At 38.2% G+C, this 72,089-nt stretch overlaps 1 protein-coding gene across 1 annotated transcript; it reads left to right on the forward strand.

Annotated features, from left to right (window-relative positions):
• The first annotated feature begins 19,848 nt into the window (after window positions 1-19,848).
• On the forward strand, window positions 19,849-21,204 carry LOC149259614 (UBP1-associated protein 2B-like). Its single transcript, XM_089376438.1, has 2 exons — window positions 19,849-19,902; window positions 19,969-21,204. The coding sequence occupies exons 1-2, from the start codon at window positions 19,849-19,851 to the stop codon at window positions 21,202-21,204; spliced, it is 1,290 nt and encodes a 429-aa protein (XP_089232564.1).
• Window positions 21,205-72,089: the final 50,885 nt, after the last annotated feature.

Raw genomic sequence — 72,089 nt, forward strand, 5'->3', positions numbered from 1 at the left:
TCAAGAATTTTAACTTAAGGTAATTTCATGCTAAGTCATATTCAAGTCAATCGGGATATCAGAAGACATTAACATATATGAAGAAGTTCTACTACTGGCTAAATTTGAAGAAAGAGGTGGCAAAGTTTATTGTGAGATGTTTATATTGTCAACAGGTAAAAGTAGAGCATAAGCATGCAAGTGGATTACTACAACCATTTTTGATTCCATAGTGCAAATGGGAGGTCATTCCCATGGACTTCATAATAGGTTTTCTGAGGACCTCTAAACAACATGCTTCTATTATGGTTGTGGTTGATAGGTTGACAGAGGTAGTTCACTTCATCTAGTGAATTCAACAAATTAATCTAGTGAGTTAGCATAGGTCTTCATCAAAGGTATAGTGACGTTGCATGGTATTCCAAAGAATATTGTGTCAGAAAAATATGCCAAGTTCAATTCCAAGTTTTGGAGAGAGTTATTTGCAGGTTTGGGGATAGAGTTGGCCTTCAATGCAGCTTATCATTTGCATACGTATGGGTGGGTAAAGAGGGTCAACACGATTTTGGAGGACATGTTGAGGATGTATGTAATGCATCAGGAGTGAAAGTTGGAATATTATCTTCCACTAGAGCAGTTTGTGTATGACAATGGGTATTAAGAATATTTGAACATGAGTTTGTTTGAGGCACTTTATGGGTGGAGTTGTAATACTCCTATCAGTTGGAGTGATATAGTGAAAAGGGTAATGACAGGACTGAACATGTTTGAAAATATGGAACGGGAAATGTAGGTAATAAAGAAGAATCTAAGGTAGCACTGACCATACAAAAGAGTTATGCAGAACAACATAGGGTGTTTAAGGAGTTTCATGTTAAAAACCAAGTGTACTTGTGAATCAGTCCCAAGAAGATATCCTTGAGGATTGGATCATGTGCCAAGATGGCATCTCGATATCGTGGACCATTCAGGATTCTTGAGAGGATTGGACTAGTGGCCTAACAACTTGCACTACCTCAAACAGTGAAAGTCCACGATGTTTTCCTTGTGTTGTTACTTAAGAAGTATGTGAAATATGTTGATCGTGTGATTGACTAGTCTATATTACAGGTGGATCTAGAAGGAAAATTCCAACTAGAACCCCAGTGTTGTAACAGCCCCAGGTTAAAAATCCATGTAATAAATTTAATACTGGAAACAATAAGACCAAGGACATGGGACACATATTCCAAGCTTAACGTTGGGTGAAAAATAGTGACGAGGATCACTTTTGATTAATTAATGGCTATGAAAATTGACAAAGGCAATATAAAATACTTTCAAAAGGTATGAGGCATTTATTGGCATTTTATTTAGGAAAATAATGGAAATTAGGAGAAAAGGAAGGTGAAAGTGTTGCTTTGTCACTTACTGAATTCAATTGTTGGATATTGTTGTCCATATTTTGAACATTGTTGTTGAGATTAATGAAATCTCATCCATGAGTCTCGGGCGCAGGGAGGAGGAGTTGTGTGAGTGTCTATACCAGATCTAGATGCTATATGCATAACTGGATAACTGCATCTAGAAAATATCTAGATGCTCCCAAGTGAATTGGATGAGAGTGTTTAGGGTCAAACATTCCTAGATCCACCTCAAGCCCTAAATTGTCTCATAAGGCTAATGTGTGAGTATCTATGGTAGCCCAGATGCTCTCGATACCACTATGTGTGAGCATTCAGGGACTAATACAGCCCGATCTATCTCTGAAACCCTAGACGCTCCCATAACACATTGTGCTAGATTCCAAGGACTAAAATACCCAATTATGTGCCAGCATCCAAGATCTAGAAAACCCTAGATTAGTTTGAGCTTTGACCCTAAGTTTCAGACCCTTGTGCAAACTTTCCTCTAACAAACCTGTGCGAACCAAGACAATAAGAGAAGAGAATATAGCTTGATCGAATGTGTCTAAACGAGTTTGAGGTCTCTTATCTTTATATTCTTTCATGAGGGTCCACTTGGGGTTGAGGTCAACCTAAGTAGTATAATACTTTGGGTTGAGGCTAACATGTGGTTAGGGCCGACCCATTCCATAATACATGTATAAATAAAATAATTCAAATCTCAACTTATGCTTGACCAAATTGGGTGATATTTAGGTTGATTTTGGTCCTATCAAAAAGAGGAATCTAATGCAATCATTATCTCAGACATTTGAGTTGTAAAAGGTGGAATTTGACCATAGTTTAAAAAAATTAACACTCCCTCGCAACTAGGGAGAATTCCACCTACTGATATATGTCCATCGATCAATATGCCATTCTAGAATCTTAAAATGCCATTACATATCATCATGGATCATATTTTTCATGTAGTTTTCATGCCATGTCCATCTCAAGTGTCTCATCATCACAAATCATCATTGTACATCTTGATCTATCCTTCGCTTATTCCTTCTTATCTCTTGATTCTTCCTGCTCAAATGTTGAACATTATTGAATCTATAAGAAGAAGAATTTGTTACTAAAGGGGAGCTTAAGATACCACCCTTTATTTGTCATGTTGCTACCTAGAATATCTACCATCGGGTTGCTACCCTAAATATCATCATCAATCGTCATCGAAGCGCATAACATCAAGGAGCACATCTCAACCTGGAATCACATCGAGGATCAAATCTCGACCCAGAATCTCATTGGGGAGCTACACATCTACAACCCCATATCAAGCAATAGGATATCCAAACACACATGGGAGCACATCTCGATCCTAGGTTCTCGTAAGGGAGCTCAATCTCAACCTGGAATCACATAGGCTTATCTCAACCCATCCTATTGCCTACTAATATTCCCATCGATGAACCTAAATAGTCATGTGGTAGAACACCTCCATCATAATCGACTTGGGTTGTAAACCCCAAGTACACTCTCAACTCGTTGGCCAAACAAGGAGCGGTATTCCGAACAAGCCAGTCTACTTGTGTGTATGGTGCCAACTGGGGTATACTCTGTAAAGAGAAAATAGAGGAGCAACATTCTATGACCCTATGAAGATAGGGAAGCAGAATTCTCCAAATATATGGGTAACACATAGGGTTCATACCCTATTGTTGAGATTTCCTTCAACCCTAGGATCCCTCCATATCAATTCCTCACCCTAGGAACTCAAACGGGGAGGAAGAGTTGGCTCAATGTTATCAATCAGTGATGCTCTCATCATACTCAAATATGGTATCAACTTGTTTCAATAGAATTTGTTTCTTGTTCATACAAGACATCAAATCAAATATCATGTCAGAACATAAATAATCATATAAATTAGAAAAGCATACCATAATTAGTCTCCCTCTCAAGGAGGTGCCAACCAAAAGCTTGAGCTTGTTTCGAACACTTGCACTGTCCTAATATATGAGAGTGTCTTGGTCCCAACTATAAATATGGGACTTTCTACAATTGGATCTCACTCTATGTAATCACAGTGTATCTATGTCATATCCAGATCATTCTCAGACAACTCCCTAAGGATTTTCTTCATCCTTCTTCACAGCTAGCCATGCTAACAACATAGTACTCATCCTCAATCGTACTATGGACCTCTCATCGAAATGTGCTTAACAGTAATATCTATCAACAAAAATGCATCCATATAGTCACATATCAGAGGAGAACTATCTCAGCCTCAAAAATAGAATATCTCATGTGGATATTTCAAAGGATTCTTGGTGGAAACTCTATGTGAACGAAGCGTCTCATTCATGTTTTATGCACATCATATATATATAGATGGATGTTGAAAATGGAAAATCAATGCTTCAAACAACTGCAACATGCCATGTCAAGTTCAACATCTTGAACTTCAAATCAGAGTATCCAAGTATTTGCATTTCCATTATTCAAGAACATTTTCAAATAGTTTTGCAATATGGAATTTCTTTCCCAGATTCCAAAAATCAATACATCATGCCATGATACATAATTTTGAGCTTCAAAATCTATCTCCCTCTTATTTAGATCATCAAAGGCTCATCACCTATAAAGAGTAGATCATCCGTATGTAAAACCAAAACCATTAGCAATATCAACGCCATACCTTGGAACTCATCATCCTGACTTCATCAAAGAAATGTCAAATATAGACATATCTGGATTGGGGAGCTTGTGACATGTAATGATCTAAGCATAATTCCTTGATAAGACAACATAATCAAGCTTACATACATCAATTTTTTACCATCACAACAACAAAGTCATCTCATCGGAGTCTAGAAGCTAGATCACGACGATTATCAAATTCATCAATATCACGGTATCAATTCTTTCAACCGAGTGATAAGGAGAGATCATATCAAGTCATGACTTCATTTATTATTATTCCAAAAAGTTGTCATCAACCATGCTTGATCAATTCATCCTCCTAATCATAATACAAGTCATTTTTGTCACTAGGTGCAAATGCATACAACAAGGATGAGTCATGCAGGTTCCAATTTCATGTTGAATCACAACTATCAGTATATGAAACATTGTGTTAGGAGTGAGGAGGACAATAAAAAATGAATTTTCCAAATACCCACATAATTCATTTTTTCAAACCATGAGGTAACTCCTCAAATCCAGTTTTTTATTCATTAAGATTACTCATGGTTATATACAAGAGGGAGAGACTCTTGGGCTTCACCTCTCGATGTCTCTTCATTTTTCATTTTTACTATTTACATTATTTACAAATGTTCACCAAATCCCAATGATTAGGTGTCAACATTCCCTCCCTTAATCTGAAGGGATGTTAATGAGTCCAAGCATCATTCTGAATCTTTCAAACTTTTGTCTTCCAAGTACTTTGGTGAAGATGTCTGCAATCTACTCATTAGTGGAAAAATGGAGTGGATGTATTGTCTTGGCCTCAACATGATTTCGAATCAAATGTTATTTTATATTGATGTGCTTCGTTTGATCATGGAACTTTGGGTTCTTGGCCAACTTAATTGTGGAGGTGTTGTCAATCATGAGTGGAGTTGAATTTACTTGTTTCACCTGCAAATCTTCCAGAATTTCCCTGAGCCACACAAATTCTTTTGTTTCCTTAGTTCCTGCCACATATTCTGCCTTTGTTGTGGAATCTACTGGAACTGAATGTTTGCGTGATCTCCAGGAGACAGCTCCTGATCCAAGACTCATAGCATAACCTGGAGTAGATACCCTACTTTCTTTGTCTCCATCGAAGTTTGAATCAGAGTATCCAATCAAGCTGAAGTCACCCACCTGTGTATATTTAAGACCAAAGTTTTGGGTTCCCTTCAAGTAATTTAGAACTCATTTTGCAACAGACCAATGTCCTTCACAAGGATTTTGCATAAACCTAGAGAGTATTCCAACAACAAATGAAATGTTTGGTCTGGTAGTAGTCAAGTAGTTGAGACTTCCTACAAGTTGTCTATAATTTGTTGCATCCTCAAATTATTTTACTTCAATGGATGTGAGATTTAAGTTTTGTTCCATTGTAGTCAGAGGATTTCACTCAATCATTCTAAACCTGTTCAACAGATCTCTAATGTACTTCTTTTGAGAGAGGAATATAGACTTCGGATGTTGAGTTATTTAAATACCAAGATAGTAGTGAACATAGCCCAAGTCATTCATTTCAAAACCTTTCCTAAACTCCTTCTGTATGGATGCAATGTATCTCTCATTGTTCACTACTATCTTGGTATTTAAATAACTCAACATCCGAAGTCTATATTCCTCTCTCAAAAGAAGTACATTAGAGATCTGTTGAACAGGTTTAGAATGATTGAGTGCAATCCTCTGAATACAATGGAACAAAACTTAAATCTCACATCCATTGAAGTAAAATAATTTGAGGATTCCAACAACAAATGAAATGTTTGGTCTGGTAGTAGTCAAGTAGTTGAGACTTCCTACAATTGCTTTGCCAACTTTCTTGACAAACAAACTTGCATCATCAAGATCATAATGTTTGAAGTCGAGTTTCAAAAGAAGCTTAGTTAACTTTCAATACTAGGCTCGCGATGCTTGCTTGAGTCCATACAAGGATTTCAAAATTTTGCATACTTTATGTTCATGTCCCTTCACAACAAATCCTTCAAGCTAGGACATACAAACATTCACTTTCAGATCTGCATTCAAGAAAGTAGTTTTTGCATCCATTTGATGGAATTTCCAACTGTTCTGAGCTACTAAGGAAAAGAGTGTCTGGATGGTAGCCCATTCTTTTGTTATTGGGGGGGGTGGGGGGGGAGTTTCTTCATAATCGACCCCTTCCTTTTGTGAAAAACCTTTTGCCACAAGGTTGGCTTTGTGCTTGTCAAGTGAGACATTAGCTTTATACTTGTTCTTGTAGACCCACTTGCAGCCAATGGATTTGATTCCCAATGGAGGATCAACCAACTTCCAAGTGTCATTCTTTATCAAGGCATCATACTCCTTTTGCATCACTTCTTTCCATTCCTCATGAGAAGTGGCTTATTTAAAGGAATTTGGTTCAAAATATGTAGACAAATTCAGTTCAAAATCATAAGAAACATCCATATCAATAGGTGAATTAGAATCATCTACATCACCTCCATTTTGCCTAGTTGAATTTATTGTTTCCATCTTTCCAACCTCATCAGGATGAACACTTTCAAGTGTCTTTTTCATCCATTTTGGGGGACCTTTCTGAGATGGTCCAGGTTGCTCAGTTGATTGAGTTGGGACTGAATCAAGATTGAGTCTCCCTATTTTGTCAATCACATCACTCAAAACATCATTAGTGGTTGGAGCTTCATGTTGGGAATAGAGTGCCTCAGAAGAAGATTCCATAGATTAATTCAGTATAGGAATCCACCCTTCAAGGTGTGGAATTTGATTATGAAATTCTTGGAATGATTTTGCATGTCCAAATCTATCCAAGCGGTCAAGCTACCACTCAACAACATTGTCAGCTTTGGAAGGTTTAAGAAAGATTACATCTCTAGATACAAAAAACTTCTTATTAACTTCATCATAAAGATGATATGCTTTGGAGGTATTTGTATACCCCAAGAAGATACACTTACGACTCCTTGCACCAATTTTTTTTCCTTTTTCCTTTGGTATCAAGGCATAACAGGTGGACCTAAAGACCCAAATATGCTTTACTGAAGGAATGTGGCCATAACCAATTTCATAAGGAGTCTTATTTCTAATAGCATTAGATGGGCATATATTCTTTACATACACAATGCATAGAACTGCATCAACCCAAAACATCAATTCTAGATTCTTGAAAAACCTCATGGAACGTTACTACCATATTTAAGATTGTCCTATTCATTTTATCAGCTACTCCATTCTATTGAAGATTATAAGGTATAGTTGTTTGATGTTTGATCCCATGCTGGCAAAGATAGTTTTCAAATTCATTTGAAGTGTATTATTTCCCATTATCAATATGAATAGAGCCAATATGAGATTGTGCATCATTTTCAATCCATGTATGAAAGTCATTGAATGTTTCAAAAGCATCAGATTTGTTCTTCGATAAATAAACCCAACACATTCTGGTGTAGTCATCAATAAATGTCATCATATATTTATTTCCATTTGCAGAAGGAACAGGCATTGGACCGCATAAATCTGAATGAATGAGTTCAATTTTTCTATGTGATCTAGAATGTGAATCATGAAAAGATTGTTCACTATGATTTCCTAGAATACAAGCATCACATTGCTTAAGCTTCCTATGAATTGTAGGCAAACCAGTAACACCATTTTTCTTCAACAAGCGAAGGTTTTCATAGTTCAAGTGTCCAACTCTAGCATGCCATAAAAGACTTCATGGAAATGTACCTTCATCATAATGAGAACTATATGAGAAATTTTGTGCACGAGCAGAGGTACCTTGAAACTTCATAAGTCTTTCTTCTTCTATCCCCGTCATGACAAGTGAGTGATCTTATGCTTTTCTCACCTCAACCTTGCCATCAAACATATCAATGGAGTGTCCTTGTTGGCAGATGTGGACCAAGGACAACATGTTTCTCCTCAGTTGTGGGAGATATAAAACATTATGCAACAGAAAGTCTGGAAGACCAAACAATTTGAGCTTGATTGTGACAAGCCCTGATGGCTAGAGATTTGATTTGTCTGAAAAGTAAACTACTCCATCAACATTGTCAGTAAATTCTTCAAAAAAAATATCTTCTAAAATTCATGTGGAAAGTTTCTCTTAAATCAAGAAACCAATAATTTTTCCAAGAAGCAAATGAAGCATTAAAAAAGTCTTCAGTTACTCCAATATTATAATGTGCCATAACATATTGAGCTGATTCAAGTGATTTACCTTTCTCTTTGTCATTGGTTTTACCTTTGGCTTTATTTATTTCCTGCTCGATTTTGTCCCAAGACAACTTACATGTGGATGCATCATGTGATCCATATCTATTGCAATGTATGTAATGAAGATCATTTTTTTCTCCTTGAAAGTGTCTGCCCCCCCCCTACCTCTGAAATTTCTTCTTCCTCTTCCTCTTCGACGATATCGTCCTCTGGAAGAATCTTGAGCACAATTCTTCTCTCTATGTGCAAGACACACAACTTCTTCAGAAGACTAAGAAGTTGGCTTCTTCCCAAAATCTTTCTCTCTCTTCATTTGGACAACTTCAAGTTCAGAGTTCAGAGTGTGAGTCGTAAAGTTCCTTCAACTTCTGTAAGGCTTCAAAAGCATTTGTAAATGGTGAAATATGATGAATCACCTCTTCATTTATAGATGATGTGATCAAGGAATAGACATTTCTTTTCTTGTTTTCCCAAATGGAGAACTCCTTATCTAAAGTGGGATTTTCAGGTGCATTGTATCCTATACCTTCACAGACTCCTTTCCACGACTCATTGAAAATGAGAGTGTGTTTGATCTTCCAAGACCATTCAGGATAGTTATCCTTTCCTGAGAGAACTACTCCAACAATAGATATCAATGAATGCATATTAAATATGTGTATTTTGTAAAAAATATTTTGCTGCCAATATATGGTAAAAATCGCACTTTTGCTAGTAATATCTCTAAAAAATGCACTTAGATATATTAAAATAGAGGTATTATTTAGGGGAGGTGGTTTATGGGAGACGGTATATTTAGGGGAGGGTGTATATGGGGGAGGGGTCAACCGGGAGTCGAAACCAGTGTATGGGATATGAGAAATCGAGAGTCACGTTATACCAAAGTGGTATTGGAGAAGGAAACCGGTGGTATGGGGAGAGAATTGTTTGGGAGGAGGTGGTTCAAGCATTCAACATATCACATTCATATTAAAAAATGTAGCATGGAGGCTTAACATACAACAACGCATACAACAAAAGATTGGTGTGGCAGCGCAGTGAGGAGGAGTGTGAGGTCGAGTATGGTGTGGTAGCAGACTATGGTGCTATATTATATGAAAAAAAGGAGATATATAGTGTTAATAACACATAAGTATAGAGAGAATGAATAATTACTATTGCGTGGGTGTTGAGAGTACCGAGGGTGTCAAGAGTGCCAAGAGTGCCGAGGGTAGGAAATACCGGCTTAAGTGTTCAAATGGCCTTGGAAGCAATTTAGGTTTGGCTCTCAAACCCAAGTCACTTCAAATGATTAGGTGTCAACAATCATCAAATCAAATCATTAGACATCAAGTTAAGTCCAAATTCACTATCGTAGAGAGATCTATAGTCCAAGCATATTTCAACCATTAATTCAAAATTCCAAGTTATTTTCAAGTATCATGACACAACACTAAAGACTGCTCATCCATATCAGTCAGCCAAATCATGCCAAACTCTTGTAGCACAAACATAGTGACATATATATATGTGTGTCTCGGTCACCTACAAACACAAGATTAGTCTACATGATCATGTTATGGAAAACATTCAAGATTTTCTTGCTTGTAGATATTGTTGTTATCTACAATATATCTGGTACTAAGATATTCCAAGTGAACATCTTGATTTCAAGCAAGATACTTCATTTTTATGTCATCAACAATTTAACCCAACAACTTTAGGAATCAGATTACAGTGGCACGATATGTCAGAGACACCTTGATTCAGAGTTCAGATAACTTCAGAAAGCTTTATATGATGGTCAATTGTAGTCAAACCCTTGGATGCTCCCTCCAGGTTAGCATGGGAATGTATTTAGCTGCCTAGACACTCTCTGGGCTTTAGCATGTGTGCATCTAGGGAAGAGATCTCCCAATTCTGTGAATGCATCCGAAGCAGAAACCCTAATTTATGTACAAGCTTTAGATTTGAGACTTTGTTGTAGATCAATACTGTTAGGTGCACATGAATCATATTTCAATAGTACATAATGCAAATAGTGGTTTGAGAAGATATTCTCCCTCTGACTGGGTATTTACTGCATTCATCTTTATTTGTGTCATCAACCTGTCTCTCCTTGAGTTAAGTAACAACGGATTTATTAGATCGTAAACATATACCTATCATGGCTATTAGCATCATGACATCAATATTTCATCAAAGGTTAAACTCAAAGAAGTAGATAGATGCAACACCATATCTCAAAGACTATGGACACAATAGCACTTTCTATCAAGTCACTTATCAAAGTTAGGACATTCAGTTTAACCATATGTCATCAAGACATGACCACAGGTAGTAAGAGATATAGAATGTCAATCTCATAGCTATACCTCTAACACCATGTTTATCATGATCAATAGGATCAGTTAAATTCATTCAATAAAGCTTTATCAAAATAGTGAGATTGTCAATCTCTCTTTCCATATGCTTTCATCTTGCTTATTATAAGCATTATCAATAGACTCATGTATAGGAGTCAATGAGTTATCCTTCTATGTGAAATCCAACATGTCCTAAGCATGACAAGTATCAAGAGTATCATTTACTACAATCAAGGTGTTAGCCTTCTTTATAGGATCAAGATATCCAACGGATGGATGTTAGTAAAATAGAAAGTGTATCAATGTATCAACATTAGATATCCTCATAGAATATAAGAAGATCAAAATGTTCAACATCAGGTGGATCATTTCATCATAGGAAGCACAGATCCAAGTTACTTTCATATGCATATATGAGCCATAAGAAAAGAGACATCCTCATCATACCTTAGGGCTTACTGAGTCATCTAATGTTACAACTGAAATACAACATACCATGCATACCTTTTGGTATTCAAATACCTTTGCACCTTCTCATAGGCAACTTGTATTACTTTTCACCTTTTCATTAAGTACCTCTTTACTTCTTTCCAAATCTAGATTTTCTTTCATGCATCTCAAAATGATCCTCAAGAAGGATCTACCCATCACATCTCATCAAGGAGGTTAGAAACATCCATATACTCAAATACATATGCAGAAAGTATAAGAAATAAGCATAATCATCATATCCATAGGTCTAAACAAAAGTAAGAGGCATCATAAGTTAAGAAATACTTATCTTCAATGAGAGATGATCCTCTCCCTCTTGAACCAATCTTCAAGAGACATCAATGTCCATGGTCCATATACCAAAGTTTCTTTTAGTTATCCAACCAAGTCTGTTAGGGATGATCCCATCTAGGGCTACAGCAAATCTTTGTCAAGGGCTTAAGCATCTTCACATTGATCAGCAAGGTTCCATACCTCATATTGTTTCCATAAACCAGGGTCTTATCTCCAACCCTAACCTCATAGAATCCATCAAACCCTAATAATAAATTTTCCTAGGGTTTACTTCAAACCTTAGAATTCTTTTAGGTCGCCACCAACCTCTTCTTGCTTCCATCAAAGGTGTCATCATCAGAGTGATGTTCATGGCTTTTATTTAGCCCAACTCTGATACCATGTTGACTTTTCATAGGGCTACATTGTTATTTTCTGTGGTAATTGCATTTCTTCATTTATGCATTAAGTTCACCCCATATCAAACAGAAGTTCCATCAGATCACATCGTTCTCTCGATCTATATTTGCGTAGAGATAAGAGAAAGTGGTAGATCAAAAAGGTTGACTTCCTATTATTTCCCTCACTATTAGATCTGGACGTAGATTTGTCTTTTGCATGCTTCGTAGATTTGTCCTCTACATGCTTGGATGATGATAGATATATATCACTAGGAAGGGAAAGGTAGGGATCTTGAAATTGAAACCTTAGCGTTGTTTATAGGTTAGAATCAAGACCCTAATTTGCTTCAATTGGAAACCATGTGTCACAAATCATCAACGCCCGATCCTTAGAGGCATTCCTGGCTTGTTCTTCAGTCACATATTTTAGGCAACAAGTTTTATATCCACAAAGATCTGCAAATCTTTAAACCCTCACTGCTCTGTAATTACTAGAATGCGCCATTACTCCCTCTCCCTTCAGAACTCTTCAACCAATCTGTTCAAAATTATTAAATCTAAATAAATAAATATATATACATACATACATACATACATATAAATATAGATATAGATATAGATATAGATATGTATATATATATATATATATATATATATATATATATATATATATATATATATATATATATATATATATATATCTATATATATATATATATATATATATATATATATATATAGATATATATATATATATATATATATATATATATATATATATATATATACACACACTTTTTCATGGATATATGTTATCTATTTCTCAATATGGGAGAGTTTATTGAAAATTATTGATAGGAAACAACATTGCAAGGGTTAATAAACCCATCTGCCAAGCATTGGTTGGAAAATTAGATAGGAACTCATTTTTTCATGGATATATGTTATCTATTTCTCAATATGGGAGAGTTTATTGAAAATTATTGATAGGAAACAACATTGCAAGGGTTAATAAACCCATCTGCCAAGCATTGGTTGGAAAATTAGATAGGAACTCTCATAATGAGGATAGCGCTAAAAGTAATAGTTTCATTCTCGACACATTTAACAACACTGCAAACACACACACAAAACATGATGTGGGGAGGTTAGTTAACATCCAAGATAACTCGATAATGAATCATATTTTTAAAACGTACACGATGAAGATTAAGGAAGACACATTGCACTTCAAATCAGGCTCTCTCATTGGGATTCAAATTGAGCAGGCCAATGTAAGCAAGTTTATGGAAGAAAATCTAAGCACCAATGAGACAAATCGAAAATACATCAAGAATAAGGGCTCTCAATGCACAACGTTCAACCACCTAAGAAAATAAAAACCACCTGGGAATGACCGAAGCAAAGGTCAATTACTCACTCTCAAAAGCCTAAGAAACAATGAGGGTATTGTTATTCTAAAATTTGACAAAGGAGGATCCATTGTTGTGATGAACAAGGAGGATTATGGCAGTTACGAAAAAAATTAAAGATAATCTTATTTCTTGGATTATCAAAGAAGTCAAAAGAGCCATCAAGGATTTCAATATTGACCAAGGATTAAAGAAGTGTCTTTTACTGAGTAATGAGATTACCCTTAGGATTTATGGAGCTCCCAAAATTCAAAAGAATGGTACTCCTATAATACTCATAGTAAACATAATTGGATTTACCACATATGCATTAGCAAAATATGTAGCCAGCTCCCTTGCCCCTCTTGGCAAAACTTACTCCTACATTAAAGACTCAAACCATTATGTAGAGCTCATCAAATGAAAAAGTATGGATCCAAAAGACAAGATTGTGAACTTCTATGTAACTCAACTATTCATAAAGATACCATTAAAAGAAGTTATTCAAGTAGTTATGGAGGTTACGAACCTTGAGACTACGAAAATTACTGAGGATTGTCTTCATTCTACGTTATTCACTTCCAAGGTGAGTATTTCAAACATACAACAGGGGTGTCTGTGGGGTCTCCATTATCCCCCATAGTATCCAACCTTTTCATGGAGAAATTTGAGAAGAGCCTTGAAACCTACCCTCTTAAACTCAAATATTGGATAAGTTTCATTAATGACAGTAGTGTGAATTGGCCGCATGGGGACTCTGAGCTAAGCAACTTCCTGAACCACCTTAACATCATTTTAATGAAATTAAATTCACAATGGAGGGTGAGGAAAATAATTGCATTCCATTCCTTGAGATAGTTCTAATAAGAAAAAGAGATGGGTTGTTGGCCCACAAAGTATACAGAAAGAAGGCTCACACAGATAGCTACCTCCATGTCAATTCACATCAGTATTGTGCAATTTCTCCTGCAAACCTATCGAAGTGCAAACATTCCCTCAAATTTTACATTCAAAAAATAGGTTTGCACCTCGAGAGATTTGATCCCTCTCGACACTTGATAGATCCAGTGTTAAGATGGATCTATGATGGTTAATAATATCCACGGTAAAGCGAGAGTGAATATCAATGGTTAAGAAGCATATCGTTATAAAATATTTTGATTTTTAAAACAGGTTTTTGGCGATAATCACATCAGAATTCATCTTTTGACGTGTTTTGAACCAACAAGTGTGGTTCATCGTCATGACAAGAAGAAGAATCATATCGCATAGGTTAAATAGAGAGAAACATCATTCAAATGCCTAGAAAAAAATAGCTATAATTGACCACAGGGAATGGGTACAATTGACAAGGCAACATCTATATATGACTGGTCCAGGGATTAGGGAATTAATTCATTAATTAATTAGTTAGATATATTTATTTATTTAATTTCATATGCACCTAAATATATGTAAATGAAAATTTTGAATTACCCTCATTTTTCTTTACTAATAATAATAAAAATTAAATAAAGTCATAATAATATAGGGAACAAAATATTATGTTTATTCGATAAATAACTAATTGGTTAATTTTATTATTGGTCCTATTTTTATATAACCAAATAGGAATAATATTCTAAAAAATAGATGAACCCATAACAGTTCTAACCCATGAGGTGTTATGGTATGAACTAGAATAAATTAATAAATAAGGATTATTAATCACTAAATAAATTAGATAATTTTTTTATTCAAATTAATTATTTATGTTAAATAAAGGAAAAATATTAAGGGAACAATAAGGATTAAACCTAATTGATAATCAATTAATTGTGAAGTAAGTTATGGTTTTTGGGCATGTGGTATTGATAAGCGATGATATTGGCCCTAACAAAATCTATTCACAAGTTAATAACAAAATCAAAATATAATAAATTAATTTTAAAATTACATTTTTATTATTAATTGAGTCGACATTTAAATGTTTACACAAACCAGACTTTATATTATTTCAACCTTCTTTGTTATTTTTAAATTTCTTGTAGCCTACATATAAATGTTAAATATTTATACTTATTAGAAAATATTTATAACTTGACATTTACCCAACTTGATAAACAATCATTGTAAGCTATATATGTATGCGTAAAACTTCATTATAAAGGATAGTGGATTCTTTGGCTCGTTGTATTCGGTCAGAGATTTCTAGGGTTTTAAGGTGTTGTAAGATTTAAATTTTGAAGTGTTCATCGAAAGGGTGCGAGGATGAATGATGTAAAACTTCATTATAAAAGACAGTGGATTCTTTGGCTGGTGGTATTCGGTAAGAGATTTCTAGCGTTTTAAGGTGTTGTAAGATTTAAGTGTTCATCGAAAGGGTGCGAGGCTAAGGAAGCAAAACAGTTTGAGCCAGGACCGAGGAAGCAAGAGAGTTTGAGCTAGGGTGGCAATGGCGAAGAAGAGGAAGGTGGAGGTGGAAGAAGAAGCACAAGAAGATATAATCGTGACAAAAGAAGATGAAGAAAGTGAAAACCCTGAAGCCGATGGTAGCAGCGAAGCCAAAGTCGAGGAAGACGAAGAAGATATAGCCGTGGCAAAAGAAGATGAAGAAAGTGAAAACTCTGAAGCCGATGGTAGCAACGAAGCCAAAGTCGAGGAAGACGAAGAAGACTTGAAGAAGCTGTTGGAGCCTTTCAGCAAGGAACAGCTGATGTACATCATCTCTGAGAACGCTAAAAAAAACCCGCAGCTTCTAGAAAATATTCGAAAACTCGCTGACAAGGATCCGGTGCACAGGAAAATCTTCGTCCATGGCCTCGGCTGGGACACTACGTCGGAGGCTTTGAAGTTCGTTTTCTCCCAATACGGCGAACAAAGTCTGCTAGGGATGATCCCATCTAGGGCTGCAACAAATCTTTGTCAAGGGCTTAAGCATCTTCACATTGATCAGCTAGGTTCCATACCTCATATTGTTTCCATAAACCAAGGTCTTATCTCCAACCCTAACCTCATAGAATCCATCAAACCCTAATAATAAATTTTCCTAGGGTTTTCTTCAAACCTTAGAATTCTTTTAGGTCTCCACCATCCTCTTCTTGCTTCCATCAAAGGTGTCATCATCAGAGTGATGTTCATTTTTATTTAGCCCATCTTCGATACCATGTTGACTTTTCATAGGGCTACATTGTTCTTTTATGTGGTAATTGCATTTCTTCATTTATACATTAAGTTCACCCCATATCAAACAGAAGTTCCATCAGATCACATCGTTCTCCCGATCTATCTTTGCGTAGAGATAAGAGAAAGTGGTAGATCAAAAAGGTTGACTTCCTATTATTTCCCTCGCTATCAGATCCGGACGTAGATTTGTCTTCTGCATGCTTTGTAGATTTGTCCTCTACATGCTTGGATGATGATAGATATATATCACTAGGAAGGGAAAGGTAGGGATCTTGAATTTGAAACCTTAGGGTTGTTTATAGGTTAGAATCAAGACCCTAATTTGCTTCAATTGGAAACCATGTGTCACAGATCATCAGCGCCTGATCCTTAGAGGCATTCCTGGCTTGTTCTTCAGTCACGTTTTTTAGGCAACAAGTTTTATATCCACAAAGATCTGCAAATCTGTAAACCCTCACTGCTCTGTAATTACCAGAATGCGCCATTACTCCCTCTCCCTTCAGATCTCTTCAACCAATTTGTTCAAAATTATTAAATCTAAAAAAATAAATATATATACATACATACATACATACATACATACATACATACATATAGATATAGATATAGATATATATATATATATAGATATATATATATATATATATATATATATATATATATATATATATACACACACACTTTTTCATGGATATATGTTTTCTATTTCTCAATATGAGAGAGTTTATTGAAAATTATTGATAGGAAACAACATTGCAAGGGTTAATAAACCCATCTGCCAAGCATTGGTTGGAAAATTAGAAAGGAACTATCGTAATGAGGATAGCGCTGAAAGTAATAGTTGCATTCTCGACACATTTAACAACACTGCAAACACACACACAAAACATGATGTGGGGAGGTTAGTTAACATCCAAGATAACTCGATAATGAATCATATTTTTAAAACGTACACGATGAAGATTGAGGAAGACACATTGCACTTCAAATCAGGCTCTCTCATTGAGATTAGAATGGAGCAGGCCAATGTAAGCAAGTTCATGGAAGACAATCTAAGCACCAATGAGACAAATCGAAAAGACATCAAGAATAAGGGTTCTCAATGAACAACGATCAACCACCTAAGAAAATAAAAACCACCTGGGAATGACCGAAGCAAAGGTCAATTACTCACTCTCAAAAGCCTAAGAAACAATGAGGGTATTGTTATTCTAAAATTTGACAACGGAGGATCCATTGTTGTGATGAACAAGGAGGATTATGGCAGTTACAAAAAAACTTAAAGATAATCTTATTTCTTGGATTATCAAAGAAGTCAAAAGAGCCATCAAGGATTTCAATATTGACAAAGGATTAAAGAAGTGTCTTTTACTGAGTAATGAGATTACCCTTAGGATTTATGGAGCTCCCAAAATTCAAAAGAATGGTACTCCTATAATACTCATAGTAAACATAATTGGATTTACCACATATGCATTAGCAAAATATGTAGCCAACTCCCTTGCCCCTCTTGGCAAAACTTACTCCTACATTAAAGACTCAAACCATTATGTGGAGCTCATCAAATGAAAAAGGATGGATCGAAAAGACAAGATTGTGAACTTCTATGTAACTCAACTATTCATAAAGATACCATTAAAAGAAGTTATTCAAGTAGTTATGGAGGTTACGAACCTTGAGACTACCAAACGTACTCTGAATTGTCTTCATTCTACGTTCTTCACTTCCAAGGTGATTATTTCAAACATACAACAAGGGTGTCTATGGGGTCTCCATTATCCCCCATAGTATCCAACCTTTTCATGGAGAAATTTGAGAAGAGCCTTGAAACCTACCCTCTTAAACTCAAATATTGGATAAGTTTCATTGATGACACTAGTGTGAATTGGCCGCATGGGGACTCTGAGCTAAACAACTTCCTGAACCACCTTAACATCATTTTAATGAAATTAAATTCACAATGGAGGGTGAGGAAATAATTGCATTCCATTCCTTGAGATTCTTCTAATAAGAAAAAGAGATGGATTGTTGGCCCACAAAGTATACAGAAAGAAGGCTCACACAAATAGCTACCTCCATGTCAATTCACATCAGTATTGTGCAATTTCTCCTGCAAATCTATCGAAGTGCAAACATTCCCTCAAATTTTACATTCAAAAAATAGGTTTGCACCTCGAGAGATTTGATCCCTCTTGGCACTTGATAGATCCTGTGTTAAGATGGATCTATGATGGTTAATAATATCCACGGTAAAGCGAGAGTGAATATCAATTGTTAAGAAGCATATCGTTATAAAAAATTTTGATTTTTAAGACATGTTTTTGGCAATAATCACATCATAATTCATTTGTCGACGTGTTTCGAACCAACAAGTGTGGTTCATCGTCATGACAAGATGAAGAATCAGATCGCATAGGTTAAATAGAGAGAAACATCATTCAAATGCCTAGAAAAAAATAGCTATAATTGACCACAGGGAATGGGTACAATTGACAAGGCAACATCTATATATGACTGGTCCAGGGATTAGGGAAATTTTAGTTAATTCATTAATTAATTAGTTAGATATATTTATTTATTTAATTTCATATGCACCTAAATATATCTAAATGAAAATTTTGAATTAGGAAGAATAAACCAAATAATTAATTACCCTCATTTTTCTTTACTAATAATAATAAAAATTAGCACATGACGTGCATGATGTAATGGCTGGGGCGGATGGCTTTCACACCCCCCACCTAAGTTCGAATCCTGTGAGGTTGTAAAAAGTTGTAAAAATGAGAGAGAGAAAAATAGAGTACCCACTAGGTTACAAAAAAAAAAAAAACTAATTGGAAAAATATTAAGGGAACAATAAGGATTAAACCTAATTGATAATCAATTAATTGTGAAATAAGTTATGGTTTTTGGGCATATGGTATTGATAAGCGATGATATTAACCCTAACAAAATCTATTCACAAGTTAATACAAAATCAAAATATAATAAATTAATTTTAAAATTACATTTTTATTATTAATTGACTCGTTAAATGTTTACATAAACTAGACTTTATATTATTTCAACCTTCTTTGTTATTTTTAAATTTCTTGTACCCTACGTATAAATGTTAAATATTTATACCTATTAGAAAATATTTATAACTTGACATTTACCCAACTCGATAAACAATCATTGTAAGCTATATATGTATGCGTAAAACTTCATTATAAAGGACAGTGGATTCTTTGGCTCGTTGTATTCGGTCAGAGATTTCTAGGGTTTTAAGGTGTTGTAAGATTTGAATTTTGAAGTGTTCATCGAAAGGGTGCGAGGCTGAATGATGTAAAACTTCATTATAAAAGACAGTGGATTCTTTGGCTGGTTATATTCGGTCAGAGATTTCTAGGGTTTTAAGGTGCTGTAAGATTTAAGTGTTCATCGAAAGGGTGCGAAGCTGAGGAAGCAAAACAGTTTGAGCTAGGACCGAGGAAGCAAAACAGTTTGAGCTAGGGCGGCAATGGCGAAGAAGAGGAAGGTGGAGGTGGAAGAAGAAGCACAAGAAGATATAGCCGTGACAAAAGAAGATGAAGAAAGTGAAAACCCTGAAGCCGATGGTAGCAGCGAAGCCGAAGTCGAGGAAGACGAAGAAGATATAGCCGTGGCAAAAGAAGATGAAGAAAGTGAAAACTCTGAAGCCGATGGTAGCAACGAAGCCGAAGTCGAGGAAGACGAAGAAGACTTGAAGAAGCTGCTGGAGCCTTTCAGCAAGGAACAGCTGATGTACATCATCTCTGAGAACGCTAAGAAAAACCCGCAGCTTCTAGAAAATATTCGAAAACTTGCTGACAAGGATCCGGCGCACAGAAAAATCTTCGTCCATGGCCTCGGCTGGGACACTACGTCGGAGGCTTTGAAGTCCGTTTTCTCCCAATACGGCGAACTGGAAGAATGCACTGTCATCATGGACAAGGGCACCGGCAAATCCAAAGGTTACGGATTCGTGACATTTATGCACATGGAAGGTGCGCAGAAAGCCGTGAAGGAGCCCAGCAAGAAAATCGATAGCAGGATGATTGCTTGCCAGATGGCGTCCGCTGGCCCGGCGCCAGCGCACCCTCCCACCGAGACCACTGGGCGGAAAATCTATGTGAGCAACGTTCCGGCCGATATTCCGGCGGAGAAATTGTTGAACTTTTTTTCGAAATACGGCGAAGTCGAGGAAGGGCCGTTAGGGTTTGATAAACAGACGGGAAAGTCCAGAGGTTTTGCACTTTTCATTTACAAGACTGTTGAGGGTGCTAAGAAGGCTTTGGAGGAGCCGAACAAAAGTATAGAAGGTCATTCCATGAACTGCAAGCGGGCAGCAGAGGGTAGCAAGCAGAGGAGCACGCATACCCCTGTTACTGGCACTCTACACCCCAATGACCTGGCGCTCACCCACGGCGCGGGTTCGATACTGGCCGGGGCAGCACAGGGTGTTCTTGGCAGCTCATTGCCTTTTAATCAGGGCGGTGCTCCCGGGTTCAGTCAGGCGTTTAATGCTATTTTGGCCGGTCAGAATCAGATCTTTCCTCGGCTGAATCATTCGCTTTCTTCATTCAATCCACCTTCGCTGTCGCAGGCGCCTGCGTTTTCGCCATCTGATCAGAACTCGCTTGGATCAGTAGGGTCGTATGGAGGGCACCCGAGCTTGGGGGGTTATGGGTTTCAGCATGGCGGTGCTGGCAGTGTTAATCCCGGTGTTCTTGGGGATTATGGTACAGCTCTACAAGGTTTGAATGCATATCAGAGTTCCCAGCTTGGGCAGTATCAGTATCAGTCGCAGTCGGGCGCTGGTTCTTTAGGTGGAATGCCTCCTTATTTACCACGTTAGATGCATTTCCAAAGGATGGCGCTGATACAATGTTGAAGATGTATTTTGTATGGGCTCATTTGCCTGGGATTCATTGATATTGGCCAGTCATCATCTTTGTTTATTAGGTTTTGCTTAACAAACTCTTGACTTTTTCAAGCAGCTGATGGTGAACTTCGTCTACGTTTGCTATGCGTAACAAGAATTTTGACTTTTTTTAATATAGCTTCATCGATGAATATATATATATATATATTAAACTGCACTCTACATGGTACAATTTTTTTTTGTAACTATGGATTCGTATTCAGGTGGGAATGGGAAGTTTCCGCTTCTCTTTAGTGTTTTTCTTAACTCTCTTAGAAAGTTATTACAAAATTTAGTTCATTGGTTAAACGCTAATGGGATTGGAAATGTATCTTTTGGTTTTGTTGTTTTCGTGGCTTTGTGGTTTTTACATTAGGTTATAATTTAGGTTATATATATTGATAGTTGGGATCGGAAATGTATCTTTTGGTTTTGTTGTTGGTGTGGTTTTTACATTAGGTTATAATTTAGTGTTTGAGATGACATTGTATGTTAGTGTATGTTTAGAAAAAAGATTTTGTTTCTTTCAGCAAGCAATTAAAGTTAATTGGATCGAAGATGGGATTTACACTTTCCAATTTGATTTCATTTATAATATTTTGTAATCTCTAATTTGAATTCAAATATAACATCTAGTTTTTTTCCTTAGGAAAAATCGCAATTTTATTCAAAAGGAAATGAACAAAATTACATATAGTAGATGCTCAAGGCATATGCATAATAGCAGGCCTTGTTGACCAAGATCAATAAGAACTCATCAGAGAGTTAACCTATTATTTCTAATTTCTCCCTTTTTCCACTTTTCTTGAACCACTAGAGTTGGGTGTGGATGATACAATAGACTTTTGTGATTCGTTTATATTTGTCAGTATTTCTTTGTCTGAGTCCAAGCTTTATGATGCATTGTTTCGTTTGGTACCAATAGTTTCTTTTTCGGAAGTGGTCATCACAATTTGTTGTTGTTGTTCAATAGAAATTGGAACTAATGCAGTGTTGAGTTTTGATGTGTCCTTCATCTTGAGGATTTGATGCATTGTTGTTTGTGGTGTTTTTTGTAGTTTCTTCTTCTTCTATTTCAACTGCCTTTGGATTAGAAAACTGTCATCCTTTTGGCTTTTGTGGTTGTCTCTTTTTTTGTTTTGAGGATAAGCATTTTGAAGATGACCACTTTGAATACATAAACGACATTTGAAGGTCATATTCTCATAGTCAAGAGGTTACGACCACTGTTGATTGTTGTAATATAACATGATGCAATCTGGTAATCCTTTACTAAGGTCAATCTCCACACAGATTCTGGCAAAGGTGAAGGTATTCTTTGTGAGTTGATTTACATCTACTTTTATAAATTTCCCAAGGGCATTCCCAATGCCTGCTAATACTTTATGATGCTAGAAATGCAAAGGTAGATTATGTAACCATACACATACTAGAATTTTGGAAACCACCGTGGTATTTGCATCGAAATCTGGAAACCACGGTGTTATGAAGAGGCCTGCATTACCCCAAAACCATGGTCCCTCATGTAATGTTGAATTTGACGATAAAGAAACCCTTTGAGCATAAGTGGATGTAACAATTTTTTGTCCATGTGGAAATGATACATTGATGTAGGGCTTCCGATTTGGGCAAGAACCCATTGAATCTGCATATCACAGCTTTAGAAGGAAATTCATTATGGATCTAACTTACCTAAGGCACTGTAATACTTTCCCTGAATAAATAAAATTTTGAAAACTGACTAGTATACCCATCTTGTCTTGAATCGGTTGTTTGAGAGATTTTATCCCCTCCCCACACCCAATATTTAAGCAGAATCATTTCCCACCAACCTAAGTTATGCTAGAGTAGGTTGGGTTAGACTAGGTTAGAGTAGGTTATGCTAGGTTAGAGTAGGTTTGTCTAAGCTAGGCCAAGATAAGAAAGAGTAGGTTGGAATAAGCTAGGCCAACTGGGCTATAGTAGGTTACACTACGATAGGATAGGGTAGGCTAGGCTAGGATACGCTAAGTTGAGCTACATTAGGCTAGAGTAAGCTAGGACAGCTTAGTTTAGGCTAGCCTAGAGTATGATAAGCTAGGGTAGGCCAAGATTGGTTAATAGGTAGAAAAAAAGTTCCAAATTGCCAAATATGTTGTAGCAACTGTTATGCTCATTGAACCACCAAGAAAAGAAACTTCACCAAGCAAAAATGCTTTGGTCAAGATTTGTGAAGGAATTCATGAACCTTCTTTGCCATAAGTGGCACCTTCCAAAATCACTGGTATAAATAGTCCAAACATATAAATGGTGCAAACATACACAACGCAAATTAGTTTTGCAGATTTTGACGTGACCTTTTCATGCATGATATGCATACGATGGTGTAATTTACTTCTACAATTGGTAATTACTGATACCATCAAAAAAAAATCCTGGCAAACATTTAGTAGAACCATACCAATCTTCATTTCTTCCCAAAGAACCAACAAACAAAGAGGTTCCAAATGATTTTGATTGGGATTCAAAAAATGGAATGGAGGACTATCAAAGGAAGCTCAACTAATATTGGTTCTATTTGTCTTGTTATTGTTATTTTACCTCGTTATCAACAACTGAAGAAAGGATATCTAATGATCTCAAGAATTTCTATCAGGTCAACAAAGACCACCACATTTGTTAACAAAATCCCTCACCAAGTTATCCTGTGGACATCGTATCAGTGAACTGTCTGACATGTGGCTCTGTCTACCACGTACTCAAATTCGCTGGAATTATCGTACCCACACATATCTAATTAAACCTTTGGACGTATTCCTGTCGGCACTGTGGTATGGAACATGTCATACCATCTAACCATGGGCTCCATTCAACATATAAGATTTGTGTTGAAAATAACATTGACCTGGCATAGGCCATGTAATAACGTGGCCATATGCCACCAAATCAACCTTTTTCCAAAATTTTCATCATGGGCTGTCACATATGTTGTGTGACATCTCATAGAAGAAAATTGCAAATAAAGGGCAGAGTTGCAGGTCATTGTTCAACAAGAGTAAGAAGAGGAGATTTTTCGTCTTTGTAATTGAATGCCTGATTCTACAAAAAAATCAATACCTTGATATTAGAATCAATTTCATCTTCTTGATATTTTGGTTTACAAAAACTTTTCTCCATGGAGACCACTTTCCAAAGAGTACTAAGCAAAAGAAAAGTTCAAAGGAAGAGTGGTAAGATGGAATTATTTAAATTTCATGATTAATATTTCTTATGAGCATAAAATGTTCAATGTGCTCAAGTATTTCCCATTTTAAATTGTGAATATAAATTTATTTATGAGAGAATCCACCTCATAAATAGTTTCCTAATATCAAGTTGGAAGGTGAGATTTCCATGGGATTGTTTCGCTTAATAATGTGGATAAGGGAAGAGTTTGGTGGAGTTGAGAGATTTTCTCATTAAGAATTTCATAGGTTACTCTTTTTATGGATCAAGAGATTTATTCTCTCCTTGCAATTTGGATCTAGGGAGATATTCTCTCCCTTGTTTATGGATCTCAAAAAGTTGTAAATTCTCTTATGTACTCTTTGTTTGTTGGAGAGATTTTTTAAAGGGAGAGAGAGTTTTCTTGAGAGCTTGTTCAGAGTTTTTGGAGAGCTTGTTTGAAAGAGTCTTGTTTAGAGGGTTTGTGGAAGAAACTTTTGTTTACAGAGCCTTGAGAGCTCAAGAGAGGATGTTTTTCTTAGAAATGTATGCATTGTATTGGCCTTGAAATCTCTTTAGTAGTAGAAGGCAGTTGTGGGATTTAATCCTTTTTGTAAATCATTGTAGACATTCCTCTTTAAAGAAAGACAATAAAGTGATTCAACCTTTCCAGGAAAATTCAGAGATGCAACCCAGTGGAGGGAGTGAACTTTGTTATCAACTATGTCATGATGCTTCATGTTTTCTCTTATTCATGTCTTGTTTATGTTTTGATTGAGCCTCTTAAGTTATAGTTTTATGTGATTTTCTTATGTGAACCTCTTAAGCCCTTACGATCAAGTAAATAGTCTTTTTCACAAGTTTTTATGCTCTACAATTTTTAAATCATTTGCCTCTTGCAAGGGCAACGCCATCATCTTTTGGAGAACTATTCATCTATAATTTTCTAAGTTAACACAAATATTTAGTGGGTTCGTAGCTCAACTATAGTTTGTTGTGTTAGCTTGCAAGTTGTGAATTACTATCTCCATGCTAAGTAGGAAGAGCCTTCCTCTTTAGGGTGGATCGTTGTGTTAGTAAGGTGATGTAGAAGTGTGTTTTTATTCCCTTACAATTATATTTAATATTGTTTAGTTGTCACTCTTACGAAATATTGTCGATGTGTTGCAGTTAATGACTATTGATTAAATTGTAGAGTATTTGATGCTGACTACTTGTGTCACAACCAAGATCCTCGATTGATCCCTTTCTTGATCGTGTGTTGTATTCAATTGTTGCAACAGTTTTCTAAGTTATTGTTGAAACATAATATTAGATAGATTGTTGTTATACCTATTACACTATGTTGCATAGTCAATGATTTGATGAGTTTGTTGATTGTGTGCAATTATATTTGAGTGGTTTATTCAGTTATTTCCTAGAGTTCAATTTTTTTTTTCTTGCAAGTATGATTGTTAACATTGAGTGATGTTTATTATACAAGAGTGATTTCAATTTTAGAACTGTGTTGAGTGATTGAATTACTTGAGGATTTGAAAGTGATGAATTCATTGTGTAAAGAGTGAAGAGTTACAACAACTTGTGTTTTGATAAATTACCATGATATTGAAGGGATTTCATTATTGATCAATATTAGTTATTAATTTCAACTTGCATAGATTTTGAACAATAACCTTGAAATAAAAAGACCTAACTTGGTAGAAAATTTATGTGTGTGTAATCAATTGGTTCTAATTAAAACATAATTGATTTTCCCAACAAAAGTTATGACGATCAACCACCATTATTTGGTCCCATGAACATGGAACCTAGCCATGAAGAATTTCCCCTCCATTACTACCATTATCAAAAGAAAACCCATGAATTGAAGGGTTGAACAAGGGCGTGTCACCTCCCATTAGGGGCTAGAAGCGCCTAATATTTTTTACCATCTATAAATATCTAACACATGTAGGGAACACCTTTATGGGACTTGCTCTAGTTAGATATTAGAAGTTCATCGCAGTTTGAAGTATTATTATTCCATTAACAATTAAGTATGGTCCATTATGATGCATCTATGGTTATTGTCCCTAATGATTGGTATCTTATGCTTGATCTTGGGATGGTTTTTCCAAGTGGTCCTTCACATAGCATTAGAGGCCTTGAGGGCACTTTTCATGCCTCCACTACACATTATGCCTTGAAGTTGCAGTGCTTCCCCTCCATACCAAAGCGTTGGGCACTTTGATAACTCTAATAGATTATGAACACCTCAAAGCACCCATATATTTTGAAACACTAAGATTTTCTTGCTTGGTGTTAGATATTTTTAATGTTGTAATATTTTATGGCATAATTTTTTTATTATGAGTTATTAGGTTGTCTTATAACCCACTACATTGATTCATACTCAAATTTCAACTTTACTGTTAATACCAGAAAATCGTACACATATTTATACAATCCAAAAGACGCCCAAAGTCATCCAAAAGAACATATAAGTTAAGGTTTTCCAACTGAAGACATTATGAATTTCAAATAAATTAATTTATCCTACAGCCTTATATACAAAATTGGATTGTGTGGCTTATCCTCACGAATAAATTACAATTGTGTGGCAATTCCTATGAAATTTGTGTGGTCGAAGAAAAGGCAGACTCAACAAATTAGGGACCACTTCCCACACTTGGAAGATGATTCCTTGACATGTTCCATTCAAGGATAGTTGAATTCAACTTTCCCTAGAGATATGCATCCCTCAAAGGAATCTTGTTGTCCTACTCATAAATCATTTTAATTCATGAACCAAGAGAGGGAAGAGAAATTTAAATATATATATATAAACAGTCCATGGGAGAACCAAAGAGAAGGCAATGTTATGCTAGAAAAAATGTTATCAGAGCAATCCTTCATTTCATTGTTGAAGCAGAAGAAGTAGAGCATTATTGTGTTGGAAAAGTTGCTTCTTAGCAATCCATAATTCTAGTGTGGAGAGGATTTCACCATTGAAAAAGCCCTGATACTTCTTTGATAGAGAGGGGAAACTTGCAAAGTGAATAAGGAAAGGAACCTCCTAACTGAGGATTTTTGAGCACCATAGCCTAAAGAAATCTCTTCAAGCTTTTAGTATGCATCTATTGTATTCATCTTCCACCACTAGCAGTCAATAAAGGGAGCCATTTTCCATAATTTTGTTGACTTGTTTGCTTCATTAAGCATCATTTATGTGTTTACCTCTTTGTTTTAGTTTATGTTTGTATATGCATTGTTCTCACCATTTGCAATGCTTTGTTTCTTCATGCTTGTCCACTCACAACAACCAAATTGCTTGTATTCCTTTGCAAGGAACAACCAACTACTAAGGAGGTGTATTTTGGTACCCCATTGCTAGCAAAACACTACTACAGTAATTAGCGACTCTACTAGTTTCTTTTCTTTACTCTAACAGTTGTGTTTGCAAGACCCTCTCTCTGCACTATCACCTCATTAGGCATGCAACATCTTTCTGTAACTTTTGCAGGACCTATGGGAGTTCTTGTCAACCAAAAATCTTGACGTGCACAGTGAAACCTATGGAGTTTACAAAAAACATAAATATCATTGTTACCAACCAAAGCATTTATTTTTATTCATTTTTGGGACTAGTATTAAGTGTTATTATAGAAATTAAGTAATCTTTTCTTCCCTTGCATCTCCTAGACGAACCTAGGATTGCATATGAAAACTTTCTTAAAGCACTTAAGTTTCCATCTCCCTTTGTTGAAACTCACATAGTGTAATAGGAAAAAGAGTAAGTGGCCCATTATCCACACATTATTTCTTTTTCATGCAAGGAACAATAAAAACTTAGTGTAATTAGGAGGATATTGAAAATGATCATCACATATCCACATCTTATCACATGTTAATGTTCACTTGCCCACTTACAAGCAATTACACATCACACAATAAGATTCTATAAGCTTTGTATAATAAGGCATCCAGTTTCTGGTGCTTTTTGTACTTAGCTTGTTTTGGCTTACATCTCACACCTTAAGAAAGGAAAGACTCTTAAAAGCAACCATAACTTGAACCAACTAAATTCCCCACAAGGGCCACAAAAAATTAATAGTTCAGGTTAGGACCATTGGGGGTAGGCATTCCATAAGCTGACATGGTCATGTTACATATTTGAAACATAGAAGTTGACTTGTAGGGTGCTTAAAATCCTTCAATCATCCCACAGAAAAGAATACCTGAGCATGGCAGAGACTCGATTCATAGGGGGTTCGGCTTAGGTCCAGTGCGTACGTTACTATTTGGGGTTGCTCGACCTGTCTAGTGCTCGGTACTGGTAATTGAATACCAAGAATGAAAAGACTCAATTACTCACATGGGACAAATGTACTTTAGTGGCCAAAATCTAGGGCATCCATCCCTATAGGTGGAGGTGTGAACATATCTCTGCAAGGTGCAGTTACTTTGAGAGTGGCAAGGACGAATGGGTATTTATAGGATCTTTTATCATATGCAAAAATAAATGAAAACCATTTTTTTATTGATCACATAGTCTAAGTTAGAGGGAAAGTAATCATTTTATTTGTAATAGCCCTGGTGAAAATTCTATGTAATAAAAGTTAAAAACAATAACCACAGATGATGGGACACTTATTTTGAGTTGAATATTGGGCAGAATCAACGTGATTGGGATCACTTGTGATTGTTTATGGCTAAGGAAATTGGCAAAGGCAATGGATAAGGCTTTGGAAAGGAAAAATGGCATTTTGGGACATTTATTTATGAAAATAATGGAAATTAGGAGAAGAGGAGCAGAATCAACGTGATTGGGATCACTTGTGATTGTTTATGGCTAAGGAAATTGGCAAAGGCAATGGATAAGACTTTGGAAAGGAAAAATGGCATTTTGGGACATTTATTTATGAAAATAATGGAAATTAGGAGAAGAGGGAGGTGAAAGGTCACAGTTTGCATGTGAGGAGGAAAATGAAGTAAAATAATGGAAAATGAAGAAAATAGAGGCCTCATTCATAAAAAGACTTCATAGCATTAGTTGGTAACATTTTGTCAGTTCAATGTTGGAGCTCTCTTCTATTGTCTCTCTCTCATACTCTTGAAGACTTATATTTTTCTTGGAGCACTCTTAGAGGGTGTGGCATACTTGGATTTTTGAAGCAAGAAGGCGAAGGAAGAGTAGGAACGTGCAATTACATCATATTTTCTTGCATGTATGTTTCCTTCACTAGTTTTGGCATGCATGGCACATGTATGCGGTTTCTTGGCTGTGATCTGTCATTGGCATGGAGGATTTCCTAGATTGAAAGTGGATTGTATAGACTTGTCATTTCCTAGATAGCCATGGTGATTGCGGGTTTACTTTCATTGTTTGTTTTTGGTTGGTTCTCATGTTTCCATAGCTTGGGTTGAGTTACTAGTTCCTGGAGCCTTGGTTGGACAAATGCTCTGGAGCCGTGTAACAACTTGGGTTGAGTTACTAGTCCCATAGCCTTGGTTGGACAAATGCTATAGAGCCCTTGGTGGGTTGAGTTACTAGTCCTAGATCCTTAGTTGGAAAAATGCTCTATAATCCCATAGCCTTGGTTGGACAAATGCTATAGAGCCTTGGCTGGAACAAGCGATATGGAGCCTTGGATGGCTCGGATAAAGACCAATTGAATGATGGTTTTGTGATGTCTAGTCGTGAGGTGGAATTATTGTTTGATGGGTTGAGGTGGATGACCTCTAGAAGCCCTAGATGAGTTTTGATTGATGTGTTCAATGAGATTTAACATTCATGCTTGGAATATGGCAAAAGGGTGAATGCTTGAAGAGAGATTTGGCTCAACCATTCTATGGTCAGGTGGAACATGGAAGTCCCATCTTGGGTTTGTATTTTGCACCATTAATGAAAGGTTATTTATCCTTGTATTTTTATGAGCATTTTGATGGATTGTATGTGGTCTATATGGTTGTAATTTCAAGAGTATTTATGTCCCTATTATGTTGTTTATGTATGTGTTTTATGACAGCAGCAATGTATGGCTCTCATCATTTTTTTACTTGTAATTGAATGATCAATGTATCTATGACCTAATGGATGGAATGGCAGTTGATCAAAGCTCAAAATTTTCCAAAAAATGAAAGTGTCATAATCCTAATAATATTAGCTTCAGATCGAAGAGCTCATCATTCTCAATCCAACGGTGTGAACAACACTCAAATCTGAGCTCTTATGCAGAAGTTAGAGCAAGTAAAAGTTCAGGGTTGACTGGATGACATGGCAGAGGTCCCGGCGAATCAGGAGGTGCCAAGTGGCAGGTTTCCATTGGCCCCCACAAATCACATATGGGACGTGGAAAAGTACTAAATAATTGGCCCCCAGCACAGAGCAGGTTGTGATGTGATGCGATCGCAATTGCATATCACTTAATGATTAGAAACGGCCCTGGCGTAGAGCAGGTTGTAATGTGATGTGATTGCAATCGCATATCACATAACGATTAGAAACAGCCCCCAGTGAAGCCCAATTGCGATGAAATTTATTGCATATTGCTAACACAAAAAAAGATTATGATTTGCGATATGATTCTGGCAGTGATCACCGATAGCGAAATGCAATGAGTTCTAATTTCGATAAGTCCCAAATGTAGAATTTTCTCTAGGGCCCTGGAACCATAGCCTTAATTGCCGAACCACCACTCTACATGTGACCACTCAGGCCTTAACTGCGAGATAGGTGTGAATGATGGCGAAATGCTGATTTTGGAGGAATTACCAGTTTTAATTGTGGATATTGAATTATCTGGTAATAAGCCAAATTTGGAGGAGAAAATTGTGGAGAGACGGACAAAATTTATAACTAAGGTAATTTTTGACCAAATGAGTTGCAAAAGGAGGCTAGATTTCCATTTTTAGGCATTTTGAACTCATTAGAATAGGTTTCAAGAGAAAAGGAGCAATTCTAGACAGGCTTTTTGCAAATTGAAGCCTATGGTTGCTCTGGTCAACAAAAGTGTTGATTCAATTTATGTAGGAGTTTGAAGATGGAGATGACCTTGCAGGGGTTTTCCAACCTCCATGCGCTTTGCCATTACAGCTTTTTTGTAGCTTTATTTCTTCTTTTATCTATATATGTATGGAGAAAGAAAATTCTTTAAGTACTTCAAGTGGATTTTAGTATTTTTTATGTTCTTGGAAGTTGGAATATGGGGTCTTGGTGTAAGATGCATGTTTTTGTTGAAGATTTACATGTTTAATTGTAGGTTAACATGTGTATGGAGTGAGAACTTTTGTAGGAAGTTGTTTCTTTGAAGGAGAAACAAGCCATTCCATTTCAGTAGATTATGTACTCTTCTTTTCTTGATATTGAGCATAATGAGAAGGGGTCATGCCTTTAGAGATGATCCAAGGAGATGTAGCCCAGGAGGGGCGAAATACTTTACCAATGGTTGGTGCATTAATTTTTGATGCATGCTTCCATTCAGTGTTTTAAATTCATGTTTTAAGTTTTCTTCATGAAACTAACTTAAGTAAAAACACATAAAATTCATGCTTTTACTTGCTATTTTGGAGTCAAACCTGAAGCACATTTTTATATTCTAATGAGGGGAATTAGCACAAAATTACTATTCTATCCAAATTTAGATCAACGGTTTATGTGTTGATGCATTAATGGTTCTTAGCAATTCTCATCTAAGTATGAGACTCCTATGCTCAAAACTGTTAAATACACCTGTAGATTACACATTTACAATATGTTTGAAGAAATGTCTGTCATGGCTAGTAGGGGTCCAGTCAAGTTCTGGAACAAGTATTTTCTTCTTTGGTAATGTCATTTCCTTATTGTTTTATTGATTTGAAGAGATGGTTCATTTCCAGGCAGTGACCTAATCTCTAGGCCTCAAAAAGTGTCTCAAATTTCGGAGTTGTCAGCATAGCACTAACAATTTTGGTCTCTAGTCATTGGCAAGCAAGCTTGTGAGAGCGACTTTGGGTTGATGGTCACACTCATGCCTATAGCATGGGAGTGAGTGAGCCTTAAATTGTCCAAAATCTCAGTGGGACCCCAAGGCAAGTTGTCTAAAGTATTGGATCGGTTCCTGAGGGTCCTGTAGTTTATAATTAATGTTTGTATGGTGTGTTTCCGTTGGTTCCACTTCCTTAACGTGACTTAGGAGGTCGAATCATATCATAGTGACCTCTCATCACATGTTTACCCTAGCTAGCCGGTTGCTTGGGTAGATGTGGGAGGAGGGTGTTGCAGAGTGGTATCAAAGCATGGTTCACCACTCGGACTAGATGGGCTATGTGCTGATCATGCACACATGTTAGTTGCATGTGTGGCTCTCACCCTTGCATTCCATGTTCTTTTTGCATTTGCATGATGTTGTTCATTGCTTTAGTGATGTCGTCATGTGAAATTTGAGATGTGATTGTCGAATGCATCGATGTGAGTGTATAACTAGTGACATGTCAATTTATGTCGCTTACATGTATCATTGCAATATGTTTGATTACATTCTTGTATGCTTGGTTTCATGTATCATTCTTGTAGATTTGATTTCAAGTATTGTTCATTCATGCTTGGTCATATGTGTTTATGCATATGTGTGGATGGTTATGCATCGCTTATGCATGTTCATGTTTGCATGTGGCTACATGTCTAGTGACATAATGATGGTGGTTTTCATGCATGAGGTCATGGTGTGTGTTGTTATTGAGGTCATGCATTGATGATTGGACCCTAGCTAGAATGAAAGTTGCATGGTCATATGCTTATGTTTTATGTTTTTATATACTATTATGATTATTTTATACATGTATCACGCTGATTGTTGTTCTTACAAACGAGGTAACCTCCCCAAACTATACTAAGGTACGTTGGTTTATTGTGATTTGTTTTAGCTAACATGATTTACCTTGTAGGAAGAAATATCAAATGGATAGCAAGTTGGTTGACTACAAAGACTCTCCCTATGAATCAAAAGAGCGGTATGTTGTTGAGAACTCTTCCGACTTGGTAGTGAAACTGAGAAGTTTAAAGGAATAAATAAGGAGTTGTAAGGTAGACAATGACAGAATCATACAAGAACAGGAAACGTTAGCAGAGGTAAATGCAGTCATACTTTAGAGCTTGTCAAATTTGGAGTGACAGGGATTGCTTCAGATCAGCCATGATCAGGAGGATAGAACTAATGGGGCATATGGTAGTAGATCGCATGGTGGTCACTGATCAAATAGAGATGACACAATTAGAGATGGAAGATTGTTGGACATTCCGAATAGGAGAAGGGATAGACACATGTATGATTCTAGTTCTGATTCAGATAAGCACTATGATCATCATCGCTATCATCCTTATAGTAGAAGCAATAAGGGGTAGTTCCCATAAGATTTTAAGAAAGCGAAGCCACCTACTTTTGATGGAGAGGTAAGGAAATATCAAGATGTAGAGGCATGGTTGCTAGGAATGAAGAAGTTCTTCAGATTGCATGACTATTCAGAGAACATGAAAGCTAGAGTGGCTACATTCAGTCTCAAAGTAAAATAAGACATTTGGTGGGAAGACATGAAGAATTTCAAAGGTGTAAATAAGGAACATTTGACTTGTAGTGAGTTTGAGAGACTATTCAAGAAGAATTATATGTCGAAAATATACTTTTACGACAAGGGAAAAGAATTCTATGAGCTCAAGATGGGATCCATGACAGATGATGAGTACACTATCAGATTCTTGGAGTTGGTGAGGTATGTGCCTTACCTCAAGGAGGAGAAGGCTAATATTTAGAGATTTGTTAGTGGTTTACCATTTTCATTCAAACATAGGATTGAGTTCGATGAGGCTAGATCATTAGAGAAGGTTATCCAAAAACTGAAGAATTGCTATGAAAAATTGAAGCACGGAACTAAGACGAAGCTAGACTCGAGAGGTAATGAAAAGAACAAAGGAAAATGGGACAAGAAATGTTAAGTTATGGTATGTTCTATGCTTATAATAGTTTACTTCTTTTTCTTATTATATTCCACCGATTAGCAATCACATGTACATAAAGTAAAGTGCAGATAGAACATTAAACGATCGACAGAAAACAAGCCAAGACAAGAGACACAAGATGTGGTGGCTAGCCAGGGACAAACCCCACAATGTGTGGGGAAACCCTTTGATCAAATCTTCTTTTATCTTCAATAATTAAGCAGAGAGAAATAGTACAATAAATCTGATTCATATCAGCAGTAGCAAACCCTAGATCAGTAGCATCAGCATTAGCGGCTTCATTATCAAACTAGGGCAGATCATATCTCACAAACCGACAATCGGATTGACTTCATTCCACCACCAAAAGTTTCAGCTTCCAGAGGAGGTTCAGATAAACCTATAGCACAGTTCAGATGAGGAGATCTTCTAGGCCACGCAAGTCAATCTTTACTTCTGCAGTTGCAGCTTCAGTTTCAGCAGTTTCCGGCTTCAAACTAGGGCAGTTGATATCTTGCAAACCGTTCGTCGGATTGACTTCATTCCACCACCAAAAGTTTCGGCTTCCAGAGGAGGTTCAGATGAACCTACAGTGAAGTTCAGATGAGGAGATAATTTAGGCCACGCAAGTCAATCTTTACTTCTGCAGTTGCAGCTTCAGTTTCAGCAGTTTCCGGCTTCAAACTAGGGCAGTCGATATCTTGCAAATCGTTCGTCGGATTGACTTCATTCCACCACCAAAAGTTGCAGCTTTCAAAGGAGGTTCAGATGAACCTACAACGCAGTTCCAAAGAGGAGATATTCTAGGCCATGCAAGTCAATGTTTACTTCTGCAGTTGCAGCTTCAATTTCAGCAGTTTCCAGCTTCACATGTGTGAGAGAGAGAGACCCATTTCAGCGCAGTAGAGAAGAGACTCATATCTGCGCAGTAGAGAGAGAGAGATGTGATGAGATGAGTGAGTCTAAATGAGTAAAAGTCCTCTTATATTTATGCACAACGTTGGTGGGTGAATAGATGCAACTGTTGGGCTTCTGAGCCTACATGAGTTGTAGGTCGGCTTGATAATAATTCCATAATCAAAATAAATTCATATCTCCATGAATACTTATCAGAATTGGATGATCTTTATATCAATCCTACACCTCTCGATGAGAGGAATCTAATAAAAATATTATTAGCCATGAATAAGATGACCCACATGAAGTTTTGCCCTGGTTGCCAATTTTAACACTCCCTCTCAACCATGGAGAACTTCATCTGCAATCTGTCTATCGGTCGTTACTATTCATCCATCAAATGCACTGCCTTGTACAGCCTAACCCTTGCCCTGCTTTGCTCTATTTTTCCTGTTCTGCTTTGTCTTTTTCTACCCTGCACTAATCTGTACTGTTTTGTTCTGTTCTGCTCTGCTCTTGCATTGTTCTGTTCTTCTCTGCTTTTGTCTGAATTATGAAGAAGAAGAAATGATCGAGGATGTATCATACTGACTCAAAGTCAGTCTCAGAGTATGTACCACTGGTCCCAGACTAGTCTCAACCAACCCAAAGTCAGCGTCATAGTGAGTACAACTCCAATGGTCCCAAACCAATATCATCCTCCATTGACTCAAAGTTAGTCTCAGAGTATGTACCACTGATCCCAGACCAGTCTCAACCAACCCGAAGTCAGCGTCATAGTATGGTACAACTCCTACCACTGGTCCCAGACCAGTATCATTGATCCCAGATCAATGGAGGTCATCCTAGCGTAGGGAGTACGGTAGTTACAACGATGCATCCATCGATACTACTATGGTCCCTAACTTCATTTCCCTGCTCATTGATCAGATGAGAGGTACTTCCCATGAGTCCCAAACTGCATGGGTAGGATGCCTCGACAGGAGAACTAATCAATCCTGTCCTCACAGGAGAACACATCAATCCTGCTACAATTTCCATGGAGAACACATCAATACAGGCCTCACAAGAGAACACATCAATCCTGCTACAATTTCCATGGAGAACACATCAATCCAGACCGCCATGGAGAACACATCAATTCAGGCCTCACAGGAGAACACATCAATCCTGCTACAATCGCCATGGAGAACACATCAATCCAGGCCTCACAGGAGAACTAATCATCTTGCTACACAGGAGAGCGAATCATCCTGTTCCACAAGAGAGTGAATCATCTTGTCCCACAAGAGAGCGAATCATCTTGTTCCAGTGTGCACCACCAGGGGAGGGTGAGTCACCCTGTGGTCGTATGTTGCTCCAGTAATAACCGCAAGCCTTCAGAGCTCCCAGAGCTCAATGTATGCAACATGCAGGACCCTTGTACAAGGGTTTCTTACCGACTCCAAGTCGTTTTGGAAAATCACAGATTAGATCTTTCCTCGGGGCTTTGACAAGGTGTATCAACCTGTACATCATCTTAATGCGATGGAGAATCCTTGCTCATCAACTTACCATATCCAAGATGATGTCTATCTGCTGGAGCAATCAACGAATACGGGATTCCTCAATAATCGAATCCCACCTCTGGTTGTTATAGAGAATCACAGTGGTATCCAATGTAAATCCAAACAGCTCACTGAAGAGCTTTCGCAACCAGACTACCTCACACGAGGTTATGCTAGTAACAATATATCCTGCTTCGGCGGTGCTCAAAGCCACCGACTTCTGCTTCCTACTCATCCAGGATATCGAAGCAGATCCCAAGGTGAAATAGCACCCGGAAGTGCTCTTACGGTCCACCACACTGCCTACCCAATCAACATCAGTATATCCAAGTAGACTCACATCTCCGGCAGTGTATCTTAATCCATGAGAGATTGTGTCCTGAAGACATCTCAGAAGATTCCTGGCATCAATCAAGTGAGGCTCAACCAAATATGAGCTCACAATGCTAACTGCAAAAAATATGTTCAGATGGAGGTTCACCAAGAACATCAATGCGAATGAGTTTATGAAACTCAGAGGCATTTCCCAAATCTGGTCCGACATCACTACCATATAACTTCTAGAAGTTAAGATCCTCGAGGTAGTCACAGGCTTGCAGTCCATCATACCAAATCTTTCCAATATCTTTACCACATATTTCCCTTGAGATAGGAAAATTTCCCTTGGCTTTTGCCATACTTCAAGTCCTAGGAAGTAGTGCATGAGTCCTAGGTCTTTCATTTCAAATTCAGAGGCCAACTCTCTCTTACATTTGTGAATGAGAGGGTCTGCACCTGTTAGAAAGAGGTCATCCACATACAATACCAGTATGAGAGGCTTGTCATCTGCAACCTTAAAGTAAAGGTTAGGATCGACTTCACTCCTAGTGAATCCCAGCTTCATCAAGTAGCTATCGATCCTCTCATACCATGCTCGGGGTGCTTGCTTCAGCCCATAGAGAGCTTTCTTCAACCTGCATACATGAGATTTTCGATCATAAATCTCAAATCCTTCGGGTTGCTCCACGTAGACCTCTTCTTTGATCGAGCCATGCAAGAACGCAGTCTTGACATCCATCTGATGTAGGTTCCATCCTTGTGAAGCAGCAAGGGCTATGATCGAGCGGATGGTCGTATATCTGGCAACAGGTGCAAAAATCTCATCATAGTCTATACCTTCCTTTTGGGAGAAACCTCGAGCAACAAAATGAGCCTTATACTTTTCCGTGCTTCCATCTTCTGCATGATTTATCTTGTAAAGCCATTTTGAAGTAACAATTGTCTTGTTCAGGGTCTGGGAACTACTTCCCAGACATCATTCTCCATAATAGACTCATATTCTAAGGTCATAGCATCCTTCCATACTTGATGCTTGACGGCATCTGAGAATGACGAAGGCTCATTTTGTATGATCGTTCTCATGATGGTCAGGTATCCTTGATACCTATTAAGTTTCTTACTTTGACGGAAGGTTCCTCAGGGTGCAGCATGTCCTTTAGCATCATCAAGTATCCCCCTAAGCCATGAAGGCCTCTTCCTAGAAGAGGAAGGCTCATGTGGATGAGAATCTATCAGATCCATGGGTTCTTCTACATCAGGCATTGATTCATCATCCTTTTCTTTCGGTTCCCTGGTGTTGGCTTCTTGAGAGCTCCTCAAAGTCGAAAGATTGTTCACCTTGTGGTGAACTTTTCTTTAGGAGTCTTGGAACCCAATGCTTGATGAGGGCATCAATTTTGTACATATACGACGGTGATTGTAGTTTCAGCCCATAGAAACATCAGAAGTCTTTGATCATGTAGCATGGCCCAGACAGCTTCCATCATCGTGCGGTTCTTCCTTCCCACTACACCATTCTGCTCAGGAGTATGTGGTGTAGTAGTCTCCCTCTTAATGCCAACCTCAGGTATGCCTGAGTGAACAATTGTAATATATCAGAGGTCTTGCTTTGGCTTGAGGGGAATCGTCCCCTTTTGAGCTTTCCTTCAGCACATCCTGGACATACACCTTCATTCTCTATTCAGAATTCGGGCATCCCTATCACCATTTGTCTTACACCGAGTATAGCTTTATAATGAAGGGGGGGAAACCTCTAATGCCAAAGTTCGGACTGAAGAGATGTGTCATAAGACATGACACCTAGCAGACTTCCATCGACCTGATATAATGAATCAACACTAAACCCAAGAGTAAAGGCATCTTTAACATTATTTTTCCATATACATACCTTGCCATCACTGAAGGTTACCTTGTAGCCTTTGTCTTCCGTTCCCGAGATGGAGACTAGGTTCTTTTTTAGGTCAGGTGCATTTAATACATCCTGGAATTTCTGGCCTTCTTGAATGCTTGTCCTCGTCCTTGATTCCCAACTCTCCTCTTACATTTGTTGTTGAATTTGTCATTCCTTTGATTGCCATCAGAGGGATTTTGATCATCGTCCTAGAGTGAGTCCTTTCTATCAGGGCACTCCCTTGCATAGTGACTTGCTTTATCGCAAATGTAACATCGTCATTTTCTTCTAGCCTTAGGTCCAACCTTTCCTTTTGATTTAGTCCCAGAATTATTTCTTTTCTTTGCCTGAAAAGAAAAGGCAGCAGGAGGACCTTTAGGCATGGGCATTTCTTACACTTCTTCCCTTGTTTCTTCTTGAATGCATCTAGCCATTAATTCCTCGAAACCAGGAATTACATTATAGTTCAGAAGAGTAGTCCTGAACACATACCATTCAGATGGTAATCCTTCAAGAGTTGTGAGTGCCATTTCTCTGTCAGTAATAGTTTCCCCAATAGATAGGAGATCGTTCTTGATCTCGGTGATTCTTAAGAAGTATGCTTGCATACTTTCATCTTTACCCTTCTAGATTTCCCTCGGCTTATTTCTAAGAAACAAAACTTGATTTGCATCATTAACTTTAAATAAACTCACCAGTCTGTTGTAGATTTCCTTGGAGGTGTCTAGATCAGAGATGTAGGCCACCAAGCGCTTGTCGATAGAGTCCCGGATGATCTTCTTTGTTTTGACTTCTCCATTTTTCCATTTGATCCAGGCAGCAGCAGATGCATTTGATGAAGGCTCAACAATATTGCCTCTTACATGGTCCAACACTCCTTGATCTTCAAGGGTTAGATCAATAGACATCTTTCATCCGTGATAGTCAGCTTTCTCACGGAGCTTGTCTTCGGCAGGAAAGAGTGTTGAGGACCCCATAGTTCTTTTAGGATAGCCTTGCCAATCTTCTCTTCAATGATTTCTCTTGCTCTTGCTCGGGCTTTGTCTTCACCTCAGCTCTAATACCATGTTAAGTTATGGTATGTTCTATGCTTATGATATTTTACTTCTTTTTCTTATTATATTCCACCGATTAGCAATCACATGTACATAAAGTAAAGTGCAGATAGAACATCAAACGATCGACAGAAAACAAGCCAAGACAAGAGACACAAGATGTGGCGGCTAGCCAGGGACAAACCCCACAATGTGTGGGGAAACCCTTTGATCAAATCTTCTTTTATCTTCAATAATTCAGCAGAGAGAAATAGTACAATAAATCTGATTCATATCAGCAGTAGCAAACCCTAGATCAGTAGCATCAGCGTTAGCGGCTTCATTATCAAACTGGGGCAGACCATATCTCACAAACCAACAGTCGGATTGACTTCATTCCACCACCAAAAGTTTCAGCTTCCAGAGGAGGTTCAGATGAACCTACAGCACAGTTCAGATGAGGAGATCTTCTAGGCCACGCAAGTCAATCTTTACTTCTGCAGTTGCAGCTTCAGTTTCAGCAGTTTCCGGCTTCAAACTAGGGCAGTCGATATCTTGCAAACCGTTCGTCGGATTGACTTCATTCCACCACCAAAAGTTTCGGCTTCCAGAGGAGGTTTAGATGAACCTACAGTGTAGTTCAGATGAGGAGATCTTCTAGGCCACGCAAGTCAATCTTTACTTCTGCAGTTGCAGCTTCAGTTTCAGCAATTTCTAGCTTCAAACTAGGGCAGTCGATATCTTGCAAACCGTTTGTCGGATTGACTTCATTCCACCACCAAAAGTTGTGGCTTTCAAAGGAGGTTCAGATGAACCTACAGTATAGTTCCAAAGAGGAGATCTTCTAGGCCACGAAGTCAATGTTTACTTCTGCAGTTGCAGCTTCAATTTCAGCAGTTTCTAGCTTCACATGTGTGTGAGAGAGAGACCCATTTCAGCGCAGTAGAGAAGAGACTCATATCTGCGCAGTAGAGAGAGAGAGAGATGTGATGAGATGAGTGAGTCTAAATGAGGAAAAGTCCTCTTATATTTATACACAACGTTGGTGGGTGAATAGATGCAACTGTTGGGCTTCTGAGCCTACATGAGTTGTAGGTCGTCTTGATAATAATTCCATAATCAAAATAAATTCATATCTCCATGAATACTTATCGGAATTGGATGATCTTTATATCAATCCTACACCTCTCGATGAGTGGAATCTAATAAAAATATTATTAGCCATGAATAAGATGACCCACATGAAGTTTTTCCCTGGTTGCCAATTTTAACAAGAAACGAGTACTACCACAAAACAGAGGTAATAAGGAGAATTTTGTACCACTTAAGAGGTTTAATGCATTAGATAGAGGATAGGGACACAGATCTGAGGAGAAGAATAAGGAGCCCATGCGATGTTGGACTTGTGGAGGAGATCATCGGATGAAGGATTTTCCATAGTAGGCCTAAGATATACAGTGCGCAAGAGGCACAAAATATTCGAGATGTTGGTTAAAATATTCCGCGTATCTATGCAGCATTGGATAAAAAACAAGCAGAGCATCAAGCATCTATCATTGAAATGGACGGTAAGCTTTGTGATCAAGTTATTTCTATTTTGATTGACCCTGGATCTAATTATAGCTATGTTAGTCCTAAATTGGTGGATAAGTGTGGTTTGAGTAAGGAATTGCATACAAAGTCTTGGTTAGTGCAGTTGGCTACAGGTACGAAGAAACGAGTTCATCATTGAGTAAGAGCTTGTGCATTTGACCGAGGATTGATGATTTTTTCGATTAGCTAAAGGGAGTAGCAGTGTTCTCGAAAATTGACTTGAGATCTGAATACCATCAGGTACGCATCAAAGAGGAATACATTTACAATACTGTGTTCTAGATCAGGTATGGGCATTATGAGTTCGTTGTTGTTCCATGTGGCTTAACTAATGATCCAACTACATTTATGTGTTTGATGAATAGCGTGTTGCGTCCATATTTGGATAAGTTTTCCATTGTCTTCATTGATGATATACTGATATATTCTAAAAATGAGGAATAACATATCGATCATTTAGTAGTAGTGTTGAGGTTGTTAAGGGAGCATAAGTTGTATACTAAGCTCAACAAGTGTAGTTTTTTCAGACTAAGGTACACTAGTTGGGACACATTGTCTCCAAGGAAGGCATTACAGTAGACCCAGAGAAGATAAGGGTCATCATGGAGTGGGTAGCTCCTAAGAATGTAGATGAGGTGAGATCTTTCATGGGTTTGGCAGGCTACTATAGGAGGTTCTTCACAAACTTCTCACAGATTGCTTAAGTCAGCAGGATGTCAGGTATATGGAGATTGTGCATAGGTTGCAGTAGGATGTTGGTACAGGTACAGGTGGAAGTACAGGTATAGGTATGAGTACAGGTGTAGGTGCACAAGGTATCGATTATTTTATTACAATAGATGGGTTGGTTAGGTTCCAAGATAGGATATATGTATCAGATAACAGTTAGCTCAAGAAGGTGATCTTAAGGGAGTTTCATGTGAAAACTTATTCAGGTCACCTAGGATATCAGATGACATTAACTACAGTGAATAAATTTTATTAATGACTGAATCTGAAGAGAGATGTAACAGAGTTAGTGGCTAGATGTTTTGATTATCAGCGAGTGAAAGCAAAATGTAAGCATCCAGGTGGACTGCTACAACTGATCACGATTCCAGAGTGGAAATGGGAGGTAATTTCAATGGAATTCATCACAAGGTTTCTAAAGACAGTGAGACAGCATGATTCCATTATGGTCATTGTGGAGAGATTGACAAAGTTTACACATTTCATTTCAGTGAAGTCTACATTCTCAACTAGTGATGTAGCACAAGTATTCATCTAAGATGTTGTTAGACTACACAGTGTTCTGAAGAAGATTGTGTTAGACAAGGATGTGAAGGTCACATACAAGTTTTGGAAGGAGTTATTTGTAGGTTTGGGCATAGATTTGGTCTTCAGCATAGCTTATCATCTACAGACAGATGTACAAACAAAGAGGGTCAACATGATATTGTAGGACATGTTGAGTATGTATGTGATGCATCGGTAGCGGAAGTGGGAAGAGTATATCCCTTTGGTAGATTTCACATACAACAACAGTTATCAGGAGTCATTGCAGATGAGTCCTTTTGAGGCATTGAAATTTTAACACTCCTATCAGTTGGAGTGATCCGGCTAATAGGATGTTGATTGGACCAAATATGTTGGCAGACATGGAACAGGAAATTTAGGTAATCAAGAAGAATCTAAAGGTAGCGTAGTATAGGCAAAAGATTTATTCATATAGGAATAGGTTGTTCAAGGAGTTCTAGGTTAGGGAATAGGTGTCCTTTCGCATCAAACCGAAGAAGAACTCCTTGCGGATTAGATCATGTGCCAAGTTGGGACCACAGTTTTGTGGACCCTTTAGTATCATTGAGAGGATTGGGCCAGTAGCCTATCGACTTGCACTGCCTTCGACAATGAAAGTCCATGATGTTTTTCATGTGTCGTTTCTTAAGAAGTATGTTAAGCATGTTGATCATGTGAATGACTGGTCTAGATTGAAGGTGGAACCAGATGGACAATTCCATCCCGAGCCTTAGTGTATATTGCAGAAAAAGGTGCTCATGCTCCGGAACCGGGCAATCGAGAAAGTTAAGGTGCAATGGAAGCACTTTGGGCCTGATAAAGATACATGGGAGATGGTGGATGAGATGTGGCCTATGTATCCTTTGTTGTTTGTCAGTTGAGGCAAAGCAATTTTGGCTTGGTCTTTTGGTGTGATTTTGGTATATGCTTTGGTATATGTTATGGTATATGTTTTGATGATGTTGGTTTATGTACATATGTATATGGGTGTAAATACTTCCATGTGTTGGAAATACTGAGAGGGGAGGTGAATCAGTATTCATTTTAATTAGTATTATTATTAATCTTTCAGAGCATTACTTAATCTTTAATTATTATCAATGTTTGTACAATGATAGAAGTAAACAAAAGGAACACAAATACAGTAAACAAAAGGAACACATTTTTTAAGGTGGAAACCCCCTCCAGGACAAAAAACAAATGAACGCTTTTGTAATAATTCTTTAATATTCAACTCCAATTGAAAAGAAAGCTCCAACTTCCTAGAATCTAGAAAATCATTCTTCTCCATCTCCCACTGGATGGAGGCTCCAACACCCAAGATTCTTCAGTAGTCAATTAAACAGATGCCCCAACACCCTATGAGCTATAATTCACCCTAGCACCACCTTAGCACCCTGAATTTTTCACGGGCTTGAACCTATTGGTGACTCCATGCACCAACCTATCACCACCCTACCACCTTATAGAAGAATAAAAGAAGAATGGACTCTTGTACCAGGGAAAATGGTCCACTTTACAATGATATAGAATGATGTAGAAGAAGAAGACACATTAGACCATAAACCCAACTATGACACAACCACCTAATGATGATCCTAGACCTCCCAAAACTACCTCTTCAACTCTTGGTAGATAGACACTTGTACAACTTTTACAATGAATCTATACAATGATACTTTTACAATGACTATATGCAGTGCTACCCACTTGAAGACTTCATGTGGTGAATTTCTTGTTGTTGTTTTGTACCTTGATTGCTGATCTTTTCATGCTACCCTTTCTCACTCTTTAGAACATTAGATTATGCATTGAGTATTCTCTTGATGAATATATAACACCTACAAAAAGTCTTCAAGGAAATACCCATGACATGATAATAGAAAAACTTACCTCATCTTGCAGAGCATATGTTAGTGCTAAAAAAACAACAAATTAGAACACAAAGAACCTAATGCAATTAAGAGATGAACATGCATATACAAAATATACTTACATGGAGCTTACCTCTGCTGCATCATTTTGTTGCACCTTTCTCTTTGCTGCCCTAGAAAGTCTGTTTCTTTGCAGCACTTGATCTAGTTTTTTTCTTGCCTTCTAGGAGTATGATATTGAATCTAATGAATCTCTTTGATTTCAGATCCCCAATATGTGATATTCGGTCTTTTAGTAATGCTCTGAGTCTTCTTTCAAATGCCATAGTTCTGACCTAATTTGGATTCTTCAAGGCAACGTTATGCCCAATCTCTCACAATGACCTAACTATGGACTAGTTCAGTAGAGTGAACTTGTATGGCGTGCCACATGTCACTGTTTCCTCCGTTGGCTTTGAAATTTATACACAAAAAAATACATTCCGTGCACTATCCAACACTTTTTTATATAATTCCAATCCACTTCTCAGAGAGAGAGTTATGATGTTTTTCCCAAGGTCGCCTCTTTGAGATGAAATTTGGGAGCCTCCAAATACCCTAACTTCCACAGATCATATTTCCGACAATATAGCGAACCAAGATGTTAAATTCAGTCACAACGTTCATCAGGATTTCGGCTCAAATGGGTTTAATTTCAACATCTACGACTTCACAGAAATAAATTTATAGCGAAAATTCCACGATCACTACTTTTGGAGGATATATGAGATTTCTTTTTATAGAGTTGAGATGGGCTTCTATTGAGAATGTTGGAGGGATTTTAGGAGATTAAAAAATTATTAATTATTGCTTATTCAAAGACCAAAATCAATGATAAATGCCTCGCCACAACCCCATGGGGTTTTAGCCCACTAATTGGGGTTACTAACTTCAATCTTGAATAACATACAAACCATGATGAATTACGAGGAGAGCTATATACTGATAGAAATATATTTTTGAGTAGAGTATTCCTATAATGGTTATGAGATGAGAAACCATGAATGATGATGCCCAATGTGCCATGTAATTTCAGGGTCATCCTTGGTGCTGCTTGGGTTGACATCAATGACAACCTTAGATCATCTTTAGATCAACAATCTCCCCCTTTGGCATTGATGGCAACACAAGTACTCCCCCTATGATCAGGGCACCTCTTCCTACTGCCTTCTCTCCCCTTTGACATCAATGGAAAAGGGTAACTCCCCCTGACACACAATCATCCTGGGAACTTGTACACACTTCCACTCTCCCTTTATTTTATGAATAAGGAAAATCTAATGAGAACATGGGAGAATCCCAAGCTTCTGGTGAAGATATTCAAATGCTTCACGAGGTAAAGGTTTAGTGAAGATATCAGGGATTTGTTCTTTTGTACCAACATATTCAAGTTTGGTATTCTTTTCAGCGACTTGTTCTCTAACAAAATGATATTTGATTAGAATGTGTTTTGTTTTTGAATGCATGACATGATTTTTGGAGATGTTGATGGCATTGGTGTTATCACAGAAGATGGGAATATGCTCATTGAATTGTACTTGAAGGTCTTGCAAATTTTGTTTCATCCAAAGGACTTGAGTACAACAAGTTTCCACTGCAATGTATTCTGCTTCCGTTGTAGATAATGAGATTGAGGTTTGCTTTTTTCTCAACCATGATACGAGACAACCACCTAGATAAAATGCTACTCCACTAGTACTCTTACGATCATCAATTCTTCCTGCCCAATATGCATCTATAAAGGCTTCAATAATGAGATTGTTTCCCTTGGGATACCACAAGCCATATTCAGTTGTGCCCTTTAGATATCGAATAATTCTTTTGACGACAATAATATGTGATTCTTTTGGTGCTGCTGGGAATATTGCTACTTGTCCAACTTCTTGCATAACATCTAGTCGGGAGACTGCTACATATAGAAGACTACCAATCATAGATATGTACAACCTCTGCTCTGCATCCTTAGATGAGTCGTCTATACTCAATATGCAACTTGTTACCATCGGAGTAAGGATAGGTTTGCAATCTTCCATTTTGAATTTCTTGAGAATTTCCTTGATGTACTTGGCTTGACATATAAATATTCCTTTCTCTTACTGAGATATTTGAAGCCCTAAGAAGTATGTAAACTCACCAAGTAAAGACATCTCAAACTCACTTTGCAACTTTGTAGCAAAGTTCTTACTTAATCGATCATCATTGCTACCAAAGATTATATCATCCACATACACCTCAATGATTATTAAATTATATTTATCTATTTGTACGTAAAGATTGCTATCAGCAGTACCTTTCTTGAACCCTTGTTGACATAGATATCCATCAAGACGAGCATACCATGCTTTGGGAGCCTGCTTGAGACCATACATAGCCTTCTTTAACCTGCAAACATAGTCTTCTTTTTCTGATAGTATAAAACCTCCAGGTTGTTCGATGTAAACTTCTTCTTCTAATTCACCATTCAAAAATGTTGACTTAACATCCATTTTGTAGACTTTTATTTTTCTTGAACATGCATAGGCGAGAAACATCCAAATGGCTTCTATTCTGGCAATTGTTGAGAATTTTTCATCGAAATCAATTCCTTCCACTTGTGCATAGCCTTTACAAACTAATCTTCTATTGTTTCTAGTAACTTGTCCATATTCATTCACTTTGTTCCTAAAAACCCATTTAGTACTAATGACATTTTTATCTTTTGATCGTGGAACTAATTCCCAGGTATTATTATTCTCGATTTGATCCAATTATTCATTCATAATTGCTAACCAATATTCATTGTAGCTAGCTTCATCAAAACTACTAAGCTCAAAGGTTGCTAGAAAAGCAATGTGAGCTTGTTGTGATGAACTAAGTTTTTGACCTTTTCTTGTTCCAATTCCTTCATTTATGTCACCAATGATTTGATTTGATGGATGGTTCCTTTGAATCCATTCTTTTGTTCTCTTTGGAGGAGATTCTTGTTGTTGTTCCTATCTATATATATATATATATATATATATATATATATATATATATATATATATATATATATATATATATATATATATATATATATATATATATATATATATATATATATATAGATAGAGAGAGAGAGAGAGAGAGAGAGATATTGTTGATCATTATTTACTTCTTCCTGGTTGATAGTTGCTTCTTGTTCTAGAATTTTCTCTGTACCTTTTTCAGTCTCTGTCTCAAGTTTCAAAGATTCTATATCCTCATCATTATTCATTAGAACACCATCTTCGTCAAATGTAACATTTATTCTCTCCATTATATTTTTTCGTCTTATATTATAGCATTTATAGGCCTTTCTTTTGCTTGAGTAACCAACAAAGACACCTTTGTCAACACGTGATTCAAACTTACCCAACTTTTGATCTTCACTTTTGATATAACATTTTCTTCCGAAGATTCTAAAATATTTTACATTAGCTGGGTTTCCTTTCCATAATTCATATGGGATCTTGTTGCAATTATTTCTGAGAAGACTTCTATTGATAATGAAGATTATCGTATCAATTTCTTGAACCAATAATTTTTCATCCAATTTTGAGTCCTTCAACATTGTTCTACCCACTTCCTGTACGGTTCTGTTCTTTCTTTCAGCAACTTCATTTTGCTGAGGTGTTTGTGTTGTTAAAAAATATCTTTTTATTCCATTTTGTCACAGTATTGCTAAAATAATTTGGAAGTGAATTCTCTACCATTATCTAATCTTAGACACTTTATTCTCAAATCAGTTTCATTTTTTACCAACTCCTTGTAGATCTTAAGGTACTCAAATGCTTCATATTTTTTCTTTAGGAAACTAACTGCTATGATCCTAGAATAGTCATCTATCATTAACATGAAATATAATTCTCCATCTAAGCCTTTTGTTCTCATAGGACCACATAGATCAGTATGTATCAATTCCAATCGCTATGATGCAAATTGTTCTTTTGTTTTAAATCCGAATTTTGCCTACTTGTCGTGCCGACAAACCTCACATAGTGTGTTGGAAGGTTTTCAGATTTTCAGTAATTCTCGTACTGCTTCCTTTTTTCTTATCCTGACAATATTGTCAAATTTTATGGGACCCATTCGTTTGTGCCATAACCATATTTCATCTTCTTTAGCTAGTATATATGCTTTAGTTGCTTCATCCAGAACATATATGTTGTTTGGAGCTCGACTTTCTATAGCCATAATTTTACCATACCTGCCTTTCCCGATTTCACATTTTGTGGAGTTGAATAGCATTGTGTGTCCATGATCACACATTTTTCCAACACTGAGCAAATTTTGATTCATGTTTTCAACCAATAGAACATTCTTGGCTAGAGCATCTTTGCTTCTGAGACTGACGGTACCTGATCCTATAACATTTGAAGATCCATCATTTCCAAAGGACACGGATCATCATTCTTCTCTTTTAGAGATACAAATTTCTTTCTATCTCTAGTCATATGCATTGAGAAACCGCTATCAACATACCATACATCTTCATTGTTTTGAGACTTGAGAGCGAGAGCACAATTATCCGTCTTCTTCTTCTTCCATGTTCATTCGTTCTGTGGCTTCGAAGATTCTTCTGGAGGATTTTCAAGTCTGCAGTCTCTGGCTATGTGTACAAAGTTTTGACATTTGTAGCATTCAATATTATTTATTAAATGTTCAAATCTATTGATGTTTCGTTGAGCCCTGGGGGGTTCATATTTGATAGATCTCCTGGAATTATATTGGTTCCTAGGGTACGTGTGACATTCTACAGCTTTATGACCAAATTTTCCACATTAATAACAATAGCCATGCAAAATATGTTGGTACCTGGATGGAAATATTCATCAGGGAATTGTCTTCCAAGGCTGTTCTTGAGAATCTTGTCCAATGAAGTCTACTTTCCTGTCATATCTCATAGGTTCATTGTATTTTGTTGTAGAAGGTCCTACTTCTTCTTCTTTGTAGCTGAGGCCAGTTTTTTTGTTGTAAGATCGTTGATTCTGGATGAGTTCTTCCAATGCCCTTGAGTTGTTGGCATAGTTTTGGAAAGTGCTTCCCTTCTTCACTTCCTTATGCAATGAGACTACCTCGGCTTCTAATGCTTCCCTTTCTCGGTTGCTTTCTTCCAAATTCTTTTGAAGTGAATCTTCAATAAATTTGTGTTCTTCAACTTCAATTTTGAGACCTTGAACTTGTTCTTCAAGAGTATTGGACAAGACATTCTCAGCCTTGAGCTCTTTTATAAGCTTGATTGCCTCCTTAGAAAATTATTCTATGGTCAACCCTTCTTCTTCGTTGTTTGATACCTCTTGTTTATTGTACTTGGCCATAAACAGTACTCTCTCATTGGCTTCTTCTTCACTTTCACTATCTTCATCGAATGATTAGCAACCTTCTTTAGAGAGAAAGTTCCTTTTAAATCCTTTCTTCTTGCCTTGCTTGTTGAAATTCTTAAAGCCTTTCTTTCCTTTTGAGTTTCCATCACTTCTATTTGGGCATTTTGTTGTGAAATGCCCAACCTCACCACAAATGAAACATATCAATGGAAATTTGCCTTTGAATTTTCCCTTACCAATTTTTAGTTTTCTCGTAAAATAAGCATATTCTCCATCTGAAAAACCTTCTTCATCATCTTCCTTTTCTTCACACTTGCAGGTGTAGGTCTTTGCCTTTGAAGGTTGTTTGTCCTTATTGGTTTTCTTAGATGTAGCGAACATAGTTTCTAGATGTGAATTACCCTCTTCTTCATCAAGTCTCATTTCATATGCTATGAGAACTCCATGCAATTCCTCTTTGCTGAGTTTGGCCATATTTGCACTGTATTCTAAGACCAATACCTTTGGGTTGAATCTTCCTGGTAACATTCTAAGAATCTTTCATATAATAGTCTTCTCGTCAATAGGCTCTCCCAATCTTTCCAGAGTGTTGGTTATTTCATCAACGTGTTGGAAGTATGCTTTGCTCTGTAGATTTGAAGCTTTGCTTCTTTGACATTTGAGTCACCTACATATATATTCTCAAGCTTGTCCCATACATTTTTGGTGGTTTTACAACTCAACACCTTATGATAAGCAGATTCAATAATTCCACTGATAATAATTTTCCTTGCTTTTGTATCATTTACCAATTTCTTCTTACCTTGTTCATCCGTGATTGGTGTAAAGCCATTTTGAACAGTGTACCATACTACGTAACCTTGCGCCAAGAGATAGACCTCCATTCTTCCTTTCAAGAGTGCATAATAATTTTCATTGAATAGAGGTACACCATTCTTAGTATGCTCCATGATCTGCTTCCAGTTGTTAAACTGCTATTGAAGGAACCAAGCTCTGATACCAATTGTTGGAAATACTGGGGGGGGGTGGGGAGGGGGGTGAATCATTATTCCTTTCCATTATTATTATTATTAAGCTTTCGTAGCATTAGTTAATCTTCAATTATTATCAGTGTTTGTACAATGATAGCAGTAAACAAAGGGAACACAAATGCACACAGTTTTTAATGTGGAAACCCCCTCCGGGACAAAAACCACCTGAACGCTTTTCTAATAATTCTTTACTCTTCAACTCCGATTGAAAAGAAATCTCCAACTTCCTAGAATCTAGAACATCATTCTTCTCCAGTTCCCACTGTATGGATGCTCAAACGCTCGAGATTCTTTAGTAGTCAACTGAATAGATTCTCCAACACCCAATGACCTACAATTCACCCTAGCACCACCCTACTGCCCTGAAGTTTTCAAAGGCTTGAACCTGTTGGTGACTTCATCCACTATCCTAGCACCACCCTACCACCCTATAGAAGAATAAAAGAAGAATGAACTCCCATACAAGGGAAAATGGTCCACTTTACAATGATATAGAATGATGTAGAAGAATAAGACAAACTAGACCATAACCCCAACTATGACACAACCACCTAATGATGATCCTATACCTCTCGACACTGCCTCTTCAACTCATGGTAGATAAACACTTGTACAGCTTTTACAATGATGCTTTTACAATGGCTTTGTACAATGATACTTTTACAATGATTGTATGCAAATCTGCCCACTTGAAGACTTCATGTGGTGAACTTCTTGTTGTTGTTCTACACCTTGATTGTTTCTCTTGTCATGCTACCCTTTCTCACTCTTTATAACATTAGATTATGCATTGAGTCTTTTCTTGATGAATATATAATACCTACAGAAAGTCTTCAAGGAAATACCCATGACATGATAATAGCACAAATTACCTCATCCTGCAGAGCATATGTCAGTGCTAAACAAAAACAAAAAATTAGAATAAAAATAACCTAATACAATTAAGAGATGAACATGCAACAAAAGATATTTATCTGAAGCTTACCTCTGCTACATCAATTTTTTGCACCTTTCTCTTTATTTCCCTAGAAAGTCTGGTCCTTTGCAGCCCTTGACAACACTTGATCTAGTTTTTTTCTTACCTTCTAGGAGAACGATATTGAATTTGATGTATCTATGTGATTTCAGATCCCCAATATGTCATCTTCGGTCCTGTAGTATCCCTTTGTGTCATCTTTCCAATGCCATAAGATTGACCCGATTTGGATTCTTCAAGGCAAATTTATGCCTAATCTCTCTCAATGACCTAATTATGGACTAGTTCAGTACAAAAAACTTGTATGGCATGCCACGTGTCATTATTTCCTCCTTCAGATCTGAAATTGATATACAAAAAACTATATTCCCTTCACTATCTGCCACTTTTTATATAATTCCAATCTCCTTCTCAGAGAGAGATTTATGACAATTTTCCCAAAGTCACCTCTTTGAAATGAAATTTGGGAACCTGCGAAAACCCTAACTTCCACAGATCATATATCCGAAAATATAACGAACAAAGATCTTAAATTTGGTCACAACGTTCATCAGGATTTTGTCTCAAATGGGTTTTAGTTTTAGCATCTCAGAGTTTTCATAAATAAATTTATAGTGACAATTCCATGATCGCTACTTTTGGCGGATATATGAGATTTCTTTTTATAGAGTTGAGAGGGACTTCTATAGAGAATGTTGGAGGGATTTTAGGAGCTTAAAACATTATTAATTATTGATTATTAAATGACTAAAATCAATGATAAATTCCATGCCACAACCCCGTGTGGTTTTAGCCCACTAATTGGAGTTACTAACTTCAATCTTGAATAACTTACAAACCATGAGGAATTACGAGAACTATATACCGATAGAAAGATATTTTTGAGTAGAGTATTCCTATAATGTTTATGAGATGAGAAACCATGAATGATGATGCCCAATGTGCCATGGAATTTCAGGGTCATCCTTGGTGCTGCTTGGGTTGACATCAATGACAACCTCATATCATCTTTAGATCAACACCATGAGCTATGTTATAAATCTCCACTATGCGGTATTTTATTATGATGTCATGTTATTATGTTGTTATGTTGGTTTACTTTTCAACAGGTTGACGATTATAAATATTGCATCAAGCTAAGTTACAAAGCTCCATCGGCAATATATTTTGCTTACAACAATTTTATGGTTATAGGTGTTGTTGAACACTGAGGACAGTGTTCCCCTAAGGGGGAGAGTTCTGTAACAGCCCCGTGAAAATTCATGTAATAAAAGTTAAAAAAAATAACCACAGATGATGGGAAACTTGTTCCAAGTTGAATGTTGGGCAGAATCCTAGTGATGGGAATCATTTGTGATTTTTATGGCTAAGGAAATTGGAAAAGGCAATGGCTAAGGCATTGGAAAGGAAAAATGGCATTTTGGCACATTTATTTATGAAAATAATGGAAATTAGGAGAAAAGGGAGGTGATAGGTCACAGTTTGCATGTGAGGAGGAAAATGAAGAAAATAGAGGCCTCATTCATAAGAAGGCTTCAGAGGATCAGTTGGTATCCTTTTGCCAGTTTAGTGTTGGAGCTCTCTTCTATTCTCTCTCTCTCATACCCTTGCAGACTTACATTTTTCTTGGAGTACTTTTGGAGGGTGTGGCATACTTGGATTTTTGGAGCAAGAAGGCAAAGAAAGACCATGAAAGCACAAGAGGGCATCAGGAGCAACAACTACATCATATTTTCTTGGATTTACCGAGTTACATGTCTGTTTCCTTCACTAGTTTTGGCATGCATGGCACATGCATGTGGATTCTTGGTTGTGATTTGTCATTGGCATGGAGGATTGCATGGATTTATAGCGGAGTGCCTAGTCTTTCCATTTCTTGGATAGCCATGGTGATTGTGGGTTTACTTTCATTGTTTGTTTTTGTTGGTTCTAATGTTTCCTTAGCTTGGGTTGAGTTACTAGTTCCTAGAGCCTTGGTTGTACAAACACCAAGGCTCCAGGAACCGAAGGAAACAACAAAGTAAAGGAAAGGTTTACCGGGACCGACGGAAACGACAAAGTAAAGGAAAGGTTTCCCGTCAAGAAGCTATCCTACCTATCCTCAGTAGTTCATTAACCCCTAGGAAAGTAGTTGGTCATTCCTAGCTTACATATAAAAGTCTCCAGAGAAAAGTTTCGCATGGGGCAAGCTCCCTAAAAAATGAACCTACTAATGAGAGACATCCTTATTATACAACTGGCACGAGCAATGTTTCCGCAAAGTTCAAACTCGTTAAACAATAAACCTAGTTATGAGCATATGTTCCCCCAGAGTTCAAGCACATTAAAAAATGAACACACTTTCGGTAAATAACCTTTGTGATCGCATTACTATCAGCTTTTGAGCCTTGGTCATGTTCTTACCATCACCTCCACTTTTTAGCCGATCATATGCCTCCACTTGATTGTTTACCCTTTTGAGGAACAGCTACAATGAGTGATTCTGTTAGCCATCTTCTTTACACTATCGTGACCAAAAGTTCCAAACCTTACCTGGAACCAACTGCTACCTGAAAATATCACTCGTTCCTCAAAGATGAGTCTCTTTTAAGCTCTTTTTAGACTCGTAAAATATAAAAATATTGCTGAGCAATTGGCCTCTCCAGCTCGTTAAAGTGATTGGAAGTGCCATCCCTCCTCTATATTTTAATCTTTTTGGACCTGAGGGATCATTACACAAAAAGATCGAGCGCTTGTATTTTTCGGCTCGTTAAAGTGATCGGAAAAGTCATCCCTTTCATATTATTTTATACTTTTTCGGACTTAAGGGATTATACTACGAAAAAGGATTACTGGAGTTTCCTTTCCATCTCTTTTCAGACTCTCTAAAACTGAAAAGGAATGAGTTATCTTTGTCGTTAAACTCGTTAAAACAATAGCGACGAACTTGTCCATTACAGACAAGAGCAAGTTTCATTGTCACTAGGCTCACTAAAACATAGCGATAGGTTTGCCTGAAGGGAAAATTATAGAATAAGCATATGTTATCCTCCTCAAGCTTGACAAAAATAAAGAGGTACTGGTCAGAAATGACTGGGGAAAAATTGGGAAGAAAACTTGAAGAACTTTATCGGTAGCAGGTCGCTCTTGAACATGACACTTCCACTCCATCACCATGATTGAGTCAGGTTGGGTTATTCCATTCACCGATCATATCACCATTGGTCCTCCGTACCATCCATTTTTGGGTTTAACGCTACCAATCCATTTCAGTGTTGCCGATATGTTCAAGACAAATTGCTCAGAGAATTCACCAACCCAGCTTATGCCCCATCCGCTGCAATACATTCACGCTCCATTCTTTCATGACCGCCACCCTGAACATTGTATGATCAGATCATTTTCACCTCCACAAAATAATTTGCTCTATTCTGTGTCGTAGATGTGGGATTCATTAAGGCCCTCCTACAACGGGTCACTTCTTGTCGACATCAACTCAGTATCCAAGAAGTCGACTTAGGAACAACCCTTTCAGTACTTTGAAGCTTGCATGCCTCAATGACAAGTTTCTCACTTCCGGCGACAGGTTGACATCAATGACCTTCGACCGAAAGATTTTACATGGTGTTCGACATCGACTCATGTATTCACACCACGTGAATTTTACTCCAGTACCTTGAGGGTCATCATCATTATTGGCGATTCCTCTCGCGCCTGTTAACAGCTTACATCATTGGTTGGTAATCAGGTGATGTCTTTCCATGTTCGACATCAGAACATCTTTTCACATTAATCGACTTGTACTTCGGGCGAAGATTGAACGAGTTTGAAGACCCCGGATCTAGTTTCATCCATCCGGGCTGCGATATATTCAGGAAAAATAAAGACATCAAATGTACATCATAGCTGCACAGGTAACCATCCAAGCCAAGGGATGATGGCTCTACCAAAATCATCAGTCTACCACACAAACGGTTGTCTGTCCTATGTACCTGAAAATGAATTTATAAAGCTGAGCATGGGAATGCTCGCCTCAGCTAGATCATGAAAATATTATGAAGATAATGTATTCTATTGTATCTTATTACAGGTCACCTTCTAGTTTCGAAAAACCTCGGATCCTCATGATAAAGCATTTCACCCGACATCAGAAGATTTACGACCTCATGCTTTATGGGGCAACTGCTATAGACATATTTGGGCACTGCAACCCCAATCACATATGTCCATAAAACAAGGGCTTATAAACCCCTAAAAGTGTTGTTTCATACCCTAAAGGAACAAGGTCAGCTGATTACATCATTTCCCAGAAGTTCTCCCTAAAAAACTGCTCAGAACTGGTCAAAACTAGACCATACAGAGTACTCCATGTTGAGGGTGCGATGAATCTCACCTGTCACATGCAAAGGGTGTGATGCATACTGAAAATCCATTTTGTAGGGTGTGTTAGACTCCGTCTTGTTAAGTCAAATGTGAGATTGATTCTTCTTCAAAACCCTGTTTTGAAGAAGAAATCATTAAATGTGTTTTTTAGAATATGTAATTTGTCAAAATGTTTCAAAATTCTTTAGCTCTTCAATGGCAGCAGCTTCCTCAGCTCCTATCTCTGCAAAAGCACAAACAAAAGAAAACAAAACATCATCAGCAATCATGTCCATTTGTTTGATCTAGACTAGAAGCTGTCTTGTTACAGTTGTCATTTGGTTATACAACTCTCCATACATTTGGGTGCTCAGATCTGGTTACTTAGCCAAGGAATCGCTGGAATGAAAGGCATACTTTAATCTCTTGACAAGCATATGCCTGCGGCCTTGTTGCTTAACCTCTGCTGCAGACTTCTTGGCACATGGATTTACATTATGTAGGTATGGTTTATCCCTGGTTAGGGAAAACTCCTGTGCAAAGATTTGAAGTAGTCGGAGCTATAAACAAGTTAAAGATTGTCACTCCTAATGCGACCTCATTTCTGAAGGTTTTAGCGCTTGAATTAGGGAATTCCTGAAGCAGTTCTTGATATGAAGGCTCGGCCCCTCTATTAGGGCAAGATCTGAATCATTCTTTAAAGATAACGTTATTGAACAAACCTATATTTTGAGGTTTTTGAGGCATACTTTAGTCCATCATTGGATGCAAGCAATCAAGCCCTACTCCCTCACGTATAAAAATAAGGAGAAAAGGTCACCATAACAATGAACAATCCTGTCAGTAAATTGATGTGGCATTTTGTGATGTTTAAGGAGAAAATTCATTACACAAATCAGTTTGTTGATGGGCCAATACAGGACTGCAATAAAACAATTGTGTATATCTCTAACTGATTGATTCAAGGCACCTTTTGAGCAAAACATTGGCAAAAAAGATCACTAGTGATAAGGTGACAGAACTGAAGTTAGGTGCATCGATGTTGACAGGTTGAAGTGATGAGTACTGAAGGATATGAATACCAAAAACTGCTACGTGTTGTATTGCTAGCCAGATTGTTGGAGCTAGATGACAGAATTGGTTAACAATATATGTTGTCGTTGGTGATTGACAAGATCAATTACCCTACTATAAATACCAGACTATTTGCATGATTTGTTACTTGGTTCTTTTGAAAAGAATTGAAGGACATTAATAGAGGTACAACAATGGGATTCTCATCATCAGAGGATCATTGTATTGTTGATGGCAGGGACTATGGGTATGTTGCTGACAGGGCTTTGGTGATAAATAGGTTTAGGTTTGATATTGTATTGATAGTAGTTGAGCTGCAGGATTGTTGATATAAATGCATGTTCATTGCTAGTGTAATTTGGTATGCTAATGAGCAAGTATAATGCAGTGGATGTATGTATATTGTTATTGAGATGTATTAAGCAGAGATAAAGCTTTATCATGCAAGGAGTGTTGGAGAGTCAGAAGTTGCTGCAGTCTTGGTCAGTGCCCCTTCAAAGTTGGAGACAAGCATAACCTCTGAAATATATCCTTCTCTATTGTTATCTGCATTGTTACCTAGCAAATTATTATGGACCAATATATAACCTCTTGGACAAGCATTACATTCCAGCTTATGCTGAGCGTTGTTTCATGTCAAATCCGGTCTTTCAATCCAGCATTATTTGTTGAGTGATAGGAGGCCATTATGGAGAACACGTTTCAGAAACAACAAAAGTTTATTTATCACTAAAGTTGTGACTATAATGCACGCGGTGTACCGGGAAATGGTCTTAACACTGCAGTGAACATAGTCCGCTTATTCAAGGAGGATGAGATTCTGAACAAGCTTCGTGATTTAGGCAAGGGGAATGCATCATCACCTTCAGAGATGGATACATCAGTATTGAACTGTGTTGAATCAGAACTTCCTGGTGACATGCACACTAAAAGAGAGCACCATTGTTCTCATTGTGGGCACTTGAGGAAGAAAGGAGATCATAGGAGGCTTGGTTGTGAGGCGTGCAAGACCCTTTACAATGAAGAAAGGTGTGTAGAAAAAGCTCAAAGATTCAAGTGTGAATGTTCAAGCCGTCTGCAGGAGAAGAAGTAAGAAATCCCTGGACTGGCAAACGAAATTTTTTCTAAACTTCGTGCCACTGATGGATTTCCAAACGAAGAAATGATATATTTCTTGGTCAAGAAACCACAGGCCTTCCTGAATTTTGTTCTTGGAAAGCCCCTCAAATGGAACTTCTTGAAGACTTCTTAGAACATCATTTATACAGGCATCGATCATACACACGCCAAAAGAATCCTCCCTCTATGCTCTATGTTGTTTCTGAGGGATATGGCGGCAAGTAAGGCAGGGTCGAATGCACAAGAAAAAAAAAATGGACTTTGTATAATAGATACACTCCACATTCCAAGTGCTATTTTGGTCTACCAGCAAAAGGGAAAATGTAACGTGGCAGTCATTGCAATATATGGGGCATTCGATTCATCTAAGGAAAATATGTGGCAGCATGGAAACCGCCTTCAGCAGAGACACTTGCCGTGACATTTTGGGAGAGAATAAAAGTCAAAAGCCAAATTTAAATACAGATAACTATCCCAGCACAGAAATCGAATTGGTTGGTCTATTTTGGGTCTTCAAGCTGCATTTCAGAAAGTCTAGCTACGCGTCCTACCAATTCATTGGTCATCAACAAACAAATACAACGCTATTCCTTTTAGAGCAAAGTTTTCCTATTTTTTTATTATTGATGTAACTGCTCCTTATTTTCATCAATCAGTTAACACCTCTCATAGTTTATTTAATGTATAAAGATAATCATTTGAAAAAGTTAGTGAGAGAGGAGGGGAGAGAGTTCTGGGCGCTGGTGGAGGTGTGTGTGTAACAGAGCTTTCTTGTATAGTCTTTGACAGAGTTTTTAATGAAATTACACAGCTCTGGCTTCTGAGATTCCTATGGTGTGAAAGTTAGCATAAGTTTTTCTTCTGTTTCATATGTAACCTGTTATGTTTCATTTCACTTCATGATCATTTCCAATTGAACAAATGAAGAGTTTAGGTAGAATTCATAATGTCTTATGCTCTGCCTATAAGTTTGTTCATATTCAATGTTTTCCTCTGTTTGACAAGGATTCATCCTCTATGCCCTTGTCAGCTCCTTAGCAGTCTTGCCATTCCATTTAATCTAAATTTGGTGTTAAATTTCTCGCCTACCTTGCCTCAGGAGATAATCTGGGTTTTGATTACATTTCTCTGTTCAAGTTGTTTCTTTACCCCATGCAGCCCAGAAAAACCTATCATTTATTAAAAATCCTTTTTTATCAGTTTACTAGCCTAAAATCAGTGTTTCCTCATTGGTTATCTCGCCCGTTGAAGATCTTTACCGAGATAGACCGGAGAGAGCCCTCTCCTACCTCGTAGGGCTAGCTACGAGGCTAAGTGGTTTGATGTTGCCTTGAAGTTTACCTTTCTCAGCCTGAGGTGAAATTTCGAGCGCTAACATATTGGCGACCATACTGGGGAGAACATTCGACTTGTTGATTGTCTTGTCCCAGTACATGAAATCAAATTGCAGATCTGATGTTGATGGTGGACAGCAGTCAGAAACATATGCAGGCTTAACCATTCACCTGGCGACTCCAACTCGATCCAGACAGTCCAGTGCTCGGTGATCCATTCATGCAATGGTAGGGTATGTGGCAAACCTTACCCTGTGTGAAGTTGTAGAAGAAATAAAAAATGAGTTAGCAGATACTGAATTTGATGAAGATGTTTTCAGTGCCTTGCTTCAATGGTTGAAATCTTCAAAGTTCTTCAAAACTAAATTTTGTGAGTTAATTGTTGAAAGAATCGAAAAGGAGATTCAAGAATTAGATGAGCAGATCCAGTCATATGATTTCCAAGACCCTAAAAAGTTCTTGGAAATCCTTCCTCCTTCGCAACAAGAAATCATAGAATTGCCTACACATGTTTACATTGACAGTGTGCAGCTGGAAGTATGCATTGCAGAGTTGGGACAGCCAACAAAGTCTGGCCATCGCGATCCAATAGCAATATACATGGAAATGTTTTTCAGTTTAATTGAAAAATCAAGTTGTCTTTTACGTGACCAGGCTCATTACGTGCATGAAGGGCTGCCAGCAATTACATCTGTGTCCTGGTGGAAGCATTCTCAAGCGGCATCATTCTCAGGTTTACTTGAATGGTTAATCTGGCATTTCAGTATTACCTGATCTATTGTTTGTACAGCAGATTAGGGTAGATTTTGTAAATAAATAAACGGCCAAAGGGCAGCATCTTATTCCAGTTTAGTTTGAAGTTAGTTAAGCTAGTTTTTTCAGTCATTTCAGTCTTGAGATCAAATCAGTTTGAGTTCAGTTTCAGTTTGAAAATGAGTCAAGAGTTGTGTCGACGATGACTCCATTGCCCAATGGGTGGAGGCACTGTCTGCTCTCCCAAAGTTCTGCGGTTCTTGGCACCTCCACGAAGCGGCAGCTACCATCCCAAGTGGAGCCGATGTTAGACTCCGTCTTGTTAAGTCAAATGTGAGATTGATTCTTCTTCAAAACCCTATTTTGAAGAAGAAATCATTAAATGTGTTTTTTAGAATATGTAATTTGTCAAAATGTTTCAAAATTCTTCAGCTCTTCAATGGCAGCAGCTTCCTCAGCTCCTCTCTCTGCAAAAGCAAAAACAAAAGAAAACAAAAAATCATCAGCAATCATGTCCATTTGTTTAATCTAGTCTAGAAGCTGTCTTGTTACAGTTGTCATTTGGTTATACAACTCTCCATACATTTGGGTGCTCAGATCTGGTTACTTAGCCAAGGAATCGCTGGAATGAAAGGCATACTTTAATCTCTTGACAAGCATATGCCTGCGGCCTTGTTGCTTAACCTCTGCTGCAGACTTCTTGGCACATGGATTTACATTATGTAGGTATGGTTTATCCCTGGTTAGGGAAAACTCCTGTGCAAAGATTTGAAGTAGTCGGAGCTATAAACAAGTTAAAGATTGTCACTCCTAATGTGACCTCATTTCTGAAGGTTTTAGCGCTTGAATTAGGGAATTCCTGAAGCAGTTCTTGATCTGAAGGCTCGGCCCCTCTATTAGGGCAAGATCTGAATCATTCTTTAAAGATAACGTTATTGAACAGACCTATATTTTGAGGTTTTTGAGGCATAATTTAGTCCATCATTGGATGCAAGAAATCAAGCCCTGCTCCCTCACGTATAAAAATAAGGAGAAAAGGTCACCATAACAATGAACAATCGTGTCAGTAAATTGATGTGGCATTTTGAGATGTTTAAGGAGAAAATTCATTACACAAATCAGTTTGTTGATGGGCCAATACAGGACTGCAATAAAACAATTGTGTATATCTCTAACTGATTGATTCAAGGCACCTTTTGAGCAAAACATTGGCAAAGAAGATCACTAGTGATAAGGTGATAGAACTTAAGTTAGGTGCATCGATGTTGACAGGTTGAAGTGATGAGTACTGAAGGATATGAATACCCAAAACTGCTACGTGTTAGAGTCGGTCTAGTAGCCCTCCATCAGCGATCAAAGCTCTTTGCATTGGCATAAGTAGGTGTCTCATCAGTGTCATCTTATTGCATTCCATTAGGCATGCCATAACCCTGATGGAGGAGCTGGTGTCTTTATTCCCCTCTTGGCATTGCTGGATCACGTTGTTTCAGTCAATAAACTATTTCAAAGTTGCTTGTCTTGTCTTGAGGTCAAAAGTCTTAGGTCTAGGGTTTAGGTCCAGTTAGTCTTCAAGGTCATGTCTCTAAAAGTCAATAAATGCCCAGCAGGCCAGAGGGATGATTATCAAAGTGTTTCTTTAAAAGATTTCATCTTGTACAGTTAATTTTTACCTTGGATTTAAAAACCCTGTTTTTAAAGCCAATGTCATTTCTCAAAATTTTGTAAAAATTGTAAAAATTCAAAATTCCTCGAAAGGCAACACGCAACCCTGGTCCCCTTTGCCAAGACTCTTCAGAAGCTATCCCTGCAAAAATTATCAAGGAAAAACATCAATTCAACCAATTTCAAGACAAAAGGAAACCAAAAAGTCAGCAGCATTCAAAGTTTAAAAAGTGTCATGAAAAACATTAGAAAGAGGGTTTTGACATGAAATTAATTCAAAACAAGGCTATAAAGTCTCTCTCCCTCCATTAAGCTTCATTGTGCCTTCAAGCAATAGAGCAAATCATTTTCAAGAGCATTTGGGCGAATTTGGTGAAGTGTGAAGGCGCGCGACTCGTCGAGACTGGCGCGCGACCCGTTGAGTGCGCGCGACCCATCAGGGCACCTCCGCCAGTGTAAATTTTATACGGGCACGACCCGTTGAGTGCGCGCGACCTGTTGGGCAGTGCACGCGACCCATCAGGGTTTCCTCCACAGAAAATTACCAGCAAGCTGCCAAGCGACCACAAATTGTTCAAGCTTGTCAGGTAGGCCTTCAATCATATAAATTATGGTTTGCTAAAGCTTGAGAAGATCATGATAATATTTTAAAAGCCTTCATTTGCAAGTAAAGACTCCATGTGCTTTTGCTTGAAAATATCAAAGTTGCTAGGGTTTGTTTTGTTGTTTTAAGGTATTCCTTTTCATTCCTATTGTTCCTACATTTTCCCACCTCCCCTTTCTTACTCCCTTGTCACTGTTATTTAATTTCCCTACCAAAAATATTAAGAAATAAAAAATCAAACCCTAAACCCTTCCTCCCATAACATCCTTGCAAATGAAATTGTATGATGATGTATATGTCATAATTCTTCCCCTAAACTCCCTGTTTCATATATTTTTCCCAATTGCCCTTCCAAGTCTCCCTTCCCTAACATTTCCCTTGTGCTACTTGTCCCCTTGAAACAACATTTCAAAACAGTTAAAACAGCAGATTTCAAAGCAGAAGAAGCAGTACATTTCAGCCACTTTGCTCCTGAAACCATGTCAGAAACCGAAACCGATTATGAGCAAAGTGATGACCATGAGTCAGCTTCAGAGTTTGAGGTACATAGGAGGCCTCACAGGGGTGGTAAGAGCGGTCACCATAGGAGAGAAGAGCCCACCTCTTTTACCAATTTGCAGGCTTGTCCAATTGCGGTCACATGTTTCCGTTATCTGTCATGTTATGAGTTTTGTGAGAGGATCTCTCAGATTCAGCATCATAGGGAGTTGGCTCGCTTGTTTGTTTTGCATTTGCATGATGGGCATGTGAACCTTGCAGGGGTGGATTTTACATTGACACGTGAGATGATTGCTCAAGCAACAGGGATACCAAATGTTGGAGAAATGTGGAACAAGCACAAAATATTGGACAGTTTTCAGTATGAGCCTTACATTAAACCTGCATTTATGAGACAAGTGACGGGTGTATTTCCTTTGAGATTTTTGAGGAATGAGTATGCTCCTTTGATGAGGCTTATCATGCGCTATTTCACCTGTGAGGGCAGATTTTCACGTGTGTATTCGTACCACATTCGCATGTTGATGCATTTCACACGGGTTCGGATGATGAACATCCCAGTTTTCTTTTGCCAGAATATTGAGAGGATGGTGCCCTTGATGCAGAGGAAGAGCCCAGCACAACAATATAGGAGCCTCTATCATTATGGTTTGATTCAGCTTGTGGTCATACATCAGTTGGCTCAACATGACATCCCATGGGAGGAGTTTATCTCTCATGAGTTTTTCACAGCACCACTACCACATCCTGAGATTGTTCATGAGGAGGGAGGACCATCACAGCAGCATGATATCCCTGAGATTATACATGTCAGCTCTCCTCCATTGGTCACTTATCAGAAAGGCCACAGGGCCTTATTTGCAGCAGCTCGGTGAGTATTTTCTCCACATCAGGTGGAAGGGGTCTCGCCTTCTTCATCAGCACCACGAGTGTTATCTCCACACCAAGTGAGAGGGGCCTCGTCTCCGACAGCAGCATAGGTATCAGAGAGGGGCAAACAGCTCAGGATTGATAAGGGGCTATCAGGTGTTCCAGATATAGAGATTGTTGATCTTGATATCAGTTCTCCTAGCCTAGAGTCAAAGGAGATCATTCAGCACCTAAGCGCTGAAAATGATTCATTGCAGCGAAGATTGTGTTAGCGCTTGGAATTCACCTAGGCTGAGATAGACAAACTCTCAAGGCTACATCAAACCATTTCACCTCGTAGCTAGCCCTACGAGGTATGAGAAGGCTCTCTCGGGTCAGATTTGATAGATTTTATAATATAATTAGGCTGACCAATTAAGAATAAAGATTTTAGGCTAGTAAATTGATAGGGGGGTTGATTTAATGATTTTTGGGGTTTTTGGTGGCAATTGGAGGGAGTGCAATTCAGGGTGCGGGGATTGAGCACAGTTTTTGCAGGTGGGTCTTTGGGGCAAGGTAGGAGTTTATGCTGATGCCTTTAGCTGAAAGAGATGATCAAGGAAGAAAGAAGAGAAGCTAAAGAGGGCGAACAATGACTTCGAATCCTCTCTAGACAGTAGAAAACATAAATTTTAAACAAAATTGAAAGCTGAGCATGGCATGCATGAATTCAAACTTTATCACTTCTTTTGTTTAAATAGCAGCAAGAGATTAAGAAATGGAACACATAAAAACACTTACAATAACAGTAGGAGACACACCATCAACATAATAATCCACAAGAATCCACAATGAAGTCTGCAAAATCCTGGCCTTCCTTTTCCTCAAATTGCAGAAAATACAAGTCAAAAATACAATAGCACTTCTCCCTCTAGAGTCCAACCATCAAAATGAGAAAGAGAAGGCATAATATAGAAGGTCAAACCTCTTCCCCCACCTCTAGGGGTCGAGCTCAGCTTCCTAGGAGCTGTTGCAACTAATTCTAAATCAGTCACTAGATAATAGGCCAGCTCAACAACTTACCTCTAAAACTTAGGAAGCTTATCTATGCATTAAATATTCACTATTTACATCAAAGAAGCTTCTAGAAGTGGTAAAGAAGAGTAAAAGTATCTAATGCCATGAAATTTACACAATAATCCATCATTTACATGCCCAAATAGTCAACCAAAGTGAAAATAGTGTTGGCATTATGATTCAGGTGTTGTCCTTGATGGCAAACCCATTCAGGTGATAAATCAAGAAGGACGCAGGAAATATGTTCAGAAAGTGCGTCCCCGCAGGTATACCATACAGAACCCGCGTCCAGGGACGCATGCCAGCCGTTCAGGAGGTGCGTCCGCCCAGTGCACACATTTCAAGGCAGAGAAAAGCACGTGGGGGTTTCTTGTGTGGTATCTAGCCGACGGTTTTGTGTTTCTATGGTGTCGGCTCGTGGTTTTGTTCCATGTTTTGGGGAGAAGCTTGCCTATATAAAGCAAAGGAGTTCATTTGGATTAGGCATCATCTTGGTTGAACATCTTTTGGTGAGATCTAGTCCAGATCTATGAAGGCGAATCTTCTAATGGACTGTGATCTCTATGGCGCATGATCAGATCTGTGGATCTGAGTGTTTGGGTTGGTTCTGAAGTCCTCATATCTTTTATATCTGAAGGGACGCAGGTTCAGTGAAGGGAAAGTGCGCCGGGACGCAGTACAGTAAAGGCTCAGGTGCGTCTCTGAGGCAAAGGACGCGGCGCGACTGTGTTATTGGGTGCGTCTCTGAAGCAAAAGACGCGGCGCGATAGTGTTTCTGAGTGCGCCGGTCGCAGCAAAGCATAGAGGAACAGTGCGTCGGCACGCAGAACAGTGGAAGGTAGACTGCGTCCAGTCGCAGGTCACAGAAAGAAAATATGCGTCCCTGTCTTAAGATGATCTGTTGACTGTATATTTCTGTTCATAAGGTGTTCTGGGTTATTTCTGTAATTACTGATCTGATATCTGTAGTGGACTGTATCTGTTGTATACTTGTTGATCATTTGATTCTTCATGAAAAGAAGTAGGGGGTTGTAGCTCCCTTCCAGGAGAGACTGGAAAACGAGAGAGAGTTGTAGCTCTCTGCAGGTTGCAGCCTGCGTGCTGGTAAAGGACTGCACCAGTACAAAATCATTGTAAAAAGAATTTCTTGAAAGAAGATAGAGACATATTGCAGCAGGTGGTTTTCTCCCGCATTGGGTTTCCACCTTACATCTTGTGTTCTTTGGTGTGACTGTCTATTTTCTTTATTCATGCTCATTATTTTATGGTACTGATATGCAAGAATAATTCAAAAGATCAAATAAGGAAGATTTGGTAAATTGCTTGATAATACTGATTCACCCCCCCTCTCAGTATTATTTCCAACAAATAGTGCTTTTCTGGCCGAACTAGTCAAAAACTGGCAAATCTGGAAGTTCTGATCGCGCCCCTGGAAGTTCTGGTCGCGCCCCTTTGCAGCTACTTTTGAGTGGGTTCCACTGATCAAAATCAGGTGCAAGATGGCTCATTGGAAAGCTTGGCCTGTCTACTTTCCATCCCAAGTAGAATTTCTGAATTTGGTGTTGATTTGACCCCTCAAAAACCATTTCTCCCAAGGTCACTTTCTGCAACTCAAAAAGTGGGCAGAAAGTCATTTTTTAGGTGTATTTTGAGCTTTTGGAGGCTCAAAACTCAAAATTAGGCTGCCCCCAAGTACTGGTAATTTTTCTTTTTGCATGCCCTTTCCAAAAATGCCAAGTTTGCAAAATTCCGAGCAGCCCTTCAAAATGGTCTCACCCGGGGTGAGACCAAACCGTGGGCAAAACCTGTAATTTTACCAAAAATTTGCAAAATGCTCCAAAATTCTCAAAATTTTCAGATTTTGATGCTAGATCAAGGCTGATCAGTACCATGATGAGTGAGGGATGCCTCAGCCAAGATGCGGAGTGGATTTGTCCTTTTCTTCTTCTTCCGGGCCTCTGACAGCTCTCTTTGGAGAATTTTCATTCTCGCCTTGCAAACATGTAATCTTGCCCAGTAGTGTGTCTTCATGTTCCGGAGCAGCTTGTTGTCACGGTTTGCCTTGTCTAACAGTCCCTCCAAGCGCCAATTTGCTCGGATGAGCAATAACTCTCTATCCATGGGCAGTGGGTCCCCAGGGCTCCTGCAGTTGATGACTCGGTCAAATCGAATCCTCCATAACTCATCCAACTCCTTCTCGGTCTCCAGCTGTTTGGTCCGCTGCTCTAAATAAGTGATAGTCCATTGAGCCATCTCAAGCTTCCGCTGCAACACAAGGTTCTCTTCCTTGAGCTCATAGAAATCTGAAGAGGAAGGAGAATGAGCATCACGACCAGTGAAATCATCATGTGCCTCGCCAACTGCCTCATCCTCAACCATGGGCTGCTTGCCCTCTCGTACTGCCTGTGCCGGTGAAGAAAGCGAGGCCCCTTCCACCTGGTGTGGAGATAACACTCGCTGCTCTGATAATGAAGACGAGACCCCTTCTACTGGCTGTAGAGAAAGTACTCGTCGGGCTGCTGCAAATAAGGTCCTGTGACCTCTCTGATATGTGACCCGAGGAGAAGAAGCCATGTGTCTCGGGATGCTGGTCTCGGGCTGATGTGATGGCCCTCCTTCCTCATGAACTGCCTCAGGCCCTGAATGTGGCTGTGTGAAAACATCTCGGGAGATGAAATCCACCCAAGGGATGCCCTGCTGGCTCAGCTGATGGGAAACTACTAACTGAATAAGACCATGATGGCATAGGCTCCGGAGCTCCTGTACTGGAGTCTGTCTCCGAAAGGTAGTGGCTATCCTCTGAATGTCGTGAAATAAGTATGCCGAGATGTTCATCATCCTCACTCTGGTGAAGTGCATCATCATGCGGATATGACAAGAAAATACTCGTGAGAATCTCCCCTCGCATGTGAAGTAGTGCATAATGAGTCTCATGGTGTCTATATACTCTGCTCGGAGGAACTTGATAGGAAAGTTCCTTGTCAAGTGATGCACATAGGCAGGCCTAACATATGGCTCATAGTATACCAGGTCCACCCACTTGCGCTTTGGCCATACCTCACCCACATTGGGTATCCCGGTAGCATCTGTGATAGCCTCTGGAGAAAACACAAAATTCACCCCTGCAAGGGTGACCTGCCTGTCATGGAGATGGAGGACAAACAACCGGGCCAAGTCTCTGTGATGCTGGATGTGTGACAGCCTCTCACAAAACTGAAAACAAGCCATATGCTGAAAGCAAGATACTGTCAATGGGCAAGCCTGCAACTCTGTCAGTGATGTAGGCTCTTCCCTCTTGTGGTGACCACCCTTGCCTCCCCTACGAGGCCTCTGCTGTATCTCAATCTCAGTAGATGATGATCGGTCATCACCTTGCTCATTAGTCTCAGTGGTTGACATGGTGTTATTGAGCAAGGTGGAATAAATAAGTCAAAATGACCGCTGCCCTGCCTGCAAAATGCTGTGAAGTATGCTGTTTTCAAGGGGAAACATCATGAGGGATATGTTAGGGGAGGGAATTTACATATAGGAAAGGGAAAAAATATATATATAAGCAGGGAATTCTGAAGGAAAACATCACATAATGCTAAACATATCATTCTATCTTTCATCATTTGCAAATCAATACTTTATTTAGGGAAACTGTGTTTTTCAAGCACCAAGGGAAAGGACAATGAAAATCATCATGATGGAGGGAAGGATGTCATGGGCGGAATAGGGTAGCATCAACTGTGTACAAGTAACAGGCAGCTCATTTCATTTTGTTTAGAATGTCATTGAGGAGCATACTCTGTTTTTACTCATGTGAAAATATCCATTTGATGCTAATAAAAAACAGGGGTTTAGGGTATTTAATTGCAAGATGATGGGAAGGGGTTGCTGTGATTATTCTGCAGCGGAAGGAAGAAGGAATTGGTAACTTGGGAATTAGGGAAAAAAGAGGATATTAGGAATTAGGTTTAGGAGGACCATGAAACCCTCTTTACAAATCACTGCCAATCTAATTTACATAACAGCAATTCATTTAGAACAGAGGCAGCCTTATTTTTTCATTTGCCATGAGTAATCAGGGTTTCACTGTGTGATTTGATCATAGGGAGGGATATTCAATTGCCTTGAGAGTTTAACTGAAGGGACAAGCAATTAAATTAGGGTTTACATAGGGAATTAGGTAAGGGAAAAAACAGAGTTTTAAGGAGGGGAAAAAGATACCATGTTAATGCAAAACCCTAATCACAGCAAAAGTAGTCTTTTTTGATAGCTATGCAGCTGATACCTTTAATGAATTTTGTCATGAATTTTATACAGCTTGTAGCCTTTGACATTATACAGCAAGATGACATTTTTCTTTATTTTTTCTAAGGCTATCCAAGTAGCAATTTTCACTGTTTTTTACAATTCTTGAATGTATGCCTTGTCATCACTTTTCTATTTGTTTTTTACAATGTTTTCTGTTCATTCTTTTGCTGTGCATTTGATATATAATTTGCTGTGTATACTAGTGTTTAGGTTTTGAGCATATAACATGGGGAAAAGGTAGGGTTTGAAATGATTAGAGGGGACTAGGGTTTGATAGGATTTAGGGGTAGGGTTGGTATGATTAATTTGCAAATGAGATCAATAAATATGACATGTTAACATATGTAATTTACATGGGAAAATGAAAGGAGGGACAAAGGGAAAAATTTCCTTGAAAAATAACAAACTGTCACACATATTGCTTGCAAAAACAACTATTCATTTAACCTATTTCTTTATGGATTTCTTGCACAAAATTTATGATCATTACCTTCCTTTCCAATCCCAACACCATTATCAAACATGTGAATGAGGCATACCTTAATAACTTGAGAGAATTTGAGGGTGATTTCAGCGTTTGAGTGAGTTTTTAGGGCGGGCAGACTTTTTGGTCGCGCAAGCTCCCAGTTTGGTCTCACCCCTCCGTTTGGTCGCGCCTGTGTAATTTAACACAGCGCGTTGGCCTTTTTTTGGTCGCGCCCACCCACGTGGTCGCGCAGCAGAATTACCCTTGTAATTTGCAGAATTTTGCCCGAGTTGCCTCCTCTTGCCTCTAACACGAATTTTTGACCTTCATATGCACAATAAGAGTAACTAAAGAGGGAAAATAGCTTTTATAGGTTCATTTTAAAAAAAAATTAACTTTAGAACCCACTTTCTAATGTTTCCACTTGGACATTCTTTTTTAACACTGTTTTGGAGTCATTTTGTCTTGAAATGAGCCTTTTGATGCGTTTGACTCCTTTCTTTTTGCAGGTTGACCGCCTGAGGGACTGTAGTGAAGGAACCAGGGTTATTGCCGGCACTTTTACAAATTTTTGAGAATTTCTTTATTTTTTCAAATTTCCACATGGCCTTGGACTTAAAAACAGGGTTTTTAAACCCAAGGCATAAAATGAGCTATAGCTGAAGAAAATGATAATGAAACTTATGTACAAGACTCCTTCTGGCTTGCTGGGCACCTACTGACCATGACTCATGACCTTGAAATGATTTTGACTCAAAACCCTAGACCTAAGACCATGGGACCTTAAGACAAAAACAAGAACAAGCCTGACTCAATTACATTGTTGTATGACCAGATCCAGCAAAGCCAAGAAGGGAACAAAGACCAGCTCCTCCATTCAGTGTTATGGCATGCCTAGCGGGATGCAAAACTGACACTGATGAGACACCTATAAATGCATATGCAAAGAGTTATTGATCACTGATGGAGGGCTCAAGACTGACACTAACAGATTGGAAGGGGCACAATGGACGATCACATATTTAGAGCAGCGCAACAAGCAGTTGGAGTATGAGCACACTCTTGATGAGTTGTGGAGGATTCATGAAGACCGCAACTTGGCTCGAAAGAGACCCGGCAATTTGGTACCCGTTGAGCGAGAGGCTATGCTTCTCCAGGTCAATGCTCATTTGGAGAGGTTGTTGGCCAAGGCCAACCAAGATAAGGACTTGCTTGGAAACATGAAAAATCATTATTGGGCGCGAATGCATGTATGCAAGGCAAGAATGAAAGTGCTCCAAAGACGGTTGGCCAAACCACAAAAACAAAGGAAAAGGCCCGATCCCCTCCACATCTTGGCTGAGGCTTCTTTGAAGGAGCATGATACTAAATAACTCAACTCCAGCACAATTTTCAAAAAAATTTGAGCATTTTGGGTCATTTGTGATTTTTCTGGCAAAAAACAGGTTTTCTTCACCGATGGGTGCGCGACCCTTTCGTTTGGCAACTCCATTTTGGAAAAACTCAGCATTTCTGGATTTTTCATGAAACGTTACACTTGCTCAGCCATTACCAAGAGATTTCATCAAGTTTTGGACCTCCAGAAAGTCAAAAAACAAGCAAAAAATGACTTTCTGCCACATTTTTGACACACAGGAAGCAGTCCTGGGAGATTGCAATTTTGGAGGGGAAAATGGCAACCCAATTCAGAAATTCCACTTGGGTTGGAAAGTAGACATCCAGAACTTTCCAAAAATCCCACTTTTGCCTCATTTGGACACCTGGAAGTGCCTCCAAAGGCGCGCGACCCATCCAGGAATTGCGCGCGAC

Source organism: Pinus tabuliformis, chromosome 6, assembly GCF_031772625.1.
Source record: "Pinus tabuliformis cultivar Carrire ecotype Pingquan chromosome 6, CPIR1, whole genome shotgun sequence".
Lineage (NCBI taxonomy): Eukaryota > Viridiplantae > Streptophyta > Pinopsida > Pinales > Pinaceae > Pinus > Pinus tabuliformis.

Coding starts and splice junctions, on each gene's coding strand:
- LOC149259614 (XM_089376438.1), top strand. CDS start 19,849: ATGGCGAAGAAGAGGAAGGTGGAGGTGGAAGAAGAAGCACAAGAAGAT. Junction 19,903..19,968: donor AAGCACAAGAAGATATAGCC/GTGACAAAAGAA, acceptor GCCGAAGTCGAG/GAAGACGAAGAAGATATAGC.